Below are 72,089 nucleotides of genomic sequence, written 5' to 3'. Positions count from 1 at the left end.
CAATATTTTGTGCTTTAAAAAATTTTTCTGTTCATGTGTTAAAATTTATTTGATTAAATTGTTGAGTCTTGGAATTGCCTAACATTTCTTCAAGTAGTTGCACCATATTTCACTCCCACCAGCAAAGTATGGATAGCACAATAATTGTGTATTAATATTTTTCTCTTAAGAGTCTTTTTATTTGCACTATATAACCAGAAAAAAAGCCTGTTTTGAATGTTACTAAAAATGTTACCCAACTCAGACAACATTTTATTGGAATGCTATGATATATAATCTTTCTAATGTCAGTGCTATAGAAGATAATTTCTTATTTGATGTGAATTCATGAATCTCTATCTAGTGTTCAAAATTGAAAATTTTCGGCTGGGTACAGTGGCTCATGCCTGTAATCACAGCACTTTGGGAACATGAGGCAGGCAAATCACAAGGTCAGGAGATTGAGACCATCCTGTCCAACATGGTGAAACCCCGTCTCTACTAAAAATACAAAAATTAGCTAGGCCTGGTGGCATGGCTGTAGTCCCAGCTACTCAGTAGGCTGAGAAAGGTGAATCGCTTGAACCAGAGAGGCGGAGGTTGCAGTGAGCCAAGATCATGCCACTGCACTCCAGCCTGGCAATAGAGCAAGACTCTGTCTCAAAGGAAAAAAAAAACATTTTCAATAGATAAAAGTAAGATAATCCATATATTAAACAAATATGTTATTCCTCTACTATATTGTGCTACTACAAGCTGCTATTTTAAAAATACAATAGTGTTACTATTGTTCTCATTGTTATTACTGTTTAATAGGCGCATCTTAAAATGTGAATTCTTGGCAAAAGTAATTTGTTTCTTCAAAAATTAACTATGAATAATATTTGTCAATTTGGTTTATTTTCTCAGCTCCAAGGCCCATATTGAGAGATTGTGCCTGAGGGGAGAAGCAGACCATTAAACAGATAACTTCTAATCTGTTCCCTAAATAACTGATTTCATTTGTGACAGAGTGTGGAAAAGTTCAAACCTAAGGGAGCTTTCACAAGTAGTGGTGGTTGGAGTAAAAGGAAATTTGAAAAAGACTGGTAAATTTAATGAAGATACAGTTTAAACTGTAGTCAGCTAGTTGCTGAAGAGGGTTGGGAAAAGTGATTGCCAGAAGAAGCTGACTTTAGAACTTGAATCATACACTGATCTCAGAAACTAACCTGCAAATTAGCCCTTTATAGTTGGATTAGGCTATTGAGGAATTTATGTCTTAAGAAAATATTTGAATACAATAGAATAATGAGCCAGAAATTAGTGAAACTTATAGGTGTGATTATTGCAAAGAAGGGAGAGCCCTTTCAAAACCACTGTTATATCACTGTTATTTCAGGGCATACTCAAAGTCATGTCTCTCAGGAGCAACAATAGAGGTTTAACACAGGAATGGGGAAAAGACTTCACTAAAATAATCTTGTCATTTATTTTGAAAATAAATGAAGTTAAAATAACAAGCCCTGAAGTAGGGAGACAAGAATTCAGAGTTCCTACAATATTATAAAAAATGTCTATTTTCCAACAAAACATTTACAGACATGCAACAAACAGGAACATATCACTCATCCACTGGGGGGAAAATATGAACTGCCTGTGAGAGTGAACAGATGTCAGATTTAGTGAAAAAAGACTTCAAAGTAGCCACAATATTTATGGTCAAATAATTAAAAGAAGTCATAATTAAATAGGAAAATGAAAGTATGAGAATCACATTGCATCACACAGAGAATATCAACAAAGGGATATAAATTATAAAAAAGAACTGAAGGAAAATCTGGAGTTGAAAAGCATAACTGAAATAAAAAATTTATTAGAGGAATTGAATGGTAAATTAGAACTGACAGAATCAGGGAATACAAAAACAGATCTACAGAGATCATGCAATTCAAAAAACAGAGAAAATAAAGAATAAGGATAAATGAACATAAACAGGGAATCAGAGGAATATGGAACCACATATGCATAATGGGAGTACAAGAGGGAGACAAATGAGAAGATTAAATTTTTCAAGAAATGGTTTAGAGTGAAAACATCTCAAATTTATTGAAAACCACTAGCCCTCACGTTAAGAAGGCTCAATAAATTTTAAATGAAATAAATGCAAAGAGATCCACTAATCAATATTCAATAGCAAAAATGCTAGACACCTAATATGAGAAGAAAATTTTGAAAGTAGCAAGAGAAGAAAATGATTCATCACTTACAAGGAACCCTAAATATGATTAATAGCTGACTTCTTAGCAGAAAAGACGAAGATATGATGACAGTTGGGGAAATATATTTAAAGAGCTCAAAGAAAAAAAAAACTGGCTATCAAAAATGCTGCATCTGACAAAATTGTTAAACTTGAAACCAAAATAGTGGTATCTCAATATAAAAACAAATGAACAAACTAGGAAATTTGTTTCTAGCATATCTTCCTTAAAATAAATACTAATGGAATTTTATCAGACTTAAATCAAGTGACCAATGACCCTAGAGTATAATTTGAATCTATACAAAAAAGCAAATAATCCTAGTTAATTACTTATATAATTACAAAAGGTAGTAGAAATTAATATTTATTTTTCTGTCTTCTCTTTACTGATTTGAAAAGCAAATGTATAAAATAATATGTATACAATGTAATGTTGGGCCTGTAAAATATAGTAATGCAATATTTTTTTTCAATGACAACCTAATAATGGTGGGTAGTAGCTAACCTACATTAGCCAAAGTAAATAATGCCATATTGTAACTCAAATCCATAAAAACAAATGAAGAGAACCAGAAATAATAGAGTTGATAAAAAAATATGAATATGTAACAGTCTTTATTCTCTCAGTATTATGTATGTAATGTGTATCAGACAGAAAATAATATAAAAGACACAAAAATATAAAAAAGAAAAAAAAAACAAATGCAATGAAAAGGACATAGCAGCAACTTGTCAATATTTAGTCTAATCTTTTCAACAATCACTTTACATGGAAGTGATCTAAATAAGCCATTTTTAAAATTATTTTTTTATTATTTTATTTTAAGTTCCAGGATACACATACAGGATGTACAGGTTTGTTACATATGTAAACGTGTGCCATCTTGGTCTGTTGCACCTATCAATCCATCGCCTAGATATTAAGTGCGGCATGCATTAGCTCTTTTTCCTGATGTTCTCCCTCCCACCTCCCTTTCCACTCAAACAGGCCTCCGTGTGTGTTGTCTCCTTCTCTGTGTCCATGTGTTCTCATTGTTCAGCTCCCACTTATAAGGGAGAACATGCAGTGTTTCATTTTCTGTTCCTGCATTAGTTTGCCAAGGATAATGACTTTAAGTTTCAACCATGTCCTTACAAAAGGCATGATCTCTTTCCTTCTTATAATTGCATAGTATTCCACGGTGTGTATGTATCACATTTTCTTTATTCAATCTATCATTCATGGGCATTTCAGTTGATTCCATGTTTTTGCTACTGTAAGTAGTGCTGCAATAAACATACATGTGCATGTATCTTTATAACAGAATGATTTATATTCCTTTGGGTGTATACCCTAAAATGGGATTGCTCATTCAAACAATATTGACTAGGTCTTTGAGGAATCACCACACTGTCTTCCACAATGGTTGAACTACCTTTGATTCCCACCAACAATGTGAAAGTGTTATTTCTCCACAGCCTCACCAGCATCTGTTGTTTCTTCACTTTTCAATAACCTTCCTTCTGACTGAAAAAAGATGGTATCTCATTATGGTTTTGATTTGCATTTCTCTAATGATCAGTAATGTGGAGCTTTTTTTCATATGTTTGTTGGTCACATGAATATTTTTTTTGAGAAGTGTCTGTTCATTTCCTTTGCCCACATTTTAATGTTGTTGTTTCTTATAAATTTATTTAAGTTCCTGGTAAATTTTGGATATTAGACCTTTGTCAGATGATTAGATTGCAAAAATTTGCTCCCATTCTGTAGGTTGTCTGTCACTCTGATAATAGTTTATTTTGCTATGCAGAAGCTCCTTAGTTTAATTAGATCCCATTTGTCAATTTTTGCTATTGTCGCATTCCTTTTGATGTTTTTGTCATAAAATCATTGCCTATGCCTATATCCTGAATGGTATTGGCTAGATTTTCTTCTATGATTTTTATAGTTTAGGGTTTTACATTTAAGTCTTTAGTACACCTTGAGTTAATTTTTGTATAAGGTGTAAGGAAAGGGTCCAGTTTCATTTTTCTGCATATGGCTGGCTAGTTCTCCCAGCACCAATGATTAAATAGAAAATTATTTCCCTACTTAATCTTAAAACCAGATTGCCAGATTTCATTTTTAAAAATTCGAAGAAACAATATGCTGTCTACGAGAAACTTAATTTTGTTTAAAAAAGACACGGAATAAAGTAATAGGATGGAGAAAGATGTAAAATACAAATACTAATCAAACAAATGCTGGACTAGCTATATTTATTTGAGCAAAAGTAGACTTCAAAACAAGAAGGGAATAAAGATTGATATTGAGTAATATATAGGTGTAAATTGTCCCAGATGTAAGAATCTTAATTGTATGTGTCTAACAAGGGGTATTTAGGCAATATTTGAGGCAATAATTGATAGATCTTAAAGAAGAAATAGACAAATCAACAATTACAGTGGGAACACCAACCCGCTTCTCTTGGTAACGAATAGAACAAATAGGCTTAAATTCCATAATGGTGACCGAAATGAAAACCATCAGTCAAAATGACCTAAGTATTTTAGGACAGTCTACTCAACAGGAACAGAATATAGATTGTTCTCAAATGAACATGGAATTGAACCAATATAGATTATATTCTGAGTTATAGCACAAACCTTAACAAATTTATAAGAGCAATTCTAATGACTAGTAATGATGAGTATTTTTTCATGTTTGTTAGCCACATAAATGTTTTCTTTTAAAAAGTGTCTGCTCATAGTCTTTGCCCACTTTTTGATGGAGATGTTTTTTTCTTGCAAATTTGTCTTAGTTCTTTGTAGATTCTGGATATTAGCCCTTTGTCAGATGGGTAGCTTGCAAAAAATTTTTCCCATTCTGTTGGTTGCCAGTTCACTCTAATGATTGGTTCTTTTGCTGTGTGGAAGCTCTTAAGTTCAATTAGATCCCTTCTGTCTATTTTGGCTTTTGTTGCCATTGCTTTTGGTATTTTTGTCATGAAGTACTTGCCTATGCCTATGTCCTGAATGGTATTGGCTAGGTTTTCTTCTAGGGTTTTTATGGTGTTAGGTCTTATGTTTAAATCTTTAATACATCTGGAGTTAATTTTTGTATAAGGTGTAAGGAAGTGGTCCAGTTTCAGCTTTCTTCCCATGGCTAGCCAGTTTTCCCAACATCATTTATTAAACATGGAATCCTTTCCCCATTTCTGGTTTTTGTCAGGTTTGTCAAAGATCAGATGGTTGTACGTGTGTGGCGTTACTTCTGAGGCCTCTGTTCTGTTCCATTGGTCTATATCTCTGTTTTGGTACTAGTACCATAGTGTTTTGATTACTGTATCCTTGTAGTATAGTTTGAAGTCTGGTATCGTGATGCCTCCAGCTTTTTTTTTTTTTAATTGTTGTTGTTGTTGTTTTGAATTGTCTTGGCTATCCATCTCATGCCAATTAGAATGATGAGCATTAAAAAATCTGGAGATGACAGATGCTGGAGAGGATGTGGAGAAACAGGAACTCTTATACTGTTGGTGGGAGTCTAAATTAGTTCAATCATTGTGGAAGACAGTGTGGTGATTCCTCAAGGATCTAGAACTAGAAATACCATTTGAACCAGCAATCCCATTACTGGGTATATACCCAAAGTATTATAAATCATTCTATGATAAAGACACATGCACATATATGTTCATTGCAGCACTGTTTACAACAGCAAAGACTTGGAACCAACCAAAATGCCCATCAATGATAGACTGGAAAAAAAATGTGGCACATATATACCATGAAATACTATGCAGGCATGAAAAAGAATGAGTTAATGTCCTTTGCAGGGACATGGATGAAGCTGGAAACCATCATTCTTAGCAAACTGACACAAGAACAGAAAACCAAACACTCTGTGTTCTCACTCATTAAGTGGATGTTGAACAATGAGAACACATGGACACATGGAGGGGAATATCACACCCCGGGGTCTCTTGGGATGTGAGGAAGCTAAACGAGGGATAGCAGGGACTGGGGAGATTGGGGAGGGATAACATTAGGAGAAGTATCTAACGTAGGTGATAAGGGAATGGATTTAGCAAACCACCATGGCATGTGTATACCTATGTTACAATCCTGCAAAATCTGCACATGTAACCCAGAATTTAAAGCATAATAAAATAAATACTTTTAAAAAAACAAATACAAGTGCAATAAGAATAAAAAGTATGTTTTCAAAATATAAGAGTTTTAAGCTGGAAATCAGTAACAAATTTACCTGGAAAAATTCTGAAATATTTGAGAAGATCATATTAAAATCTGCTTGGGGAAACAAAGCTTAACGTTTTCTGGAAACTGGTAATGAGTTGTCTGACATTTGGAATATGTGAGTCATGACAATGTTAGAAGAGTAATATGAGCATAGCTGAAGAGCATAAGGTAGAAAGGTGGCAGACATAAAGAGCCCAGGATACTGATCATTCTTTAGTAAAGGCAGGCTAGGCTCTAGTATCACCTGTAACCCTAATGTAAGCTGCCTAACATAAGATAAATTTATTTCTTACTTATTTAACAACACTGGACGAGGTTTCTGGCATGTTTTTCTTCATGCAGTTATTGATAAACCTTGGTTTCTTCCACCATTTGATTCTTCTTGTCTTTAGCACACTCAGCTAGGTGGAAGTGAAAGATTATGCAGAAGCACGCATGGGGAATTTTGTAAACCAAGGCTGAATGTGGTACCTCTGCTCACATTCCATTGCCGAAAATATAGATAAGTAGCCAAAATACAATAAAATATGTACAATGTACTTTAGTTGTGTGGGAGGAGAGGAAAAGAGAATAGGAGCTTAAATATAAGTGATATCATCATATACATGGGAAATGGCTCCTATTGAAAAGCCAATTAGAAAGATGGAAAGAAAATTTTGAAGGAAGAACTTTTCCTTTCCATAGAAGCAAAAGAAAGAAAAATGTTAAAAAGATTGACAAACACTCCAATCACAAAATGTTGTATCTGTGCTAAAAAACAATAGAAAGAAAATTAAAGCATTCTCTTAATTTGGAAATTAATAGAAACTTACTGGCCTGAACAAGTCACAGCTGCCAGTTAAAAGATACTTAAGGCAGAGGCTGTACTTAATTCAACTTAGGAGGTGGAGATTTGGAAATACCAAGTGTAGCCTCTTTTGTTTAGAAGGTTGACAGAGAAGCAACAAAACTATTTTCTCATTGAGGGGAGCTTAAATTTGAAGAAAGGTGTGGATGTGTGCATTTGTTAGATTAAAAGAGTTAATGCTAAGAATGGTTGAATATACAACATGACAGTGCTTTCTAGTGTACCAACTTTCATGTGGAAATCTGACAGGAAGAAATAAATAACAAGTACACTGTGGCACTTGTTAATTGCCAAACACTTTGTACTTACTTTAATAGCCTCTAAATAACGAGATAAATATTACTATAATGATATCATTTGGAAGATGGAAATGTTAAGTAATTTCCATAAGTAAATCTTCACTAATTAAGAATCTGGAATTTAATGCCAAGATATTCTCATTCTGGCAACTTAATTCTTATATACTATGCATTTATGTCTTCTAGTATAATATTCACCTTTCAAATGTGTTATGTTGATTAGGAGGAAAATAAAGGACATGGACAAGGGACAGATAAAGATGCAAGTAGCATTCATGTGATAATAGAAGCATGAGAGAATTCTTGCACAGTGGTCTATACTTTATTAGTTCAATTGGAACTAAAGTCTCAGATAAATGAGATAAAGAAGTTGAAATCAGATGCTCTTGTAATGTCACGAATCATTGGAAAAACTACTTATGGTAAGAAGAATAGTAATGTGAAAAGGTTCACTGTGCACTGATTAGCAGCTTGCCTGAGTCTGGTACAAGAGAACACCCCCACACAAGTCACATGACATGGGTTTATTACTTCCAGATAGGCAGCAATGAAAAGCAAAAGCCTAGAATTCATTGTAAAATGGTCCTGCAAAGCTCAAGAATGCTAGGTCAGGGCAGAGAGAGTCTAAACTATGCATGTCCCACTTGTACCACAGCTGAGGGCCCTGAAAAACAGTCTCTCTTCAACTCCTGGGTTTTATACATTTGGACAATGAGTTATGCTGGGCTAAAACTTTCAAGGTCATTCTGTTTTGCAGGAAAAGAGGATGGGAACAGAGCCTGGGCTGCTCTAGCCAGTACCTCCCTATCTCAGATGTTTTTCAACACATTCTACAGTACTTCTTGAGAACTGTAGGCAAAAAGAGGGGGGAAGAATGAAGTCGGTCCAAAGCCATTGGGAGAACTTTCATATAAGTAGTCATTTAGTGATACATTTTAAGATTTAAGGAGGGTCAAAGACCCAAATGAATTTAGGAACCATTCATCAAGCCCTTATAAATTCAAGTTTTATGATAATTACTTAAAATATACTTTCTTTTAAAACATACTATCATAACAAGATTTTCAAAATGATTCTTATCACATAGACTCAGTGAGTAAAATTTCTCCTTCAAGCAAGGTTTGAAATAAAAGTTGACATATGACTTCAACCTTGAATTTTTCAGAAAGAAAGCAGACCACTTAGGTTCTAAGATTGTTGGAGTGCTTCGGTTCACTGATTTATCAGTAACATTACTCTTTTGCATTGCTTGTAAAGATTCTTTTAAACGTTGAATATTTCAATTTGATTTATGTTTATGTGTGAATTTGAATTAAGCTTTATGACATTCAGGAAAAAACTTGCATCCTGCCATTTCATCCAATGACTATAAAATTCTCTTATATTTGCTAGATATTCAATATTTACTTCTTACATTTACAAGTATATTGAAATTTTTTTAAAAGTGTCCAAAGGTAAAAGGTTTGCAATCGTTTTTGATGTGTCAGTAACATAAATATAGTTAATCTCTGTGTACAAGAATTTTCCTATACACATGATTATCAGATGTTTTGTAGTTCTTTAGTTTATAGTAAAGGCATTTACAGGTTAACTAAATAACCAGATCTGTAGATCTACCAGATAATCACTCACTGGGGAATGAGCTGTAACATGAGTGAGCAATTAAAAAATGGTATTGATGAATGCATAATATTCTTATTGCATGACCGTGGAGTAAAATGTATACAAGTTTTATGCAAAAATTAAGAGTTGTCATGATGAGATTGTCATTGTAGAAGAGATGTCAGTTATTTTTACCTACAAATTAAAAAATATTGTATACATATCTACTGTGTTTGAATAGAATACCCTCCCTTAGTAGAGGGATAGTAAATTGCAGAGACACAAGATTTATAGTTTTCAAATTAGTTTATAAAATCACAGGAATTTATACTTATAAACAGAAACTGACGGCTTAATAAGGCCTCGGGTCTCAGTATATATACTGGAGCACCCTGGCTACTTCAGTCACAGGGGCACAGCATGATATACTAAAATGCTCCTGGGGAACCTGAACATGCTCAACATCTGTAGAAAATCTCTTGAAATATTTGCTCAGGGTGGTCCAGATTCCATGTCAGTGATACATTTTTTTCCCAATGGCATTCATATCTTTGTAAAATTGGGTTTTTTAGCAATGTTTGTGATAAAAAGCAAAGACTATGTGAATGCTAATGTGGAAAAATAAATGAGGGTTTAGTGTCCAGTCCAAGTCCTAACAGTGTCCATTTCCAACAATGCAACTAATTACTGAGATTATTTAACAATATTTTTTCTTTAAATTCATGCTTTTTTTTAACAAATAACTACTGAGTTGGTAAAGCACAAATATTAAGTAAACATTAAGTAGTATGAACCCAACTCTTTAATAAACAAGACTTGAGGTATTTATTTTGGCCTAGAGGCATAGTAAAAATTATTAAAATACAAAAAATGTTGAAAATGAGAAAGTTTGAAAAATTCTTCAATAATAAGCTATTATCATTAAAATTAATGAATAACCTGTTGTCATTAATGCTCCTTATCCTAGATATAAAATGAAACTAGTAGCTTTAGGTATCAGAATAAAGATTATTAATACTGGTGAAATATTTTTCATGCTGAAACTAGTATGTAACATTATGCCTCCTTTTAAATTATCAAATAATAGGGCAAATGGATATAAGCATATTTCATACATTACTAAATGCAACAGAAATATGTAGCTTCCAGAATAAATTATTACCTTAGGTGATATAAATTAAAGTTAAAATCAGCACTTTAATGCAACCAGAGTTATTAACGTAATGGTAAGCCACTCTTTGGGTCAAGTGTTTGTACTTGACTTTTCCTTAAGTTTTAGTCACTGGATAGAAAAACTGGATTATTTTCTGTTTATTCTCCGTCATTACTTTGGACACCATGACTTTGTCCATCTCAATCTTATTGAAAATGCCTGTGTAATAGGCTATACATGTTTGTGAGACAATATTTTTCAGTCTTTTGATGCATAGTTTATACCCTCTGATATAAATAAGTTGTTCTAGTCATGTTGTACTGATTTTAGGATGTTTACAATTGACTAAAACAAAAGTTCAGTGGACTTTGCAAGGCAAGCAGACACATAGAGATGGAGTTCCCCTGTGTAAGCAGAATGCCAACAGCAGTGATTTTGATGCTCCTCCAGTAGCTTTGGCTTCTTTGTCTGGCACTGCCATCCCTTGGCGAATGCCTGTCTGAATGAAACAAAGAAGCTTTACTCATCTCTTACGTCAAGACAGATGAGTGATGACAAATCTGGAAGTAAATAAATTTATTTTGCTTCAAATATTGAAAGTTTGATCCCGATTGGAATTGAATTATTTCTTAGTTGCAAAGCAGATGATGTCATAGTTAGAACATTATTTCATCTATTTAGTAAAACAAACTGAAATAATACAAACTGAAATGTGGCGAACTTTTTGTTGTGCCAATTTGGCTCTTTATAGTGTCCTATTACTCAATCAAACACTAATTTTGGTGTTGCTGTGAAGATTTCTTTTTTTGCATATGTTATTAAACTCCATAATTTATTAATTTTTATTAAGGAGACTTTTTACGTCTTGTGTTTTGTTAACTATTGAGCATTTTAGTGAAACCATAAACCATGTTTTCTTCCTGCATTGCCCAAGGAACACGCCATTTAATCTTCTATTCTTCTAACATGAAATACAACATAAATGTTCTTTTTTCCCATGATGTTTGAGGTTCGTTTTTGCAGGAAGAACAGCAGATATTAAGTTTTGTATGTTATCCTCAAGTGGGAAGAGGATAAATTAGAGGACAAACTGAAGTTGTTCAATTTTATCACAAACATAACCTATCTGGGGAGTCAATATTGAGATAATGAAAAAAAGTTGTTCTAAGGTAAGAAGAAAAGAAAAAGAGGTGGAAACAAATGCTGGGGGCTGAGATGAGACTCTGTTTTTCCTTCCATTAATACATGTTCCTTTGTTGAAAAAGTGTAATTGACTTTAGCCACTCTGAATAAGATAACTAAGATCTAGTTAAAATTCATTTTTAGCCAAGACTTCTGAGCGATAGTGCAACCAGTTATGTCAGGCATGTTTCAAGGCCACCACAAAAATTAGAGACTATATTCTGAATTTTACAAGACCTCTCTGTTACGTTGAGTTCAGTAATCTAGTAGCAGAGATTTTTGTTCTTTTTTTGTTTGTTTTTCTTTTAATGTTTTTACAGTTCTTATACACATGAAAGTTGAGTTTTACATTCTAATTTGAACATATTTCAAATAAATTAGTTTCTGAAAATACCTTCAGTATATCAAACTAAATTAAGCAGAAACTCATTAATTTATTATTTGTAAACATATAACATGAATTAAATGATGAGAACATATTCTTATTCTTCCTTTTGTAATAATTTTACCATTTTTTTTTTTTACTATCTTCAACTCCAAAATTTCTAGTGCTAAGTTGGAACAAGAGTATAAAGAGTATACATTATCAAAATGTTAAGATTAAATTATTTCTTATTTTACTGATACTTCAAAGTTTTCTCTTTCCAGTACCCTTTTATACAATATGTAATGCTGCTTGGGTTGCCATAATAAAATTCCATGGATTAGGCAGTTTAAACAAAAGAAATCAATTTTCTTATATTTATGGAGGCTGGGTATATTTTTTTAACAAACATTTATCTCAAATTCAGCATACATGTGCAGGTTTGTTACATAGGTAAACTGGTATTACGGGGCTTTGTTATACAGATTATTTCATCACCCTGGTGTTAAGCCTCATACCCATTACTATTTTTTTCCAATTCTCTGACTTCAACATCCAACCTCCAAAAGTCCCCAGTGTGTGTTGTTCTTCTGTATGTCTATGTGTTCTCATAATTTCGCTCCCCCTTACAAGTAAGAACATGCAGTATTTGGTTTTCTGTTTCTGTGTTAGTTTTCTAAGAATGATGGCCTTCAGCTCTATCTATGTCCCTGCAAAGGATATGATTTCATTCTTTTTTATGCTGCATAGTATTCCATGCTATATATGTACTATATTTTCTTTATCCAGTCTATCATTGATGAGTATTTCAGTTGATTTCATGTCTTTGCTATTATGAATAGTGCTGCAGTGAACATGCATGTGCACAGCCAACAATCACATGAAGAAAAGTTCAACATCACTGATCATTATAGAAATACCATCTCACACCCATCAGAATGGCTATTATGAAAACGTCAAAAAATAACAGATGCTAGTGAGATTGTGGAGAAAAAGGAATGCTTATCCTGTCGGTAGAAATTTAAATTAGTTCAACCATTGTGGAAGATAGTGTAGTGATTCCTCAAAGACCTAAGGACAGAAATACCATTCAACCAAACAATCTCATTATTGGGTATACACCTAAAGAAATATAAATCGTTCTATTATAGAGACTGGATATAGATCAAGGTGCTGGCAGGGTTGGTTTCTAGTGAAACCTCTCTTCCTGCCTTGAACATGGCTGCCTTCTTGTTGTGTTCTAACACAGTATTTTCTTTGTGCTCATGAACTCCTCATGTCTGGTTTTCTTATGAAGACAACATTTCTGTTGGATTAGAGCCCCATTTTTTATGATAGCCTTTAACCTTAATGGCTCTATCTCTGAATACAGTAACATTAGGGTACAGAGCTGCAACATATGACTCTTACAGGGAACAAAATTCAGTTCATATCAGATATATTTCATTATATTGTTTTTTTTTCTCTATGGTATTTTGAATAAAGGTTTAAAGAAAATAAAATTAAATATTCTGAGAGCAAAAGAAGTCCATTAATAATTTTCCAAGAAAAAAATTATTTTCAATATAGAGCTTTGCATTTAAGTTTCATATAATTATTCCTTGACATTAAAATATGCAATAGAATGGGAAAGTTTAAATTCCAGTAAGATTTTATTGACAGTAATCAAGGTGATTTTTACATATATTTTAGAGAAAATGTTTTAATTGTATTCAAAATAACATTTTGTTTTTTACTGGTTTTAGTCCTATTTTCATAGTTAAAATTTAAGAAATATAAAACTTTCTATTCAGAATTAAGCATAAATACATACACACTTACAGCTTAATACTTACTTAATATTTATTAGTGACCTACACTGTTGGAATTGTGCACATGGAATTGGATGAACCAGAAGTAGAATGTATTTCTTTAAAGTCAGATAATCATTAAAGAGTGCAATACTGAAGAAGTATAATATATGTTATATTGATTTAGCTGAATATTTAATCCATAGGCAAAAGAAGATTTGAAAATCTCAGACAGTGAATGTATATTCAGCCTTAGATTTTAAGTTACACATCCACATGTTAATACTTTATATTTACTCAAGAGAGATAAGTATAAACTTAATTACCCAGCTGAAAATACCCAGTCTCTGAGTATTAAATAAAAATGTCAAAGGCAGTTTGCTTTAACTGACATTAGAACTTTAAGGTACACATTAAGAAAACACAAAGAAGCCGAGGTCTATTGGTAGAAACATAATTAGAATTTATAGAGTAATGGATGTTTGAGAGAAAGCCCTTGTATCTGTCCCCTTCTGTTGTCTCCAAACCTAGCTATCTGTGTGTGTTGGCAGGGCATGGGGTGGTGTGTGCACATATATGCAGGTGGGCATGCATGGTACAATAGTAAAGAAATGCCAGATGCATTTGGAAATCTTTGAGCAAAAAAAAAATGCTGTTTGGCTATTAAGGTTCAGAGAAAGTAGTAGCATATTACTTAACTTACAACTCATATCAGAAAGGGAACATTAAAAATACTGAGATAATTGGTGGAGAACGCAGTAACACAGGGAGCAAGAAAGATGAACAACAGCACTTGACCATTATGATCAGTGATTTTAGGTGGACCAATAACCTCACCTTTGTTTCTGGGAAATAATAAATGCTTAAATGCCCAAGGTGAGCTAGGAACTGCTATATAATTATGATCAGTGTACCCTATATAAATACCAGGATGCTGTATAATTTGTTTCTTCTTCCCTCTCCCCATCCAAAAACTTATAACATCTACAGAGAAAAAGGAAGAAGAGAAGAAAGGGAAATAATAATTTTGAAATTAATTAATTGAAAACTCAAATTGACTTCAGGTGATGACTTCAAATGACTAATTATAAAAGTAGAAAATTACTACAAATGGGACGATTGTTTTCTGTTACTTAGCAGAAATGATGACTTGTGGCCTAAGTAAAATGAGTTAAAGACAAATACATTTACACATTTATATGTCTGCTTAATAAATGGAATTTGCCACCAGCTACAGAAATGTATTTTTCACTGAAAAAGAAAGAAAAGGGGGGTGCAGTGGCTCACGCCTGTAATACCAACGTTTTGGGAGGCCAAGGAGGGCAGATCATGAAGTCAGGAGATCGAGACCATTCTGGCTAACATGGTAAAACCCTGTCTCTACTAAAAATACAAACAATTAGCTGGTCATGGTGGCACCATGCCTGTAGTCCCAGCTAGTTGGGAGACTGAGGCAGGAGAATCACGTGAACCCAGGAGGCGGAGGTTGCAGTGAGTCGAGATGGTGCCACTGCACTACAGCCTGGGCGACCAAGTGAGAGACGGTCTCAAAAATAAAAGAAAGAGAAAAAAGAAAAAGAAAACATGTGATTGGCAGAATTATTTAAAAATCTCTAAGATATATTTTATGATGAGTAGGAAAGAACTAGTTGGAAAAGTGGCAGGAGGCAGACCAATTTCTAGGCAGATAGGGACAGGTCCCCAGAGGAACCCACTTCAGGCCAGAGGCAGCCTCAAACCTGAAAACCAGGCTGCCAGTTCCAAGTGGAATCACTATCAGGAGTGATAACTTCATTTATCTTTCAGCCAATCAAATGGTGCTTTTTCCAGGCCGGCCCATGGATCAATCAGCATGTATGTCTTCCTGCGCATCGAGCAATCAGCACACACTTCTTCCATTCTGAGCCCATAAAAATCCTGGATTCAGTCACATGTTGGGGTTGCCTGCCTACGGATAGGAGCTACTCACTACTGCCGAGAGTTGTTCTGCCACTCCATAAAACTCCTCCACCTTGTTGACTCTTTGTCTGGGTAACCTCATTCTTCCTGGATGAGGGACTAGAACTCAGGACCTGCTGAATGGCAGGGGCAAAAAGGAATGTAATGTGTTCTTGGCTGGGTTGTGCCAAGCTGCGGGTGATGACATGCTCCCGTTTGCTGGACTGCAGGAATGAAGAGTGGTGACTCTTCTGGGGACCCAGACCTGAAACACTATGGCCCTCCCGCCCTCTGCCAGGGTCAGGGAGCCACCCCATGTGATGGAAAGGGCTGGGCCTCCCTGGGAGCCAGGGTCTGGTGCGAGGTAACAGGACTATATGAGCTGAAACAGTCCCCCTGCCATTTACTGAGCTGTGGATGGCGGGAAGCTCTCTCTTCCAAGAGGGCTTTAAAACACCCCTGACCTTGGGGCTTCAGTGTTGCTAGTGTCTCTTTTTTGCGAGCCACTAAATTCTCCTCATCCAGATGCTGTCACCAACAGTGAAGGCTGCTTGTGGTATGCTTGGTCCAGCTGCAGCCTCACATGGAGCCAGTGCCTGTGCCAACACTGGGAGCTGCCCACTCCAACACAGCAGCCAGCACACCTGTGTGCAATGGCTGGACCCTGCACTCACTTGCTCACACACCCCTCATTGCTCTGTGCCTGGTATGCCCTCAGCAGGCATGGGATCTAAGTCAGTAGCAGGAGTCAAGTGCCACCTGCTGGGCTGAGTAGGTGAAATGCATCAGCAAAAACTCAAGCAGAGGTGCCACCAGCCACAGAAGTTTCCGTTGGTCAAGTGACACCCAAAAGATCCTGTGACAGAAGGCTTCTAAGATAAACTCATTCCCAGCAGTAGAAATCACATTCTGCAAAGATCTGGCACTAAGAAGGTGTATGACAAATTCAAACTAAAATAAGATAAATGTAAAAATGTGTGAGGCATGGTGAGAGATGAAATCTTAGAGACAGGTGGAATGGAGAACATGTCAAACTTTCAATATTTTGGTTTTCTCTTTAAAAAAGATTTTGAACTGTTAACATGCAGGTGTACAATTGATATTAATGGATTTTAAAATGATTTTTCTGTATACAGTATGTCATTCAGAAGAGAGAAGAAATAGATGTGGGATATCTGTTGCAATAGTCCCTGAGAGAGATTATGATAATTTTGACTAAGATGTCAATAATGGGGAGTTGATTGCACTAAAATATATTAAATAAGTGAAAACAGGATTTGTTTAGAATTGGCCGTGTAGGTGAGGAATAATGTGTCAATGCGTGTTTTTTATTTCTATTTTACATAATCAAATAATTGTTAATTTTATTAAGAATAATATTTGAAAGATATAATCATGATTTTCAAGCAAATTTTAAAGAAACACATTTTAAAACTTTTAATATTACAAGCTGGTTTGTTTTATTTTACTGATTGGAGACTTTTTAAGAAGTTACAACTACCTGTAGTTTAAAAGTGCATAACAAATATATAGGCAATCAGGAATGGAATGCTGAAATGAGTTTGTTCAATAGTAAAAGTGGTTTATTTCATTGTAAGAAATGGAAATCAACTGAGTTTCTTCCAGACAAAATTTATTTATAACTACGGATAAAAATAATGTTAACTGCTGTCAGTCATCTGTTGTCAACAGCTCAAAGACAAGGAAATGCAATATAATGCCATAACATTCACAGAATACACAGATAGATAAGCCAGACAGTATCCAATTTTTCATTAAAGGCATCCGGCAATCTTTTGGTCTATTTCAATATCTTTCTTATATTGGAGAATAACTGTGAGGAGTAGACATTGATCAATATTTCAATGTCTGAATGATGATTTGAAGCTGAGGTGACCATGAGAAATTTCAATAAAGATATGATGTAATGAGTTGGATATGTGAGTCTGGAAATCACATCAAACTAATTTCATGTAGAGGTGGTAAGTGGATGAGGTCATCAAGGGACAAAAAATAGATTAAGAAGAGAGAAGTTATTTACCTGAGACTTGAAAAAAAAAACAATATTTAATAATATTGTAAAAGAGCCTGCACAAAAAGGAGCAGAAAGAGCTGGTGTTTTATACTGAAAGGCAACAGCAATGAAGTCAGTCTAATCTTTATTAATCAGCATGCTAATATTAAGTACAATAAGGACAAAATATTATTGTATTTATTAGGTAAGTTAAAGTTTAGAATGTTTGTCACAAAAACGTACACTTCAAACATAATAATGAACCAAATCTCTCTTCACATAAAATTGTGAGAAAAAAATCAAAATGCTCTTTCTCGCAACCTACTGGAAGAGTGTTCTTAGAATGGGACCAGATTTTATTCCAGTAAGTAGAGATGTGTGAAAATATTGAGATTACACCGATTTTGCTAAGTTTGGAATAACAATTACAGAAGGCACACTAGGAGAGTTTGAGCGGTGGGTAATTTTCTTATTGTTACATACTTACACCTTGGTAAGTTCCTATTACCTATTCCCAACAAGGGAATTACACTGGAATGCAATTTTGTGTCTGATTACTCATAAATATATAAAAATGATGACTTCTTTGGGATATGTATTTTATACCAAGAAGTCAGAGAACAAAACATATGTTTCTTTTAAAATATTTATTCTCATAAACTCAGCTTCATTATAGTACTAAATTAATAATGGGAGTTTTAATTGAATGTTCTGATCCACAAAAGAGTATAAGTCGAGAAATATATGAATTACCAATGTTTAAGGAATTCGAGCAGGGTATTAGTGTACTGTATAAAAACCAAGTTGAACAAAATTTTATCTCTGTTGATTCAAAAGAATTATGAAACTTCTTAGGGTCAAAATCTTTACCATTTCTCAGCACTGAATTGATGAAGCATAAAGGTACCATCTATCACTATTTGTCATTGATATTTTGTTGAATATTTAGTATAATAAAAGAAACCACAAATTGATTCCACTACCCTGAGCAATGAAATATCTGCTTATAAAACATAGATGGTTAGAAATATTGCCTGGAGAAAAGAATCTGCATTACATTTTCACAATAATTTATGAAAACATAACAGGATAATCATCCTAACACTAATTCATATTCTTGTGGATGATTATCTGAGTCTATTTTAAATAAAAAGTAAGACACATTACTGAATATTTGATTTAGTAAAATGGATTTATAATGCTTTGCCAGAAATCATCTTCTAATTTTATTTAAATTTTCTAGATATGGAAACACTGATGGTTCTTTGGTTGATGAGGCCTTATTTGTTTATAAATGAGCAATGGCACCCCCACAGGGTCACAGAGAAGCTTTTATCAGGAGCAGCCTTTAGGCCACAGTTTGCAATCAGTGAATATTTATATTAGTAGCAATTGCACTAGACAGTAATTATCTTATCACAGAGGAAAAGGTTAAAAAGAAGCTTCTCCATTGGACACCCACTGTGTGGATAATTAAGTATCTCCATGGCTTCTTTCATTACTGCATTCAATAATACTTAAATACTAGGGAATCTAGCTATAATCAGACATGATTTGATGAGACATAGAGATAGACAGAAGCCAACAGTTTTGTCTCTAGTTTTACTTGCTAAATTCCTTAATTTGATAGACAATGGTAAACATTTTTGTAATATACTCTAGGTACCCACTGTTGTCCAATGAACAAAGTTATTAAGTGGAAGCATTTAATTGCATCTTGTGGCATTCTAGAAAATACATTAAGATACCTAAAGCAATTCTTTAAAAGTGTGTTGAAAATTATTTGTGAGTATAATTTTAAAGGCAATTTATTTCTGACACACAGTTAATACAGAAGAGTCTGTTCCCCCAATCTGACACAACAATATTATTCATCCCTTGAAGCCAATGAAGGTCTTTCAAAATGGTTACACACATTCTCTCCTTGAGGTTATTAAAATAAAATTTATTTAACAAAATATTAATACAGTTTATTAAATGTCACCTGAGAAGAACTAACACATAATGCATTTAATTAGACTAAAATTAATTTAGTAAAATTTTTTTAAATGCCATTAGCGCTTTTAAATTATGTAGACAAATAATGGGGTTGGTGATTCAATGGGGCAAAAAGTACTGCCTTAGAACATAGATCATATCAGTCCCTGCCTTCTCCCTTCCTTAAACTCTCTCACTTCAGATCTCATGATTCTATAATCTGAAGACATGAAGTAGGGATAGATAGTGCCTGGTCATGCATTAATGTATTACTTCAACAAAACATTAAGCAGCTGCTATACTCCAGGCCCTCTAATATGCATAAAGTAGGTATTGGAAGATTTAAAAAATAATAATATAATTGTTTTACTGTGAGAAATTAGCGTACTGCATATCAGTGGTTAGAAAAAGACAAATATTCATTACAATTCCTTATGTCAGCATACTCGATCCTAGCAGTAGAAAGTATATAATTTTTCAAGCAGCAACATTGCATTTTACAGAGCAAAAGTTTCACAGATGAACAGATTAGGCTTGTATCCATATTAATGAGATGCCATTTTATATAATAAATATTTATCAATCTCCAGAATTTTGCTGCTCATGTTACAGTGAAAAATACAGATATAAATTGTTTACATGCTTGTGGTCTCCAGTTGTATAAGATAGGAGACAAGAAACCCAACAAACTGAGAAGCAGCAAGATAATTTGGGGGTGAGCCATCAGTGTGGTAAGAGTAGAGCTAGGAAAGTGGGGTGTCAGGGAAGCCTTAATAGTATAAACGATTTGGAAGGCAGAATGGAAAATTAGGTAAAACGCTGGGGATAATTTGAATTAGATGAGGATAAAGAAATCACAAGTTAGTTAGGCACATAAAGTTTGTTACTAACCTTGACAAGAATAATTTCAGATAAAAATCAGTTTGAATTCTTAACTGTACCTGAGATGCAGAACCAGAGTAAATCATTTCTTTTAAGACATGTTGATAAAATAAGAAACTGAGAAATAAGGCATACCAGGAAATAGAGATGATGCTTTGTAGCCTTATTTTTATAGTTGAAAAATGATTGAGAGAAATTCTTAAGATAAGGTTTGTGAATAGAATTTACAAGGTTTATGGAATTGAATAAGGGAAAATTTTAATGCTAATTTTCACTAATTTCTAGTTAAATTTAACATTTATTTCAAGTATTAATGTAGAGAAAAAAATTAAGGAATTTAGCCATATCGGTCATTGCATCAGCAGTAGAAGTCATAGTCATTTTTTCATTATACTTTAGTCATTTTCAAATAATGTCATAGTTACCCCAGATATTACCTATACTCGATCTTACTCAGAAATTGTCAAATCATACTGCTAATTATTACTTTATAAAGTGCATGCATTACTTTATCTAAACTTTGTCATTAATAATGTTTTAAATAATATTTTCATTTTGAAATACATTTGACTTTTGAATGATGCAGGAGTTAGGGGAACATACCCCTGCACAGTTGAAAATTCAGCTGTAACTTCTGACTCCACAAAAAGCTAAGTACGAGTAGCTTACTGTTCACCAGAAGCCTAACAACAACCTAAACAGTCAACACATATTTTGTTTAGTATATGTATTACATACCACATCCTTGTGACAAAATAAGCTAGAGAAAATGAAATATTAAGAAAATCGTGAGGAGAAAATACATCTAGAGTATTCTACTGTATTTGTTAATACTGTAAGTCTATATCATCTGTTAACAAGATGAATCCTCTGTAATCATAGCTGCAGACCTCAATCTATGGAACATACCCAGCAATTCAACTTTTTCTTATGTCAGAGCTTTTCTATGCATCTTGGGAGCACTTCTGGCATCATTAGTGGCACTTTGTATGGGTCCCATGCTGTTATTCAAGGTTTACGGTATTGTGCCAAACGTGATGAAAAACACAAAAACAACAAGAGATCATTTTTCACTGTGATATGCAATTTACTGGAGAGATGAACTGCTCACATGGAGATGATTAGTGTCACATGGCGTTTTAAGCAGATACTTGCAACACTTGAGCTCACCTCAATAGCAATGAGAGGTAGCTGGAAAATTATTACAGTAGTACAGAACGCAATTCAGGAAATTTTATGTAGTTATAATTTAATACAGTATCTTAGCATTTGTTTACATTTATCTCTAGTGCAAATGAAGCTATGTATGATCTGTGATTGTGTGCATCAGTTTTGGTATATTTTTAACTTTTAATACTAGATTTTTGTATATTTATAGTAGTAAAAGATAAAATAGACTAGCAGCTGTATAATTTTTGCATTCATAACATATCTAACTTTTTCTTATTTTAAAAAATATATCGATTCCATGAAGTTCATCGAGTTTTTTCAAATTGTCAAAAATCTTCAATAAGTGGTTCCCATATATTTATAGAAATCATCTGCATACAAGTGGACCCACACATTTCAAACTTACGTTGTTCAAAGGTCAACTGTAATTTATTTTTATACAAATTTGCACAAATAATTTCATAGTTCCTTCAACCACTTTTTACTAATGCAATATTTTACATTACCATTGTAACCTTGTCAAAATCAAACAAAAACAAAACATTAGTACATTACTATTAAGTAAATACTTAATCTTAACACTGATTTCAAGTTTTTATACTGACATTCTTTTTCTGTTCCATGATCTAAGTAAGTCAACCCACATTAGTCATCATATTTCCTTAACTACCTGTGGTCTGCGACGGTTTTCAGTCTTTCATGGATTTTTATTATTTAGGATTGGAGGAATACTTCTGATCAGATATTTTGTACAATATTTCTCTCCATTTGGGTTGTTCTGATGTATTTCTGACATGAGGCTATGCTTTATATGCTGTGCTCATAATTTTTGGCTGCAGCCCATTGTCAGCTATCTCTTTAAGAAGTCCTGATTCCTTTTATTGGAGAATGGTACTTAGAAACGAAGTCCGAGCTTGGGGTGTGTTAATTTTTATTAGGAAATCACTGTTTCTGTACTGTCTCAGTGGACAGGGCTAAGGAATATTTATGTATATACTAATCCATGTCTATACATATAGCTACCATTATTTCTGTACCCTTCCCTTTGTACATATATTAAGCCACTTTCATCCTTTCCCACTAACGCATGTGGTAACTTTATGTCAGTATAATTAACTTCCCCTGTAATTCCATGGTTTTATTTTATGCAATTAACTTTTTTTCAGAAGATATTCAATGGCTTCAATGGACTATCAAAAACACAATCATATAAAAGATTAATAAGTTGTGGCATTAGAACATGTTTTTACGCTGACGTAAAACATCTAATTAAAAAGGCAAATTCTTTTTTAAATATGATGAAGAGATCTATGCAAAGGCAAAATTTGGAAAAACCAATACATAATGTAATCTAGAGCATTAAGTGGATGAGTTAAAGCAAAGCAAAGTCTTTTTTACATTATAGAAAATATAAAGGCAAAGGACTTGGATAAAGTTGCAAATATTTTTATTAAGAAAAATATAATGTGAAGTTAAACACTGGGAGTAGAATTGGGTAGCTACACTGGAAATTTTATGAGTAGATAATTTGAAATTATGTTTTGGGGAAAGTAATCTTAAAATAAAAATATATATTTGAATTATCATATAATGTTGAGAGCCCATTAATTTAAAGAGAAATAAGTCATTATTTGTATTTTTTTGTCTCTTTGCTTTACAAAATAAAAGTGTTTATATTAAAGATAGATTAAAACAGATTAGGGATTTTTCAGTAAGTATACTGGAAAGAAGGCCAAGGCAGTTGAGTCCATTTAAAAGAATGGCTATAAATATATTCCAATGGAAAAAGTTAGTAAAAAGAAAGAAAGTGAGATCATCAATGTGTTGGCAAAAAGTGAAGAATTGATGAGCATGTTGGATTTGGGAATGTCAATGAAGATAAAAAATTGAATTGAAGTATTAGAATAATGGAATATTGGACTATGATGTAATTAGAATAACGGAATATGATAGAATATGAAAGATAAAGACTAGAAAAGCTGAAATCAAGAATTTGCAGTGGAGCAGTTTCTGATTAGATGTGAAGAATTAACACAACTAAGTTAAAGTCCTGACTATCTTTGAACACTTTTTACTTCTTGAAAATAATAAATAGGATCGGGATAAAGTTCTGATGTTCCATTATTAGAGACGATCAGAATGATGACAAATGTCAAGAAGAAAAAATTAGTTTCCAATGTAATAGCCTTGGCCTTTTAATATTGGTTTTACAACAGAAATGTAAGGATTTAATTTTCCAAGTAGTAATAGACAACTAGAGAATAACTTTCCCCTCTGAAAACATTAGTACAAAGAGTAAGCAATAGATTGGAAGAATCAATATTGTTAAAATTCCCATAATACCAGAGCAATCTAGGAAATCATTGCAAACCCAATAAAAATTTTAATGATTTTTTTCCACATAAATAGATAAAACAATCCTAATATTTGTATGGAACAACTAAAGATGTTAAATAATCAAAGTAATATCGAGCAAGTAAAACAAAGCTGCAGATATCATACTATTTGATATTAAAATAAACTACAAAAATATAGTAATCAAAAGAGCATTGTACTGGCATTAAAAGGACAAATAGACCAATGGAAGAGAATAGAGAGTCCAGAAATAAATCCATACATTTCAGACCAATTGATTTTTGAGAAAAATCTCAAGAATATAAAATGGGTAAATGACAGTATTCTCAATAAATGATATTGGAAAAACTGGATATCCACATGCAGAATAATGAACTTAGACCTCATGTCACCCTGCATACAAAATCTAAGTCAAAATGGATTAAAAAAACATAAGACTTAAAACTATAAAACCTATTAGAAGAAAATATAAAGGAAAATCTCTGACATTGGTCAAGGTAATGATGTTTTGAATACGTACCCACAAGCAAAGACAGCAAAGGCAAAAATAGACAAATGGGATTATATTAATCTCATTGGCAAATGACAAGAAAAATAAACTGTAAGTATTTCCAATGTAATGAAATTGTCCTGCTAATATTTGTTTTATGACAAAGATGTAAGAAGACATTTTTTTCCAATTAGTAAGAAATGGATGAACTTAGAGGACATTATGTTCAGTGAAATAAGGCAGGTACAGAAATATAAATGAGATCTCATTTATTTTTGAAATCTTAAAAAATTGAACTCATAGAAACAGAAAGTCGAGTGGTATTTATCATATGCTGAGGATTTTGGGCCCTGGGGTGAGAGGATTTTGGTGAAGGGATATGAAATTTTAGATAGAAAAAAACTTCAAGAGATCTATTATAGATTACTATGTTAATAAAAATGTATAAAAATATATTGGCTATAGTTAATAATGATGACTGTAGTTTTTAATATATTACATACTTGAAAATGATAAGAAGGTAAATTTTATGTTTTCACCACAAAAAATATGTGAAGTAATGTATATATTAATTAGCATGATTTAGCCATTTCATAATGCATGCATAGTAAATACCACCTTGTACACCATAAATATATACAATATTTATTAGTTTAAATACATAAATACACAAATAAATGAAATAATGTATTTTTTTAAGAATATGACTCAATATATTCATAAACAATTGATTTCTCAGAATATTAGAAACATTTGATATAAATAGCACTTAATAGAAAATGATTCGCTCTACTTAACCAACATACTGATGCAAATTTAAAAAGTGTTTGGGTTAATTCAATTATTCTTTGAAAAACTTGAATATATGTAAATTTTATAGCATTATAGATGTCATGAAGATTACAAATCAAGCTTGTGATGTAGAAACTAGTGCAGTATAAGAAGTAATTGAAGTTTCCCAGTTTTACCAAATGATGTTTCAATAATTAATGACCTTTACTGAAGAAAATGTATATTTTAATATATTAATTATACTAAATATATAGCATTTTAGTAAATAATAGGCTCACATTTTATTTAAAAGTCTTCTTTGGAAGGTGAACTGAAATTTAAAGTGCCAGCTAAAGAAAGTATAAAAGACTACATGTTTCCTTTAAAAATGTAGAATTTTAATTCTGAAGTTTTAATATATTTTTTGTAAATCCATTTAATATTTCCTTTGCATGTTCCTTAATTAACAACAAACAACAAAAAGAACCTTATCTTTCTTTTATGTTTCTTTTCTTCACATTTGCTTTATCCAACAACTTTTCCCCTTTATTGTTTCTTCTTTACTTTCTGTATCTATGTTTCTTTGTTCTTCATTATCTTTTTTTTTAATCTCTTACCTCTCTAGTTTTTTTTAAACTAATAGTTTTTGCAACATCAAATACCATACTTTGGCTAATGATTCTCAAGTAGGTATTTCAAATTTGGAATTTCACCTGATATCCTTTGACACCTACTTGTAACTACAGCAATCCATATTGTACCTATATAGAGAGAATAAATGTTTTTTAAGTTTAATTTTTTTCTTGAACTAATAACCTCTAAGTGTTTATTATAATTAAGAATGGCAGTAAATGCACCCAAATGAGTTAATTTTTAACATACACAAAAGATACAATATTACAAATAAACACTCTCTAAGAAGAGTTAACTGATATAAAATATTGTACATTTACATATATGTTTTCTTTAGGATGTTTAAAGGCACTTAAAGGCTAACATTAAGGTTACTATTAGTTTAAAACTAACATTGTCATCATTTGGAAAACCTATATGTCACAATCTGTATTTGTTGTGAATTAAATCGTGTTTTTATTTGGTTATGATTTATAAACACTTTCTTTAAAATATAGCTTTGTATGTTTTTCTAACATTCAGAACTTATCCTTAGGGTTGTTTTTTGTTTATCTCCATTAAAGTAACATTATTATTTAGATAATATAATTCAATAAGGCTTGTTAATGTAAATGTTATTAATGTATAAAATATGTTGTTATAATTCTATATTTTAAATTAGAATTCTGATTAAGACAATTTAGGGAAACACTGATGTAACAGTCTATATGGTTCAGGAAAGCTGAACCAAAAGGATTGTGTGTGTGTGTGTGTGTGTGTGTGTGTGTGCGCGCGCGCGCGCGTAGAGAAGGATTTAAGGCATTGGCTCACAGATTTGTACAGGCTGGTAAGTCTAAAATATGTAGGTTCACAGGGCATGCCAACAGGATAGACAGATTCATGGGATTTCAACAGTACAATATTGAACCAGACTACCTTTTTTTCTGGGAAAACTGTCTTTGCTCTTAAGGCCTTCAACTGATTGAATGAGTCCTGTCCATATTATCCAGAATGATCTCCTTTATATAAGGACCACTGATGAGAAATTTAAATCACATCTCTATAATCTCTTTTTTTGTGACTTTTCATTACCACTGTGATAATCACTGATTTTCAAATGTAAGTTTCAGACAGAGTAGTGCTTGACAAACAACTGAGTACCATAGGTTAGCTAAGTTGACACAAAAAAATGTCACTATCACAACTGGGAACAATGAATTTCTTTAAAATTTACAAGTGGCCCTTAAAGTTTTAAGCACATTACATTATGCTTAATTTTATACCACTTTCACAACACTTTGAAGTTCTGTAATTTATTTATCTCTTTGTACCCAACTGAGATCACTCAGCTGTGAAGAGTAAAATCATTCATGTATTGAAGAGCTTACCCATATTTCTGGGCAGGGAATTTAATTGGCATAATTCACAAGTTTTAATGAAAGTTCAAAACATCCATAGTTAGCAAGCAAAATTCCTAGAATTCATATTTGCTCATTTTTTTGCCCTTTAGCAGAGGCCGCAATTACACAGGTGAAGGTCACAAACGTTTTTGTTACTATACTGACAACTGGTAATAAAAGTCATCTCTCAAAATAGCCAAATACATTTTCTTAAAATATACCTTTGATTCCTTTTTAATATTTTAACTCAATAAGTTGAACATGTAAATAACTGATCACAGAATAAAATCAAAACTCTGTGATTAGCACATATTACATCCATTCTTACATTATAGATTAAACATTATCTTCTCTCACTTCACAGTACAAGTATCCACTAAAGTTAGTTTTATAGATCTCAGCAATAACCCACTTAAAATTTCAACCTCAAGAGTTCCCATTTTCTATCCACTTTCTGGAATATACCTGTTCTACTTTGAATATTCAAGGTCTACTCATGTTTCAGCACCGTTTAAAATGCCTACTCCATCCACAATTTGTGGCATTGGTATGAAAGCATACCTTCAATAATGTCTTTTGTGACTTTTCATTACCACTGTGATAATCATTGATTTTCAAATGTAATTGCATTCGTCATAATAGTAGATACATAAAAATGAATGAGAAATGGGTTTTTTTTTTACATGACAAATGATTTTTTTAACCTGAGCAGCAGGGCTACTGAGGGGAAATCAGTAAGCAAAACAGATAGATAGATAGATAGATAGATAGATAGATAGATAGATAGATAGATAGATAGATAGAAAGAGATTAATTAATAGAACCAGGTGGTTGAAAAGGTAGAAAGTAATGAAACAATTATCAGATATTTTTTTTGGCTAATTTTATGGAAAAATAGCATATCCACAATATTTCCAAACAAAAAATAGCCATTTATATTTACTGTTTGCAAATTGTTATATTGTGATATTTTTCAATATTATACACCATTTATATTCTGTTCTTATAACTTTTTAAAAACTATACGTAGTTTTTATTGCATTTTCATAACTGAGAAAAATGTTTTTGTAAAACACAAATAAATATAACAAGTTAACATTAAGAGGTAATCTGACTACCAAGTTACACTGATTTACTTGACCATATATAATTGAAACTTACCTTTTAATAGCATTAATGAGAGTTTTCACGATTTATAAGCTTCAGCCATTCAGTGGGAATTAGCATGGAGGTGTTTTTCACTCTTGTCCTAATACAGGTTTCTTTTAACCTCTCTAAAAGGTCTTGCTATTTTTTGCTTCATTGGTTTGCTTTATTGAACATTATATGACATGGCAAGCAATTAAGTATGATTGTGTCGGAAATTAAATCAGCAAAAGTACATTAATGGTCAAGTTTAAATACATAAAAGCAACAAAATTGAAGTAAAGGTTACACTTCTATATTTAACTTATCTTATTTTGTCCAGGTATTGTAAAATATAAAATGAAAATTATTTATGCTTTGAAGAGCATAAATACACTTCTTCACAGTGAGTTTCATTGATGGCAAGATTTAAAGTCCTGTCATGAAAGGGTCATAATATCATTTTTTAGTAATATGACCAGAGTTAGTTTTTATTTGTTTTCTTATTCCTGGGAGAATGGGGATAAACTGTAAATGGACAAAATACCTGAGTGTATATGCAGTGTTATGAATTATCTGTTTTCAACATATAAAATTGAATATTTGAATGTAATATCACTGTTCATCACATTTTGTTTTTTTGCTTTTCATTTTACAGAAAGTTTGGTTTAGTGAAAATAATACTGGAAAATAAATCAGGACTAGAGATAAAATACTTTTATTGCTTATTTAAATTATGTTCTATAATAAAATGAATGGATAATTTTCTAAAATACAAGTTATGAGTATTTATTCATTAAGAAAATAAATCTAAAGAGACTATATTTTTTAAGTTTGTAAAATATATTTACATAAATGCCCCAGCCCAGAATGGGTACAGTGGCTCAGGCCTGTAATCCCAACATTTTGAAAGGCCAAAGTAGGAGGATCACTTGAGCCCAGGAGTTTGAGACTAGCTCAGGTAACATGACGACACCCTGTTTCCACAGAAAAATAAAAAATTAGTCTGGCATCTGGCATGCACCTGTGGTTCCCCCTATTTAGGAGGTTGAGGTGGGAGGATAGCTTGAGCCCAGGATGTCGAGAGTACAATGAACTCTGTTTGCACCACTGTCCTCCACCCTGGATATAAGAGTAAGATTTTGTCTGAAAACAAAACAAAACAAAAAAAGTCCCAACCTAGATGGCTCTTTCAATATTTATTCAAAGATTCTAATGTAATAAAATTATCTGCCTAAAAATGGGTGTACAATATATATCATATGGAAAGTACTAAATACATTTTTGATTCTGGGATATAAAATCTATTATCAAAATCAGGTCAAACAGAAAAACAAACAATAATACAAAAAGTATAGAATAGTTACAATTGATAGGTAAAATTCTTATCTGGTAGATAAAGTTTTGGGTAAACACTCATAAGGCATGAAAATGAACCACTTTATTACTAACCTATAAGTATTAGTTCAATCTCTTTTCCACTTCTTTAAGTAATAATTTTACATTTTCTCTTTTCTTCTCAAACTTTCAACATGTTCTCACACTTTCTTAGATAATGACAATTATACTTTACTGAGAAAACTGAAAAAAATGAATTTTTAGAAACATTCACCACTCTTTTGCCACCTCAATCTGTTCGCATATCCTCTATATTTGTGATATCATAGATGAACTAGCTTTGTTCCTTGCTAGGTTAAAATATCTATTTTGCAGACAATTTGAATAAAGGACATTGCTTTATTAATTCTTTCTTTTATTTATTATTATTTTGTTTTACTCTCTTCTAATTAAAACCCATCTTTGGCATGCTACTTCACTCAGCAAATAATGTCTACCCTGTGTGATGTGGCTCCCTTGCCACTGTTACTTCTATGATATTCTATGACATCATCTCCCACTACTCCCTGCTCCCATTCACCTTATTCCAGCCATTCTGGCTTTTGTGCTTTCTTCTTGGAACATTCTAGGCATCCTCATTCCTTAATACCACTTGGCGTTTCTTCTGCCTGAAATGCTTTGCTCTATACAAGCTGTATGTCTGAATAGTTCCCTTCTGAATTTTGTGTGACAGTAAATTCTTTACAAATTAATGTATTTCAATTTTGTAGCATAATTCTAATGTCATCTGGAAAAAAATACACTAGAATAGATAAGAAATTAAAAATATGAGAAATTTTGCCTCATGAATGTTGAGATCTATTATACATTATCAATGATTAAACTAATGCAACCTAAACAGACCACTGTATACAATGTATGATACCTTAATGTAGAAAAAAGATATCATCTCAAATCAGTAGGAAATAATGTTCAAAGTAGCTACATTAATGCCTTATTTTCTGAAAAATACAATTTTGCTTAGACCTTGGCTTCAGCATGCCCATGAAGATATTCATTAAATGGGTAAAAAAACGTTAAATTAAAAAAATCGATTAAACACAAAGTGACATAAAATAAAATCATCATTGATGATGCTTCCAAGGTTTCAAAGGAGGTGACCTCTTCAAGCTTAAACAAAACTCAAAATATGTGACTACATACATTCCAGTTATACAAACTTTCCAGAAGTTTGTAGTGTTCTCTATGTCAAAAAAAGTAGAACACAAACAAACTTCTGGAAATAAATTGTATAGATAATAATGTATACTTAGAGCTAAGGAAAACGTAACTTACACCAATAATAATTTATTTAAAAACCTTAAAATAGTATTTCACATAAATTGGGTATTATATCATGGCAAATGTATATGAAGAAATAACCCTCAAAATGAAAAAAAATACAGAGTACACAAATTAGATAATGTTTTAATTAAAAAGTGATGCTTTCATTAATAATACATGACATTTTATAGGTGGGATATGTTAACTATGTTACATTTAAGGTGGGGTTGTGTTTTGCTATATTTTAGCATTTTTCGTCAACAGTTCACTATCTGAAGAGATGCACTTCCCGAATGGTGGCATATAGAGCTTTTCAGACTTTCTTTCTATTGAGTCAATCATAATTGTTGAAAATCTGGTATAAACACACACACACACACACACACACACACACACCAATTTAATATCTCTAGAAATTGTCCTAACGATGTAGGGTATGACAAAACATTTGTTAAGACTATATAAAGATACATAGGATATGAGGAAACAACAATTTAATATCTCTGGAAATTGTTGATACATAGGATATAAAAAAACATTCATTAGGGAAAACGTGCTCATTAGTTTAGAAACAGTGACAGCCTGTGGCTGTCAGATGAGCCATGAGCTGCCCCTCACTCTTCCTTAGCTCAGCATGATGAAAGCCCTATTTCAAGTGGGTACAATCATGAACACAGGATTGCCCTTTGCCTCTACCTCCCAGTCTAAGGCAATGGTTTCTATTCAGGAGTGGCAGGCTTCCCTGGGTTAGACCTGAAGTCAGCACAGCATTTAGTCTCACGCAAGGCCTAGGCTGTAATACCTTCATAGCTACTGCTTAAGTTTGTTCTAGGACCCTGGGCTCTGTAACAAGTCAATGGCAAGGTCAGATAGGCCTGTGTATCTTTCTTTAGGGCAGCGAGTTCTCCCAGGCCCTGAAATGGTCCAGAAGTGCCTCACAGGAGTCAGAGGCTAGAGTAAAAAAACTTAGAAGCCTACCTGATAATAGACTGTATTGTGGCTGAGTTGGCACTCAAACCACAAGATGCAATTCTTCCCACTCTTCCCTTTCCTTTCCAAAGACAGAGTAGTTTCACCTCGTAGCCACCATGAGTACTGTGAGGCTACTGCAGATGTTCTCTTAAGGTCCCAGGTCTCTTAAGTCAGCTTTGTCATGAATGCTGCAATGGACTTTCCTCTGGCCCAGGGCAGGTCCAAAAATGCCATCCAGGAGTCAAGTCCTGGAATTAGGGACCCCAAGAGCCTGTTTGGTGCTCTAACCCCTGTGGCTGTGCTGGTAGCTAAGGTGCAAGAGAAAATCTCCTTACATTTTCCTCTGCTTTTCTCAAGGAGTTTTGCCTTATAGCCATGACAGCTTGTAACATGACGAGTCTCACTTTAAGCTAGCAAGTCTGAAAGCCTCACCTAAGGCCCTTGACATAGTACCTGGGAATTACTGCTGGTTATTCAGGTCCCACTGGCTCTTCAGTTAGCAGGTGATAAATGCTGCCAGAACTGGGTCTTTTCCTTCAAGGTAGTGGCTTCCCTCCTGGCCAAGGGTATGTCTAGAAATGTCATTTGGGAATTAGGATCTGAAACAGGAACTTCATGACTCTGACCATTGCCCTCTTCTGCTGTGGCTGAGCTGGTATCCAATATGCCAAAGTCCTTCCCACTCTTCCCTCTCCTCTCCTCAAGTGAAAGGAAGGCATCTCTTTTGGAGCTGTGCAACCTGGGATTAGGGGAGGGATGATACCATCACTCCCTTGGCTGCCCCAGTAGGTGTCTCTGTATGCTGTGTGCCCCCCTCAGCCCACTGTTTCTGGGCCTAATTCTTCCCTAAGACTTGCCTAATATTTGCAGCCCTTATGACCTAGACTGCCTTTTAGTTTACTTGGAGACACAGAGTGCTGTATCCCTTGGTGGCAAGGTTTGCAGGCACTCAAGTTTAGACCACTGGGATCAGTAATTCCCCTTTTTTAGGTCCGGTGTTAATGCTCCCTCCATAGGCAGGCATTAGCTAGGTTTGGTCTTAAGTTTCCTCTCTGCTCTAACAGGACAGCACAAAGTTCAAAGCCTCAGAATTGCTGTGTTCTCCCTTGTGCAGCACTCAGAGGCTCTCTCCACAACCATACCACTACTGCAGAGGGTGGGGGAGAGGTGGCATCAGTGATTTAAGATGTTTTTTCTATATCTTCAGTGCCTATTTCAGTGACATGAAGTTCAAACCAGGCACTATAAATGCTCACCTACTTTTTGGTTCTTGTGAAGGTAATTTGTTCTGTGTAGATAGTTGTTAGCTAGGTGTCCTTGCAGTGGGAGACAATTGGTGGAGCTTTCTATTCTGTCATCTTGATCTGCCTCCTCTCCCTATAACTTCTTTAATAGGAAAATATTGTTTTTAACACTATATTGTGGTTTATAAAACATTGTGGTCATATCAACAACAATAAAATAAATTTATTTTATCTTGTTATCTTTTTACCTGAACTTACAGTAGATGCCACAAGAATGTCAGTTACTTCATTTTTGGAAAAATGTACACTCAAAAGTCTTACTTTGATTATTTGAACTGGATTTTTAAAATATAATTTTATTATTGCGATTAATTTATTCTCTATTTAAAGAATCAAGCAACAATGATATGGGTGTAGGAGTGGTGAGGCACAACATCAGAGAAAAATTCAAGGCCTATAACCAATTCTTAGAAGGCTGATGATGAGAGATTACACTTCTGTGAGTCATTTCACAGCATGTCTGTAAGGCACACAGACACAAAACCAGTCGTTACAATAAAAGCGATTCAACCATGGATTTACATGACCTGTAATCCAAGACACTCTATTCCACCTGGTGTCATACCCGGAAAGCAGCTTTAAAATATGCAGTGATTTCAGCAATATTAAAGAGACAAGTAGTTATAAATAAACTACATTTAACAAGTAAAATATCTGATTGTTTTATATAGCCATTAGACTCTCAAATGAAACAGAAAAATACCTTTTTAAAAAAAGATATCTAGTGAAAAGCCTCAAAAAGCAAAATTTGTAGATACAGAACTAAATGACTAGAAAAGGAAATACCATTTGGCTCCTGAGAATTTAATGATTCCAGCATGTAAATTATATGGAGTAAATGCTGACACAAAATGTAAAATGAGAAATTGAAAAGACTCCACTCACAAAAGTAATATACATAAATGTATTGATGATATGTCACTTGAGGCTGAAGGAGTTTCATGTAATAAACAACATCTTCTCAATCTAGGTTGATGATTCAACAGATTTCACCCATAAATGCCATGCTGAAGTGTTTATCTGATTTGTATATGGTGGTGAAATTAAATACCACTTACTCTGCAACTAATAACTGCCTGAAACAAGCAAATGCTAAGATATATTTAATGGTTTGTCTTCCTATGTAAAAACAAAATGTCTGCTTTGGAATTACTGTGTTTGCATCTATAATGATGTTTACCTTGATAAGTGGTTTTGCTTCCCTTATAAGAAACAAAACAAAACAAAATCTGATTTAATAAACTGCAACTTTCACAACGAGATGTTCCTGTGAAAAAATTCTTGTAGTTGAGAGAGGAGGGGCAGAGCAAGGTGGTGAAATAGGTCTCTCTAGCAATTGTCCCCCAGAAGAAACATCAATTTGAACAGCTATATATATAGAAAATGCCTTCACAAGAGCTAAGAAAGCCAAGTGAGAGATCACAGTACCTGGCTGTAGCACAATAATAAGAAAGGATGCCTTGAAGAGCCAGGAAGGAAAATTTTACATTACCTGCATCACCCCTTCCCTAATCTCAGGCAGCAAGTCACAGAGAAGAATAACAGATGCTTACGGAAAAGAAAAAAAGTGAGCATAGGACTCTAGCTTGAACCCCAACACTGAGCCTGCCACGCACACAAAAACAATTCAGCACCTGGTAGACCCCCACTGCCCCAGACTCCAAGCCACACCAGTAGTAAACTATGTGAAAAATAAATCTAGAAAAGAATCCCATTTATAATAGTTACAAAAAAAAAATGATACCTAGGAATAAACATAATCAAGGACATGGAAAACTTCAACACTGAAAACTTTAAAGCACTGATGAAAGAACATCAATGGAAGGATATCACATGTGTATGAATTAAAAGAAAAAAATATTATTAAAATGCCCATACTCTAAATCCTAAAATAAACTATGGACTTTGAGCAATAATAAGTATCGATGTAGGTTCATCAATTACAGTAAATAAACTGGTGGAGGAAATTGAGAGTAGGGGTCAGACTAGGTGGGACTATGTGTGTGTGGAAGCAGGTAGCTCCATATATGGTATAACTCTCTTTGGTTTCTGCTCACTTTTATGAACCTAAAACTGCTCTAAAAATAACATTTATTACCATTATGATTTTTAAATAAAAAAGAGTAAGACTGTAACAGCCATGAAGTGCGTAAGGAGTCATGGCAACTAAATTTCATATGGTATCCTGGACAAGATTCTAGAACAGAAAATGTCATTGAGCAAAAACTAAAGAAATATATATTAAATAAAGTAAAGATTTTAGCGACTAACAGTGTATCCATATTGCTTCATTAATTGTGGTAATATACTCCAAAAATATAACCTATTAATATCAGGAGAAATTAAATTATTTAATCATCATAACAATTTTGGCAGGTAGATATTGTTGTTTATCTCAGTCCAACAGAAGCAAAAGTTGGAGGCGGGGGGTTAACGACTAAGGTATTTGCCCAAGCACACAGCTAATTTGACAGGAAAAGCGAGATTTATATTCAAGCACCTGGGTTAAAAACAAAAATAGAATACACTAAAATAAAATTTAAAAACAAAAATTGTAAAGGCAATAGAAAAATAAGTAATGAATTAGCAGGAAGTATTTCAACATATAAACCCAGAAAGTGTAGAGAAAGAAAAACTAACAACCCCAATAAAAAGAAAATTTGAAAAAACTAAATGAAGACTGTCTTGCAGAAAACATGAATAATCGTTAAGTATATGAAAATACTTTAAAAATTATAATGTCTTGTATCAAACTTTAAGTGTTCAACATAAGCAGTGTAATATAAATATATGGCAGGGAAAGTTATGTATTATATAATTAATACATGTTCATAATATATTGCATTTGTTTCTTAGCATCTTCCTTTTGATTCCACCATTACATTTAGGAATAATAATGATCATTATTGCTCTATTTTCTCTTCTTCTATCTTGTCTATAAGCTTTTTAGGGGGCAGATTTTCTGTTTTTACCTTAAATACCAGCATCTATCATAATAATCGGTTTTCAACAATATAAGTGTCTGTTAAGTGGACAAATAAATACTTATTTTCTTCCTTTCATTGGACGTTCATATTTATAGTGTAATCAGCACAGTAGGCACTCATCATACATTATTTTGGTTTATTCATCTAGCATTTAAAAATCTGATTTCCTATTGTCATTCCAATCTCATCTAAGAGTTTATTTCTTCATTTCACCAAAACTTATATGAGTTCAGTAGTATCTCAATTTTAAATTAATTCAAAGAATCTGATGCACTTTCTCATTTAATTCACACTAAAAATGTAATTGTTATCCCAGTTTAATTGAAAAGACCAAGAGATGGAGAGAGACAAAGTGGTTATCCAAGCTTATATCAATTATAAATAGCAAAGTCATAATCCCAATCCAAAACTTCAAATTATTTTTGCAATACAGCTGCCTGCTTATGTTGTAACATTTAATTCTGAAGTTCTATGACATCGATTAGTGGAATGTTCTCTAATAAATGGTGAAACAGAATTATCATCTAACATAATACTATTTTCTATTAATTTACAAACAAAAGAAGTAGAAAAATAATTGAAGATTTTACACCAACCTTACAGGCAGGAAGGTGCTTCAGAAACATTTCTAAGATTTGTAATTACAAAATAAAAAGACTATCGGCTTATTCTGGAAGTGTTAAATCCATCAGACATCTAAAGAAATTCTGGGCTGGCTGAGGTGGTTCATGCCTATAATCCCAGCTGAGGGGGGCAGATCACCTGAGGTTGGGATTTCAAGACCAGTCTGACTAAAATGGAGAAACCCCGTCTCTGCTAAAAAATACAAAATTAGCCAGGCATGGTGGCACATGCTTATTATCCCAGCTACTCAGGAGACTGAGGCAGGAGAATTGCTTGAACCTGGGAGATGGAGGTTGCAGTGAGCCAAGATTGCACCACTACACTCTAGCCTGGACAACAAGAGTGAGACTCCATCTCAAAAAAAAAAAAAAATCTATGTACATAGCAAATTTGATATTTAGCAGTGTATAAGATGGGACAATAAATAATTTTGTCAAATATAAAATAAGCAAAAAAATGCAATAAAGGACATATATACACAAACTTAAAACAGAGCTGCTACATAGAGACAGGTGCCATTATAGCAGATTAATAGTGTCCCAAGTAATTGCATTCTTTTCTATTTTTTACAATTTTATACATACATGTACAAAACAGCAAATATTAGAATATTTATATTGTTTCAAATAAATAATTTCAATGTGTATTATCACATGATTTAAAGTATTGAGTTGTTTTATGTAATTGATGTCTTCCAAGTCTTTGCACATACAGGAGGAAAAACAGCACCTACTTGCTGTGAGTGTGTCATTTCCCTCAATACCTATGGTTCTATGAACACTAAAATACTGCCTCCCAGCTTTCCCAGATTCAAATTAGTATCTCTATGTAAGTAAATATTTATTTACACAAAAAAACAACTAAAATAGAAACTATACAATTTTCTGAACTCATAAGGTTTGTAATCTCATGTGTCTCTGAAGTTCAAGAATCATTCTTAGTCCAGAAAAGAAAAATGGATTGCCTATGGGTAAAAGTTTTTAAAAAATAATTAAGTGCATCATTCTCATTCTGTGCACCAAAAAGCCATTTTTAATAAGATAATTTGAGTTTATTGTCTTCTTTTTTTCAGGTTTCCTTCTATCTTCTGCTCTAACAGTGTAATGTCTAAAAAACGCTCAAAGTGAGGTTTTAATTTACGTTTAAGAAATAATTTAATATCAATGTATTTTTTTTGCTATAATGTATATAAGGGAAAAAAGCCTTTAATATAATTTTTTTCCTGCAAGTCTTCGTAGAAAAAAAATAACTCATTTTAGTGGTATTATAATGTTTTTCTCAACTTGGTTACACTTTATGCTTAAAATGTAGCAATGCAGCAGTGGAAGAAGTTTTGTTTGACTTTATTATTTTTGGAAACCATATTTCATTTATATATGTGTTTGATTTTTTAATGTACAGAGTGAGTGACAAGGAGGAAATAATCCCCAAACCCATTAACACTCTGATCTCTAACACCATATGTTTCACAGTAATTTTGTGCCCATTCTTCAGGGTATTTGTTGTGATATAATTAAATGGATTTGGGAAAATAAGGACACTCACTTCTGATGGGTGAACAGATTGAAAAGGCAAAAATTGAGAGCATGGGTCAAGTTTGTTTCTATATTTATGTGATTCTTTTATCATATGAAAATTTACTCTATCAAAAATGAATAAAATATTTGCTCATGTATCAAAACTAGAAAATACAGTTACTTAGGTGACCAAGGTAGCCTTAGGTTTTTGGACTTTGTAGAAACCCTTTATATTAATATTACTTGTATGTATTTCAAATTCGACTTCAACAACCAAACTAAAAAGAGTATAAAAAATTGTAAAGTATTTTATTTATCAGACAAGACCTTATTACATTGAAATATAGAAGGTAGAATTAAGGATTTAAATACTTGAGATTATTTTATAAATTTACTAAAATCTATTCAAATCTGAGATAAAAACAAGTTCAACATCAAGATTTGGGAATTTATAATATATAAATCATAACAGATATTTTTAGAATATTCTTTTAGTTATAAATTAACATTTATTTTTAAACCATATATATGCATATATGTACATATGTGTATGTGTGTGTGTGTGTGTGTGTGTGTGTTTAAAAAGTTGTTTTCATAGGGGTTTTATTCTCTTTGTTAAGAAAATGCAAATTTCTTTTCTGAGAACTATGTAATTAATCCAGAACCACAACATACTTATCTATTATTTTTTTAGTAGTGGTGAGCCATAAATTCCCCTGGCTCTACAGCTTAATGTGGAAATCGGACCTGCCTCTTCATAGCAAGTGCCTGTCGAGAATGAATATCTAAAATGAGCTGTCACAGACAAACTGCATTAATGCAGTTAAAAAGGCAAAGAAGATTTTATTCAAAACTATGATAAAGGTCAAGACTATCTCAATAAAGGAGAAAAACTGAACTTAACTCCACTGAAACAAAAGATGGGAAGATTTTTAAACTCTGAGATGAACTAATGAAAAAATACAGAAGGACAGAACATTAAAGGGAGAAGTGGATCAGTGTGAGTAGGTGATCTGTGTTTGTAACTGTCAGTTATTGCTCTTAGGATCTCACCCTCCCATAGATACTGGGAGAGAGGGGTTCTAGCTATTTCAATGATTACATTTCAAATGAATACTTTCGGGGTCCTTGAGAAAAAAGTTGTTCTTGGTTTGCAATGGCAAGGAAGGAAGGAAGAGAAGATTTACATTTGAAAGGGGCAGAGAAATATCTGCAATTATAAGTTTTTTAAAGAGAATATTCCAGCAAATGCTGATCAGGGGCATAAGGTCAGGAAGAAACCTTCTAAAGGTTAATCAAGATGAAGGGAATGTTAAAGTCATCTTAGTCAGTACTCAAAGAAGAAAAGTATGCCCAAATACTTCCAATAACTTATGGTAAATTAATGATCAAGAATAAAAGGACAAACAATAGATATATGAGTGTAAAAATGAAAGGAAAACAGAGCAGATTCTCAAATAGTACAGCAGTATTGAAAGGATAAGACTGTGTAGAGGCTCTAAATGTAATATGCAAATATACAAATAATAAATTCTTAAAAGTCAGCTTTAACTTTTGACTTATAATAGAAAAGTAATTAATACCCTGGACTTTTTTCTTTTTTATTTCCACTTCCAGAATTTTGGCTTCATATGCAAAAGTTGAATTCTGAACTTCATACCAAAATAGGATAGGGGAAAAAAAGCAGTACTCTTGAGTCAACTAAGAGTATAAATATATAAATTGCCATGTAGAAATTGGGATTTATTCACATATTTTAAGTATATAATTATGAAACACCAAACTACTTACAATATTGAATTTTGAATAGGGATTTCTGGGCACAAAATGCATTATCCAGTTAATTGAGCAATGAACTAACAGGACTGCCAAGTTATATTAGGCAATTTCATAGTACTCAAAGGGCAATTTAAAATTTCACTGCTTAAACTGATTTATAAATTATAACAAAAAAGTGTTAGCCTATCCATTTCAAGGTCTTTTTCCTATCAAATCACTGTTTTTCACAAATTAAAGTAACTGTGAATAAAACTGACATATTCAAGAAACTAATTTGTAAAATAAGATCATGTTTCTATCTACAAGTCTCTGTAAAAGAGATATAAAAAGGCATGGTTATTACATATTTACACAAAATAAATAATAAGGTTAAAAAAGATTTAGGGGCCGTATGTGTTAAGTACTCAACAATAATTGTTTAATCTTACTGATGTAAATGTTTGCAGTGAAATCCTACACTTTCCAGAATCGCCTTAGCCAAGCTTTCATACAAGAGAGGCTAAGAGAATACTTACTTAACAACACTCAGGTTGTATTGTGGTCGTGGGGAGGGCATCTCAGAAAAGTAAAAGTTAGGGAAAAAAAGAGAAGCAAGGCAGCCAAAAAGGAGCACTTGTCACAGCACCACAATGTCACAGATGATTGCTTAGTCATACAAAATGTCACCAGAGACTATTGAAATCACTGAGTCTCAGTCCATTATGGATGGGTGAGCAGGGTGGGGGTGTGGCAAGATGGCAATCAATTTGCCTGCTGGCTTCTTTCTACTTCCTGCCTTTCACTGAGAAAAGAAAATTCACCCTTAGGGCACTGACTCCCTGTACTGTGACTTGGAGACAGAATGAAGAATCAATGCCAATCTTGTCTAGTCAGTGCTAAGGCATAGTAAGTGGGTTTTCTTCTCATTTGGTATTGATAGTGGAACTGCTTGGTCTGTGGGTCCTTGTAGTCCAGTGGCCTATGAATTAATGAGACAAATTCTGTCTCCCACTATACTATATTCCATATATAAGGATTTAAAAAGGAAAGGATAATGGCAATAAACATTGATGTTTGGAAGGATATATTGACGGACTCACAGCAGTTACTGGTGTGGAATAATAATTAAATCCCTCTGAATATACATGGTCTGCTCACTTTGCTCCGGCAATGAGAAAAGTTCATTCAAATACTCACATTTTGCTTTCTGGTGGAAAGGAGTGACCTTGTTTATTACTCTCTAGTCTGTGATCTGGTTTTTGCCTTGTCTAAAAATATATGCATGAATGAGGGAAAACAGGAAGACATTGTTGAGACTAGGAAGGTCTGTCAGAATAATCTCTGCCTCTACTTTTGCAAACTTCAAGTCTTTTCTCCCAATAGAAGCCACAGTAATCTACTTAATACATATTGTATCTCATCATTCATTTAAATAAATTAGCATTTTTCAACGGTTTCCCATTGGTTACTAAATAACATTATGGGAAATAGTGAGCACACTATACAAAGCACATTATAATCTGATATTGACTGTGGGTCATTTTCTAAACCTCTTCTCAATTCACTCTTTCTGACATTCACCACCCTCTGTTAGCTCATATTCCTTTAGTGCCTTTAATGTTGGGGGCTATTTCATGGTTTTGGGGGTTTGTTCTGTCTCAAAGCTTATTGTCTCTACTTGGTGTTTCTGTGTAACTGATTGCTTCTCACATTTCAAGTCTCAACTTACATTCTTTTCCCAGAGATATTTTTTTCTGGCCATGTTAGCTAGTAGAAACTCCAGTCATAATATCATAATTATCAATTACTGAATTGCGTTAGTTTCTTCTAGAGCACTTACTGTGATTTTTTTAAATTAAACTTAAAACGTGTTTCTAATCTCTCACCTTCTATTTATAATTATTACTTTCAGAATATTTCATTAAAAATGAGAAAATTTACATATACCTTACATGTTTGTCAGTATGAAATATTGAAGAATAAATATATCCTTTTTGATGAGATTTGATTCATGGGGTATTATGTTTTTCTATCTATGTGACTAGCAATATTTGGAACTGTGGGAAAAAATTCTAAATACAAATCATTTTTAAAATTTATTTTGTTTGTTTTTTTACATTTTGCTGTTACATAATAGACAGAACTTTGAGTATTCTCCTTTTTTTTTTTTTTTTTTTTTGAGATGAAGTTTCGCCAGGCTGGAGTGCAATGGCGCGATCTCGGCTCACCGCAACCTCCGCCTCCTGAGTTCAAGCAATTCTCCTACCTCAGCCTCACGAGTAGCTGGGACTACAGGTGTGCACCACCATGCCCAGCTAATTTTTGTATTTTTAGTAGAGACGGGGTTTCATTTTGTTGATCAGGATGGTCTCGATCTCTTGACCTCGTGATCCACCCACCTCGGCCTCCAAATGTGCTGGGATTATAGGCGTGAGCCACCATGCCTGGCCGAGTATTCTACTTTTTAATAAACAGAAAAAGTATACTACATGCACAGTGTTTGCAAATTAAATTATAATGTCAATAAAAGATTTTACACTTGATAATATTTAAAATTTTCTGGGCACCTATTTGAAGCACCAATAATCAAGAAATAAGAAAGAAATGACTCTTGCTATTGGAACTAAAATAAAACGTGAAAATTAATCTATTTATGGAAGGGAGTAGAATATAAGTTTGCTAAAAATCTTCCCTTGGAAAATAGAGCCAAACTCAGTATTTTTGAAAGGCAAGGTCTTTTTCGGTGGTCATTTGCACTTCTATGTCAGCACTGATTTATTCTCATGAATTCAATCATGAATAATTACCATGTCACTTTTAAATCACTTCGTTTATAGTCTTAAAATATTGTTATCAATGTTTCCTATTGTCATTAAGCCTCTGGACATAGATCCTCAAACACTATTTATGTACAGTTATACGCCACTCAACAATGGTGGCACATCATGATAAATTTGTCATTACACAATTTTGCCACCTTGTAAACATCACAGAGATGGTAGAGCCTAGGTTATTACCCCTAGTCTACAAACCTCGACAGAATGTTACTGTATTCAATACTGTAAGCAATTGTAACACAATGGAACTTCTTTGGTATCTAAACATACATGCACTTAGAAAAGGTCCAATTAAAAATATGATATAATAATCTTTTAGGACCACTGTTGTATAGTCTGTCATTCACCAAAATGTGACTCTGTGGGCTTATGACTACACAACCGTATGGATTTATTTTGATGATGCCATAGTAGTGCAGTGTTAGTCTGCCACTTGTGTATGGAATTGAAAATAATTTTCCTCCTACTGAGCCTTTTGCAGTGCAAATCCCTGTGCTGTAAATAGTTTCATAAAATATAAAATTCTGAACATTTTTGTCAACATATTAAAATCCACCCTATAATGAATCACTATGATATGGCCATAATATACTCCAACATATGTATAAAAGATTCTCTATGCCTACTGGTTAAGGCTCGAGGGTGACTTTGAATTAAATCCACTGCTCATTTGTATATTATGTTGGTGTTTACTATTTATTATGGAGATTGCCATTTAAAAGTGAATTGCATTCAGCCCAGAGATTTGGGCTAATAATTATTATATACATCTGTGTCAATCTGTTCTCTTCAGAGAGAAGTTAGTAAATTATATCTAATCTAGCTTCTTGGTATTAACTGTGTAAAGAAATACTTAAGGCTTGATTTCCTGAGGCATTTTATACCCTAAGATAAGTTAGTTTTAGAATTTATATTATTTAAATAATTGTTTTTTACAAAATTATATGCTTTACAGATACTTTCTATGAAAAAGACTTCAAAAATGATTTATTATTTCCAAATATTATATTTTAACAGTTTTTTAAACAAAGTAACCCTATATTGGCTAAAGAATCCTTGTCATATTCTTCCTAAACTGTGAAAATCTTTGTAAAGTTGGCAAACAATTAGTATAAGTATCATTTATTTATATGTGTATGTATTTATTAATAACTGAATACTTTCATGCTACACTTACTTTTATAAACTCTTATACAAATGTCTCAGGATTTGTAGAAATAAATGAGTACAGACAACTCATAGGCTATCTACAGTCAGTAAAATCATCAACATTTCTTTTTAAGTTCATTTTATTTAATCACTTAGTTTAGCAACTAAAATGTCCATATCTTCAAAATTATAGATCCAGTAATTTTAATATGAGGCTTAGGCCAAAGCTTAGTCAAATTATATTAACCCAGATCTTTAATTTGAAAACATTTCAGTATTTAGGGCATGCCATGATCTGAATTTCCCCCTCTACGCTAATTCACATGTTGGGTACTAAATCACCAGTGCAACGGTGTTGGGAAGTGAGGCCTAATCGGTGGGTGTTTAGGTCACAAGCACTCTAGTTGCATGAATGGATTAGTGTCATTATTAAAACACCTTGTGGAAATGGGTTTGCTTTCTTCTCTTCTTCTGTTATGTGAAGACACATTAGTCTACTATTTACTCTTCCACCTTACACCTTATGAGGATGCAGTAAAAAGGCCTTCATAGGCAATTTGTTCTTGGATTTCCCAGGTTCCAAAACTATGAGATATCATTATCTGTTTTTTTTTGTAAATTACCCAGTCTCAAGTATTTTGTTATGGCAGCACAAAACAGACTAAGACAGTGCATATGCTAGCCAACAGGTGATAAATGAATTTTCTGTAATGCACTTATGACAAAACAGACTTCTTAGTAAATAAAAAATAGGTAAAGAAACAATAATTATTTCTGCATTGTGTCTTTTTCTATGAGTGTGGTTATTTGTGGAGTTCTATTAGAAGCAATTATTATATTTCAAGTATGTGAGCCATATAGCAGAAATAATATTAGTTATTTATCATTTTGGTTATTCCTATTGTTAATATTATTATGTTCATAAATTCAGACATTCATTTAATTGACTTGAATGAAACAAAAGATAAATTCATTTCTCCTGAGTTTGCTTATAAGCCCAAGGTATTTCCATCTGGAATATGCTTAAGATATCTTTCTGGCCGGGCGCGGTGGCTCAAGCCTGTAATCCCAGCATTTTGGGAGGCTGAGGCGGGTGGATCACGAGGTCAACAGATCGAGATCATCCTGGTCAACATGGTGAAACCCCGTCTCTACTAAAAATGCAAAAAAATTAGCTGGGCACGGTGGCACGTGCCTGTAATCCCAGCTACTCAGGAGGCTGAGGCAGGAGAACTGCCTGAACCCAGGAGGCGAAGGTTGCGATGAGCCGAGATGGCGCTATTGCACTCCAGCCTGGGTAACAAGAGCGAAACTCCATCTCAAATAATAAAAAATAAAAATAAAAATAAAATAAATAAAATATATCTTTCCATGGTCTTTTGGAAATATAAATGTTACTATTTTCCTAAAGATATTACAATATGTTACTTTTACCTCAATATCTTTAAACGTGTTAAACAGCTGGAAATAAAATCTGGGTGGACATTCATTTTTCTTCAGCATGATAATGTTCTTAGATACTTGTAGGCTGTAGATATTGATGATGATGGACATTTACTATATTTTTAGATTCTGTAAATTGTAAATTGAATTAGTCCATTCTCCTAATTGCATTATTTTCCAATTTCTGTTAGATACATGCTGCAGTATCAGAATCTATCCTACATGCCTTACACAAAATTTATGAATTTAATATAAATTCTTGTTTTGTTTTATGGTTTTTGTGAATAATTAGGTATTATGTTCTATCTCATGGATTATCTTTCCAACTGTAGTCAGGAAAGAGTTTATATTATTTATTAATCTCCATGACTCTTTTTTATTCTAAGCTTGCTATTTTTTACTTAAAAAAATTTTTTTCCTATATTTTCCTCTATTTTATACTATTTTCCTAATTGTAAAGGAAGATATTCTTTCGTTGTATTCATTGAGATAAGTGTCTGATTATAAAACCAAAGTCATAAAAATCAGAAATCCTAAGTAGGATTCAAATTTGTTAATAATTTAAAAGACACAAGTAATTGTCAGACAACTCACCAGGTTTTTCATGTTGTGTTAAAATGAATCCGGTTGATATTTAATAAATGAAATTCTAAATGATGCATGTGGTGCATCCTTTATACAGAAGGAACATTTTCAGTTACAAAATATGTTCGATTTGTATTCTGATAATTACATAGGTGGTACTAATATTTTTATTTGCCTCATGAAGTCATAAATTTGAGCTTTTTAGACTATAAATAACCTAGAAAGAACAGGTATATCCTGTTGAAAATATTTAGTAAAAATTTATTCTTCATTATTTAATGAGATTTGGCCAGATAATTAATTTTTTGTTTTTCTTCTCCCCAGGAAAACCTATTGAAAGGAAAATGGAAGCCAACCTTTCATTCCCAATTAGATTTAGCATCCTAAACATGTAGTTGCAAAGTTTTTGTCAGACATTCTGATTAAATTAGTTTCAATAGGACTTTATTTATATTTGTTTGTGTGGGGGGGGGGGCTGTGTTTAGAATTTTTTTTTTTTTTTTTTTTTTTTTTTTTTTTGAGACGGAGTTTTGCTCTTGTTACCCAGGCTGGAGTGCAATGGCGCGATCTCGGCTCACCGCAACCTCCGCCTCCTGAGTTCAGGATATTCTTCTGCCTCAGCCTCCTGAGTAGCTGGGATTACAGGCACGTGCCACCATGCCCAGCTAATTTTTTTTTTTTTTTGTATCTTTAGTAGAGACCGGGTTTCACCATGTTGACCAGGATGGTCTCGATATCTTGACCTCCTGATCCACCCGCCTCGGCCTCCCAAAGTGCTGGGATTACAGGCTTGAGCCACCGTGCCCGGCCCGTGTGTTTAGAATTTATTTATGTGCTTTGAAAGTCTGATTATTGCCTCAGTTTGACTGAGAGAATATTGTTTTTTTCCTTTATATCTTTTTGCCATGTCTCTGTGCCATTTTCTTGTCTTTCTATTGTATGTGTCTATAGCCATAACTCATTAGTTTTCAGCTTGATAAAGATAATTTGTAGGCTGTTTTTAAAAACCAGAAATGTGAGTCTCAATTTCTATTATTTTATCTCATTTATTATCTATTATTCTATTATTATACCTCATTCACTGTTTTTGTCTGTGGCTTGGTGTCTAATCAATGTGTGTGTGTGTGTGTGTGTGTGTGTGTGTGTGTGTGATCTAGCTTTGTAATTTTTAAAGGTTTTGTTTGTAAATTTTATGCATTTATAATGTATATTTTTAGTAAAAGCAGCAAATCAAAGCAAGAAATTAAGGAGCTAACTAGTCTTGAATATAATTTTTACTTAAATTTGGTTAATTAAACAAACTCACTTAAAATTTATACCTGGCTTATCATAGTAGAAAGTGATATTAATACAACTATTTGGAACACGTAGCTGAATTATTACTCAATGACACAAAGAATATTGAATATATTTATTTACATAAAAGAAAAATACTTTTGAAAAGAAAAGCAGTCTAATTTTTAATTTATATTCTAATTTTAGCATTTTGCCTGTAACATTATATTTTATTTTAAGCCTAGATCACCAAAATCAATTTATTATATAAGTGAAATGAGACTAGCTCAAATTTATTGATATATATATTCATGGTAAAGAAATAATATGTTTTGAGTAAATATATGATGTCTTAGAATTATGATAAAAGTTTACAAATCAAAGTTCCTAAGAAACTGACATCTGTCTTTCAAAACACCAACTTTTACAACTGTATTCAAATGAATCTTAATTATTTTGATAGGAAGCATTATATACACATAATTATCATCACAATATATCTATCGTTAGGATTTGGTATTAATTGTCATTTATTGAGTGTTTACTATGTGCCAAGTACTAAGTTAAATGTTTTCACATTACTTACTTTCACTTTTTACAACATTCAATTAAATTAGGATTTATTTGTGATTCATTTTTCAAAACAGAAAATTCAGGATTCTAGTAGAATCACATAAATCACATGTAGAAGACTGAATCAAATTAAACCCCAAGCTACTGGAAATATCATGTAAATAATATTTAGTGATACCATTCTATGTTTTAAAAAATGTTTCAGCAACTATAGAATAATTCCTAAATTTAAGAGAAATAAAGTAATTATATGAATATAAAGTTCTTTTTTCAAGGGCTTAATTTACTATTATAAACAATATAAAATTAAGTCAATGAGACAGATCTGTGTTTAGAAGAACTCCTTTTCGCTTAAGTGAGCAAAGTATCAATTATACGTTATTGCATCAATTTTAATTATTTCTCAGTATATAAATAGAAAGTGAATGTAGAAAATTCAAGCCCATTTTATTTCTTAAGGCTAAAAAAGAATAACTTACAACAATACATTTGTTTCTGAAGTGTTGAGCTTAGATACAATACTTCAAAATTAAGGCTTCAACAGCAGCCTCAGAAACAAAAGTTTTTCTCTGACTTCTTTCTTCCCTCCTGTCCTCAGTCCCGTTTTCCACCGAAGGCTAGCCTTAGAAACAAGAATTGCTTTTCTTCAAGGAAGCTAATGGAAACCAGAATCCCTTTTCTCAAAGTCAGCCATAAAACCTAAAATTAGTACTCTGTTTCTTCAACCTTATCTGTATAAGAACTGGCAACAAAAAAAATTAACTAACCTGCCTTGTTTGTAGGTCATAAGAACACCATTCCAGAGAGGATCCTGCCACATGCCCAGAAGGAAGGAATGCATGCTCAGAGAGGCCAAGAGGAAGCTAGAGAGACAAGCCTTCTTGGGTCTACACTCAATCTACTAATATAAGATTATACTCTATTTTTCCAATTATATTGCTACATGTCTGTCCATACTTTGTTGAATTTAAGCTTAAAAATGAACACATTTCCCTGTATCTTTGGGTCTTCTGAAGGCTCCCATGTATACATGTTAAATACATTTGTATGCCTTTTCTCCTATAATCAATATTCCTCATGTCAGTGATTCTTCAGTGAACCTCTCGGAGACCAAGGGCCTCGCCCCCCACAGAAGTTTCGAATTTTATATTTCAGATGCACTTTTGATAACATAGCAAGGTGTAACTCTTAAAATACACTTTCATCCATGAGTTGAATAAAATCAGCAAAAAATGCTTTTAAAACCTGGAAAATATTAAAATCAACTTAAATTAGCATGTTTACCTTTCACAAGGCAGGCGTTTTTATTTTCTTGCACTGTATGTCTCTCTTCCAACCTTATTTACAGCTTCAGTAAGGTAATGAAAAAACAAATTAATTAATTATATAAATTTGTAGTTAATTCATAAAAATTAAACTCTTTTGTGCTACATGTATTCTATCACGTTATATTAAGACTACAATCTTGTCAAAGAGTTAATAGTCAATTATTTTCTGTATGTGACCTATAGGTTATAATGCAGTATTGCACACTAAAAAGTTTATATGCAATGTGCATGGTGTTATTGTGAATACAAAAATCTCATCTATCTTATTCTCACTGTATGCTCAGAATCTACTAAGAAAGCTATCATACAAAATGTCCACAATAAATATGCATCGTGTTAACAAAACTTATATTCAAAAGTAAATTTTTAACTGCAAGCATCGATGTATGCCACCTTTGAAAATAATGATGGTAAAATAAGATGAGTAAAAATTTTGTGAAAAACAGTCATATTTCAGCAAGGAGATTTTAATAGTAGCTGGATAATAATTATATATATATCAAATTAAAGGTAGAATGTAACTATTTGTCATTAGTTAAATGTTATACATTAATTAATGTGCCTTTTGGTGATGGTGTAAAATGTGAGGTTAATAAAAGCTTACTCTGCTATTTACAATGTTATTAAAACAGACTATTTATAAACTTGTATTTACAGAGACTATAAGTCAGTTAAGTAACTTTCACTAGCTTACGTCACTATTATGTGATGAAGTAGCGTTTTAATGTGGGTCATCTGCCCTCCAAAACCCACCATGGATAAACAGGTCCTGACTCTGTCACCCAGGTTTAAGTACAGTGGCACTATCATGGTTCACTGCAGTCTTGACTTTCTCGTCATAACTCATTAGTTTTCAGCTTGATAAAAGAGAATTTGTAGGCCCTTTTTTAAAACCAAGAATGTGGGTCTCAATTTCTATTATTATACCTCATCTATTATCTATTATTCTCTTATTATACTTCGTTCGCTGTTTTTGTTTGTTCATCTGCTTTGGCTTGGTTTCTGATCTATTGGTGTGTGCATGCATATGTGTGTGTGTGTGTGTGTGTGTGTGTGTATGTTTGTGTGTGTGTGTGTGTAATCTAGTTTTGTAATTTTTAAATTTTATCTATGTATAATGTATATTTTTAGTAAAAGAAGCAAATCTAAGCAAGAAAGCAAGAAGTTATGAAGCTAACTAGTCTGGAATATAATTTTTACTTAAATTTATATAATTAAACAAACTCACTTAAAATTTAGCTTGAAAAGAGAATTTCCAGCGATCTTCCTACTTAAGCCTCCCAAAGTTGTGGGATTACAGGCATCTGTTACCCACCTGGCCAAACACTAGTTCTTACTACTTACCGTATTATTTGTTGGTGTCTCTGACATTATTGACTGATAGAGGTATATAAAGATAACTTTATGAAAGAAATGGTTCTGGCAGACTCAAAGTTGCTAAATTTCTTAGTGACTTGACTAACAAAAAATACTTCTATGTATCAGTCACTGTATTCAGGCAGTTAAAATTGTTTCAGCAGTAATAAAAATTGTGTTGTGTCACTCATACAGGACACTTGGTTTCATCATCAAATATAATACATAAGATTTAGTGGGATTGTGAATCTTTGTCTAATACTATTCAGAATTTTCTAAATTATAATCATTGGGATACTTGACAAATACTATTTCAGAGGTCAGAGTAGTCCATACTTACTGGTCAAATTGTGTGTGTGTATGTGTTTAATTAAATAACATTAAACCTTAAGGGAAAAGAAGAATACCTTACAGTATATATTTATCAGATATTTATAAAATGAATAATACAAGCTATAGTTATGTGTTACATGAGAACTGGAAAGAGTTTAAGACTCACTTGGCCTAATTATCTTGACATTAAATTGAATAAATTAAGCGGTAAAGGTTTTGCATAAAAATGATTAGTAATTGCTGTAGACAGACTTCCCCATGAGAGGCCTGTTAGGGTGATTCATTATTTATATACTTAAAAAGTAGGACAATGGAGTCTGATTTCTGTCCTTAGTTGCTCACTTTCTACCAAATAAACAACAAACAGGGAGCAATTGGTTTATAACAAAATCCCGGTATAAATTTAGTATTTCCTGAGAATATGCTAAGAGCTTCATGTAGGCCAAAAATTACTTATTTTGTAAGGTAAAATTAAAATGTTATCTTTATTCAATTTTCAACATGTTATTAGAGAAACAATTTAAGAATGTAAGGTCAAGGAATATTCTTGTGAAATAAAAAAAAGAGCTAGAGAATGAGGAAACATGGGAATTCATAATTAGGTGTCTAAGCAAAACACCCTGTCTTTTTTGCAGCAACTGTATTATTGTTTCAACGATTAAGATATGCAGTATTATGATTTTTTAAAAAGCTATTTAAGATAAAAACAGCATGGAATATTTATGCAAACAAATTGATTTTACTCTTTCAAGTATTTTCACTAGAAAGGAAATGGGTGTTTGAGAGTTGGATAGGATATAATATTTAAAATAAGCATGTATGACAGGCAAAACTGATGAATCCTAAGAGCTGGAAGAAATGACATTAAATTCAACAATTAGATCTAATAACATTATGTTTGAGGTGATTAAATTTTTAATTTATTATACTTTTTGCTACGTTTCTCCCAATACGTGATACTGTATTTATCAGGGCAAAAGCATTCTAGGAAATTTTAAAATGTATATATGCATAAGTCAAAAGTAGGATAGAAAGGAGAGTATGCAGGGCAATATTTAGTACACAAAATGGGAGAAAAGCTCCTATGAAGAAACCAATGGAAACCATTATGAAGGGGCTTTCAGTACTTCACTGAGATTTAGCAAGGAAAATATGAGGTAATAATTTACTTTCTCTCAGGCCCTGGATCTATCCATAGACAATACGTGCTCCAAGGAGGTTTGTGAATAGACCCTCTTCATTTCCATATGCATTACAGTCACAAAAGAAAGAGTACTTAACCAAATTATATGATGTTATTATAAATCTATGATAAGAGAGATTTGAAAATATTGCATAATTTACTGAATGATGACAAAGATATGGCTCTGTCTGAAATGTCTTAAATTTTTAAATGTCATATTATGAAATTATAAATTGATAAAGGAGGAAATAATAAGGATGTCATCTATCACAATTTGCTACAAAATGCTTCTTTAAAATATTAGTTCTATCATTTTCTATTTCTAACAGTGGTTAAAGACTTAAAACTATCACGTAATTCTTCCCTTTTACTTTCCTATGTTTTTATTCCAATGAAATTAATTTAAATTAATTATTATCCAGATCAGATTAGAAAAAACCTAGTGAGATACAACATAAAATGTGGGTATGTTTGCATGTGTTGCTGCTGGTATTTCTTGCATTATAGTGAGACATATGAAATGCATACAAATTGTATCCTAGTATATTAAATGGATCTCTTTATTTTCTTCTATTTTGCTCTTCCAACACCTTTTTCTTTCTTTTTCCCTAGTCAGGAAGAATTTATTCCAGTTTCTAATAACTGAGAAATTGATTCATAATTTTTTTGTTAAAATTAAAATGTAGTTAATATAGTCTGGCTCCATGTCCCTGCCCAAATTTCATCATAAATTGTAATGTCCATAAACCCCTCATGTCAACAGAGGGACAAGGCAGAAGGTGACTGGACAATGAGGCAGTTTTCTTCATGGTTTTCTTGTGACAGTAAATGAGTTCTCATGAGATATGATGGTTTTATAAGTGTTAGACAGTTCCTCTTACAAACGATCTCTTTCCTGCCACCTTGGGAAGAAGGCATTTGCTTTTCCTTGGACTTTCTCCGTGAGGGTAAGTTTCTAGAGACCTCCACAGCCATGTGAAGATGTGAATCAATTAAACCTATTTCCTTTATGAATTACCCATTCTCAGATAATATCTTTATAACAGTGAGAAAATGGATGAATACAGTAAATTGGTACTGCAGAAAGTGAGGCACTGCTATAAAGATAACCTGAAAATGTGAAAGTAACCTCGGAACTGGGTAACAGGCAGAGGTTGGAATAGTTTGGAGAACTCAGAAGAAGACAGGAAGATGTGTAAATGTTTGGAGCTTTCTAGAGACTTGTTGAATTGTTTTAACCAAAATACTGATAGTAATATGGATAAGGAAGTCCAGGCAGAGGTGGTCTTAGATGGAGACGAGAAACTAGAGCAAAGATCACTTTTGCTATGCTTTAGTAAAGAGACTGGTGGCATTCTGCCCCTGCCCTAGAGATCTGTGGAACTTGAAACTAGAGAGAGATGATCTGAAATTGAAACTTATGTTAAAAAATAAAGCGGAGCATAAAAGCTTCAAAATTTTGCAGCCTGACAATGTGGTAGAAAAGAAAAACATATTTTCTAGGGAGAAATTCAAGCTTTCTGCAGAAATTTGCATAAGTAACAAGGTGATAAATGTTAGTAGCCAAGAAAATGGGAAAAATGTCTCCAGGGCATGTCACAGACATTCACAACAGCCCCTCCCATCACAGGCCCAGAGCCTAGAAAGAAAAAATTTTTTCCTGGGCCTAGCTCAGGGCCCAGGTTCTTTATTCAGGACTTGGTTCCCTGTGTTCCAGCCAATGAAGCTCCAGCCATGGCTACAAGGGGCCCAGGTACAGCTCAGATCATTGTTTGAGAAAGTGCAATCCCCAAGCCTTGGCAGCTTCCATGTGATGTTGGGCCAGTTGGTGCACAGAAGTCAAGAACTGAGGCTTGGGAACCTCTGCCTAGATTTCAGAGAACATATCAAAATGCCTGGGTGTCCAGGAAGAGGTCTGCTGCAGGGGAGGAGTCCTCATGGAGAAACTCTGCTAGGGCAGTGTGGAAAGGAAATGTGTGGTTGGAGCCCTTACACAGAATCACCATCCCCACTAGGGCACTGCCTAGTGGGGATGTGAGACTGTCCTTCAGACTCCAGAATGGTAGATCCACTGACAGCTTGAACCATGTACCTAGAAAAGTCACAGGCACTCAATGCCAGCCTGTGAAGGGGTCTGCCCGAGGCTGTGGGAGCCCACCCCTTGCATCAACATGCCCGGGATGTGAGATAATGAGTCAAACAAGATTATTTCAGAGTCTTAAGATTTAATCACTGGATTTCAGAATTGCATGAGGTCTATAGCCCCTTTGTTTTGACCAATTTCTCCCATTTGGAATGGGAGCATTTATCTAATGCCTATATGCCTATATTATCCAATGCCATTATATTTTGGAAGTAACTAACTTACTTTTGATTTTACAGGCTCCTAGGCAGGAGACACTTGCCTTGTGTCTGATGAGATGTTAGACTTGGACTTTTGGGTTAATGCTAGAATGAGTTAGGACTTTTGGGGACTATCGGGAAGTCATGACTGGTTTTGAAGTGTAAAAAGGATATGAGATACTGGAGAGTCCAGGGTCGGAATGATACGGTCTGGCTCTGGGTCCCCACTCAAATTTCATCTTGAACTGTAATCTCATCATCCCCATGTGTTAAGAGAGGGACCTGGTGGCAGATGATTGGATCATGGGGGTGGTTCCACCATGCTGTTATCATGACAGTGAGTGAATTATCACAGAATATAATGGTTTTGTAAGTATTTCACAATTTCTTATTTACACATTCTCTTTCCTGTTGCTTTGTATAGAAGGTACTTCCTTCTCCTTGCCTCTCCACAATGATTTTAAGTTTCCTGAGGCCTCCACAGTCATGTGGAACTGTAAGTCAATTAAACCCCTTTCCTGGCCAGGCATGGTGGCTCACACCTGTAATCTCAGCACTCTGGGAGTCCAAGGCAGGCAGATCACTTGAGATTGAGAGTTCAAGACCAGCCTGGCCAGCATGGCAAAACCTTGTAGTCCCAGCTATTCAAAGGCTGAGGCAGGAGAATCATTTGAACCTGGGAGGTGGAGGTTGCAGTTAGCCAAGATCATACCACTGCACTCCAGCCTAAGTGACAGCGAGACTCCATCCTGCATTGTGAAAACTAATAAAGTAATTCTTCGGAAGCGTAGTTTCTGATTAGCATGAGCCTCCAAAGAATTTTCTAAGAAAATAAATGAAAGAAACAAACATTTACCTATCACTTACTAAGTGTGACTAACACTATGCTAGACAAAAGACCTTGAACTTAAGAAACACAATTTCTAGATAAAGATTTGAAAATTAATAAAGCAGTACAATATGATGAATATTATTATCTGTTACTGGTTAATAAAATAGTTATTGTAATCATTATTATAGTCCTGAAACATTCCATATGCCACACAATCCCTAACAATATTGCAAACATAATTTCAGACTTTATTATTTTAATTTAATATATAAGGAGGGAAAATTTTACTTTTAAAAAATTATTCAGGGGACTTAATGAAATATGAACATTTGGGTACAGAATTTACTTCCTTCTGATTTCCTTACTAGCATTCATCTGGTCTTCCTAATCAAACTGAAAAATATCCTAAGTGATTTCTCATCTTGATCATGTCCTCTTTATAATCCCAATCTCTGATGAAACAATTGCTAGGTCAGAATGGATTCTCCATACATGATAAAGGTTATGAAGATAATGTTATAAAATTACCATATGTTTGTGTTGTCACAAATTAATTAATGCTAAATCCACTGACTTTCTTCTAAACATTTCCCTGAAGACCACAACATTAAAATGAGCTAGATCTATGGCACATAAAGATGAAGAGAGCTTCTATGAAAATATATTTTTGTTTTAATATGGGAAACTGATACAACATATGCATAAAACATGTTATTATTTGATTTTATTCAAAATTATTGACTGCAAAATGTGTTTAATAATATAGTATTACCATTGCCACAAAATAGTATAATTTAAAAACTCCATTTTAACTTGTTCTTTTGAATTAAGTTTTCAAAACAGTGTTCCTAGTGTCATCCTTTCTCTAAAATAGCATCACATATTATAATAGTACACATAAGGAAGTTATAATTCAGCCAAAACTATCATTTGAAGTCATCTTAAAATTCAGTCCAATGTAAAAAATGCCTATTCAAATAAGAATAGGTATTAACTAAACATTCAACATATACTATTCTTTAAAAAAGTCATCTTTTGGCAAAATTGACATATTTGTAGTTAATATTGTATGCTGAAAAGCAGTTTATACATTCATACATAGAATTTGTTGCTTAGCTTAAAAGTCCCTTCATTAGGAGAGATTCTCAATCAAAGTAAGATTTTTCTGTAATATATTCTCTTAGCACTTTATTTTTTCTTTATCAGCATTTGTCACAAATATTAATTACAGCATAATTAACTTACTATACTTCCCCCTTAGAGTGTCTGCTTGGTAAGTACAGGTACCACAGTTGTTAATTTTTTTGTGTCAATTTGACTGAGCTAAGGGATGCTCAGATAGCTGATAAGACATCCTTTCTGCATCTATCTATAAGGGTGTTTCAGAGGACATTAGCCTTTGAATTAGTGAACTGAGTAAAAAACTACGACCTCACCAAGGTGACTGGGCTTCATCCAATTCCTTCAGGGTCTGAATAAAGCATAAAGGTAGAAAAAGGGTGAATTCTGAGCTTGGACATTGATCTTCAACTGAGACATTTCTCTTGTCCTGCTTTGGACATCAGAGCTGGTTCTCTGCCTCATTCTCCCCAGCCTTACTGTTCTCAAGCCTGTAGCTTCAGACTGAGGGTTACACCATTGACTTCCCAAGTTCTCATACCTTTGGACTCACTGAATTACATCACCTGCTTTCCTAATTATCTGGCTTGCAATAGGTAGAATTTCTAGGCCTCCATAATCACATGAGGTATTTTTAATAATAAATATCTCTATAGATAGACTATAGATAGGCATATAGATAGATGGATATAGATACTATTGTTTCTGTTTTTCTAGAGAACTCTAATACAGAACCTATGTCTGCCTAAAGACATAAAAGTTATTTGCTGATCTATAAACGAAATAATTAATAGAAGCAATTTAATGTAATCAAAATGTTTCTACAACTTCAATAATATTACTCTCTAAAAGTTGAATAATTTATTTTGAATTACTTCCTTGCAATTTTCTTACTAACATGCATATATTCTTCTAAGTCAAACTAAAAGATATAAGAGATTCTTCACCTTGATTATGTTTTCATCATATTCCCAGTCTCTGCTGAAATGACCATTAGCCCGGACTACATTCTCCACACATGATGTGAGTTATGAAGCTGTTATAATAAAATGTCTAACAATTTATAAATCCCATATTAAAATTATCTCTCTGCCAATATTTTTTGACAACACTTACCATTCTATAGTGTAAGCCACTTTATAATAACCAAGAGTTAGCCTAGCAAAAATGGCACTAATTTTTCTTTCTTCTAATGTTTTATATGCAGTTCCAAGGTGAAAGATTCTAAACATCAAATAGGATTCCGTAAACAATGTAGCTTAGACCAAACATGCCTCCTTCTGAGGTATTAATTCCAGTCTTTTATTGTTCCTTAAAAAACATTAAAAACACTCAAAGCATCATTTAATATAATAAACTGTATTGATGTATAATTTATTTACAATAAAATGCACCTTTTTTTTTTTTTTTTTTTTGAGACGGAGTTTCGCTGTTGTTATCCAGGCTGGAGTGCAATGGCCCGATCTCGGCTCACTGCAACCTCCACCTCCTGGTTTCAGGCAATTCTCCTGCCTCAGCCTCCTGAGTAGCTGGGATTACAGGCACGCGCCACCATGCCCAGCTAATTTTTGTATTTTTAGTAGAGATGGGGTTTCACCATGTTGACCAGGATGGTCTCGATCTCTTGACCTCATGATCCACCTGCCTCGGCCTCCAAAGTGGTGGGATTACAGGCCAAAATGCACCTATTTTAAGTATACGGTCTGTTTTCTTTTTTTTTTTTTTTTTTTTTTACAAAGTCATACATCCTTGTGCATACTCATTATCAAAATCAAGATATAAAAACCATCACTCTAAAATCTTCCATTGTGTCCCAGTCCACTACTCATGGTGCTGAGCAGTGTACTGAGAACATGGTACATTTCATAAGAACCTGCCAAAATATGAAAAGGGTGAACAGAAAGAAGAAGAAAAATGTCAATGGAGTTTGTAAGTCTAAAATCACATTGAAATCAATAAAAGACTGCCTTATCCTCTACAATCTTTGGAAAGTTTCAACAAATAAGAAGAAAATTTCAAATTATATTTAATTAAACTAACAACAGTCTTCTTTCATCTCTTATGGCCTATGATTCTTCCCTCAGCTCTACCAAACCTATAGTTTTTCTCCTTAGAAAGTCAGACTGTACGTGATTGACAACTGTCACATTACATGAAATATCTTCACCTATAATAACGCTCAGCACTTTTCATTTTGCCATCAAGAACTACAGACTGCCTAGCCTCACCAACCATCCGATGCACCCCTAAATACATTAAAATTGGGTAAGTTTGTATTATAGCAAAGATAACAGGAGAGTTCTGAGCCTTTCAGTATCATGGCCTTTGTCTGTCCAGGCTGCTGTTACAAAATACTATACACTAGGTAATTTATAAACAATAGCATACATTGCTTACGGTCCTGGAGGCAGGGAAGTTGAAAGTCAACGTACCAGGAGATTAAGTATCTAGTGAAGTCCTTTTCCTCATGCCATGTGTGCTTTGACTGCATTCTCACATGGCAGAAGGGTCAAACAAAGTCCCTCGGTTCTCCTTTATGAAGGCAGTAATCCCATTCCCAAGGGCTCTACCTTCATGACCCAATAACCTCCTAAAGGCCTACACCTGTTAATATTATTGCGATGAGGATTAGGTTTCAACATACAGCAGTCCCCAAAAAAGAAATTATCAAATATTATGTATTCTTTTTATCAGAGTAAAATAAAAATAATATTTGGATATGTCTAATTCAACAAAAAAAAGCCATATTCAAATAATAAGACTGAAAAGTTAAACCTACTAAATATATTAAACCAAGGTTTTTCCGAAAATCTCCATAAGTAGATTCTCAGAAGCAGGTTTACTGATGCAAGGATAATAAAAGAAACAAGATTCTTCTAGATGTCTAAAAACTGTTATATTCTTACTTGCATATTTTTCTTTGTTTTATTTTTCATCTTTATGGCTCGTATACACTTTTTCAATGCTTCTTGTTTCTCACATGTTATGTTTATATACTTTGGATATTATCTATCATATTCCGTTTATTGGTAATGACATTCTTAACTTTGTGGGGTTTTTTGAAATGTTAATCATTCAATATTTATAATTTTGCTTTTAAAGTTATCTGAACCTTAAAATTGTTTTATTCCATTGCTAATAAGAGCGTCAATGGCATTTAATAGAAATTATATTAATTCTGTAGATTACTTCAGAGAGTATGGGCATTTTAATAATTTATGGCTTTTAAAGTTAGTATATTCTATGGGTTTAGACAAATGTATAAAAATTTGGACTACAATGTATCCATTACTATAGTAACTTGCAAAATAGTTTTCCTGCCCTGAATACCTTTGTGCTTTTTCTATTCATCTCTCTCTGAGAAGTCCCACAAATTACTGATCTTTTCACTGTATCTATAGTTTTGCCTTTCCAGAGACAAAGAATGTCATATAGCTGGAAGTGTACAGTATAGAGTCTTTTGAGAGCGAGTTCTTAAACTAATATGCATTTAAGTTTCCTATGTGTCATTTCACAGCTTGATTGCTTACCTCTTTTTATCACTGAATACTATTTCATTATCTGGATGGACCATATTTATTCATCTATTCAAGTTTTGGCAATTACGAATAAGCCTTCTGTAAACATCTAAATGCAGGTTTTTGTGTGGGCCTAAGTTTTAAACTCCTTTCAGTAAATACCAAGGAGTGTGGTTGCTGGATCATATGGAAAGAGTACATTTAGCTTTTTAAGAAACCACCAGGCCGGGCGCGGTGGCTCACGCCTGTAATCCCAGCACTTTGGGAGGCCGAGGCGGGTAGATCACGAGGTCAAGAGATTGAGATCATCCTGGTCAACATGGCGAAACCCCATCTCTACTAAAAAAATACAAAAAATTAGCTGGGCATGGTGGCGCGTGCCTGTAATCCCAGCTACTCAGGAGGCTGAGGCAGGAGAATTGCCTGAACCCAGGAGGCGGAGGTTGCGGTGAGCCGAAATCGTGCCATTGCACTCCAGCCTGGGTAACGAGAGCGAAACTCCATCAAAAAAAAAAAAAAAAAAGAAAAGAAAAGAAATCACCAAACTATTTGTCAAAGCCACTGTCCCATTTTGGATTCTCACCAGCAAGGAATGGGAGTTCTGTTGCTCCACATCCTCACCAGCATTTGCTATCAGTGTTGTGGCCATTCTAATAGGTGTGTAGTCATATGTCATTGTTGCTTTAATTAATTTTAAGTTCCGTCATAACATGATATTAAGCTTCTTTTCATATGCTTATTTGGCATTACTTGTATATCTTCTTTGCTGAAACATCTGTTCAGTTATTTTTCTCTATTTTAAAATTATTGTTCATTTTCCCGATGTAAAGTTTTAAGTGTTTTGGGGATATTTTGAATAACAGTTTATTATTAGATATGCCTTTAGCAAATTTTATTTTCCACTCTGGTTTGTCTTCTAATTTCTCTTGACTGTTTTCTTTTAATATATTGCTTTATTCTCTGTCCTAATCATTTCATTAGAATTTTTGCATACATATTCATAAATGGCATTGGCATGTAATATATTTTCTGTGTTATTGTCTAATTTTGTTATTTAAGTTTGATTTTTCTGTCTTTTTCTGTTATTTTAGAAAGTTATCTATTATTGAGCTTAAAGTCATATGAATGTGTATATGAACGTGTTTATCTATACATCAGCTTCTCTCCCAGCAGCAACTGTTTCTTACTCATATTGTTTCTTCTGTATCTTTTTAGAGACATTCTCAGCACAGACATGGAGATAACATTAACAAGGCAGGTGGATCACCTGAGGTCAGGATTTCAAGGCCAGTCTGGGTAACGTGGTGAAACCCCATCTCTACTAAAAATGCAAAATTAGCTGGTTGTGGTGGTGCATGCCTGTAATTCCAGCTACTTGGGAGGCTGAGGCAGGAGAATTGCTTGAACCTGGGAGGCAGAGGTTTCAGTGAACCAAGACTGTGCCATTGTACTCCAGCTTGGGTAGCAGTGTGAGACTCCATCTCAAAAAAAAAAAAAAGTAAAAATACGAAAAAAAAAAATAGGTAAGAAAAACCAAAATGAGTCCTTATTTGCATTGTGTGTCTATCATGACTTTCATCTAAGTGTTTTTTAAAGTAGAAAGTTTAGATTAGGTGGTCCCTAAAAATTTATGCCATAAAATTCTCTTTTCCCTAAACCTGCAATATTGTAACTGCAACCTCAGAAGTGGGGCCAGAACATTTATGACTTGAATGGCAGCTAAAATACTTAAAGAAGAAATAATTATAGATCACCTCTGTTCATGTCACAGTGTAATATTAATGGGCAAGAATTAAAACACCCGAATCATACTACATTATAAGCCATTATATGCATTTATTCAAAAACATTTATCAGCATTTACTTTAACTAGAAGCATTCTGATGTTTTCTGGGATAAAGAAATAAACAAGACAATATGTGACTTGATATGTCACCAACAACAAATAATTTGATAAAGTCTCCATGTCAGAACAGCAAGGAACATCTGAGAATTCAAGGTTAAATTAAAGCAGATTATATGATTGAGTGTCATTGTCATCTTCCTCATGCCCTTTCTGCAAGCAGTTCTTTAGATCATTTAAAAGAATACAAAATTTTATGAAGAATTTCAAGGAGTGATTCTACAACCATCTGGGTTTCACAGCTTTGACTCAAATTACTCCTAATTACTGCTAACATATATTTATAAATTCTGATACTCTTGGATCCTTTTTTGTTCCTTCTACATGGAAGCTCATTAATCATCTCTATAAAAATTACTCATCCATATGTGATATTATTTCTTTTTAAAATACACTCACTTGGTTTTGCCAAGACCCTGAAAAATTACCCATGGCAATCACTTTCCACTCTTGCAACTAAATGTTTCTTAGGCTGACTTTCTTTAGTCCCAGGCTCCACATTTTGTGGAATCTTCTCACATGCCATAAAGTAGAGAACAAATTCCTATATCAGTCCCTCAGTCCCAGCAGGAAGTGAGGCATGTTCTTCCCAGAGCCATTTCCCATGTCAAAGCACCTTCCCAATAAGGACTGAACTAGTGTTGTAGTTTTAGAATAAACATTTCTTTTACAATTCTCAGTACTCCAGTCCCTCTTTTAACCAATGGAGGAGACAGAATATATCTGTACGATATGAGCATCTACATAATCTGCTGTTCTGGTAATAAATCTCAACATGGATTTAAATGACATTCCATTAAAAAATGTCAATAATGAAGTTTAAAGTTTGTTATATTTTTCTAATTTGTTTTTATTGTTGTAAAGTTAAAATAGTTAAAATATATTGAGTTCACATTCCTTATTGTTATACATTTATGAAACCTTCATATAAAAATAAATTCTTGGGCCGGGCGCGATGGCTCAAGCCTGTAATCCCAGCACTTTGGGAGGCCGAGGAGAGTGGATCATGAGGTCAAGAGATCGAGACCATCCTGGTCAACATGGTGAAACCCCGTCTCTACTAAAAATACAAAAAATTAGCTGGGCACAGTGGCGCGTGCCTGTAATCCCAGCTACTCAGGAGGCTGAGGCAGGAGAATTGCCTGAACCCAGGAGGCGGAGGTTGTGGTGAGCCGAGATCGCGCCATTTGCACTCCAGCCTGGAGTAACAAGAGCAAAACTCCGTCTCAAAAAATAAATAAATAAATAAATAAATTCTTTTGGACTGAATCAAATATTTTAGCACCTTTGTAGAACCCTTAGATGTAGGGTTCATTAACCCTAAACCTAGTTAATGAGACTTAAGGTCAGGCTCATTCATGTGCATAGAGCCAAACTTTCAATCAAGCAGTGTGAGTTTTGTCAGTGATCTTTGAAACACAATCTAAAAATCCTGACTATCATAAAATTACACTCTGACAAAAAGCTAATTAACAAGTAACATATGTATAATTGACTATAAAGAGCATATTTTAGTAGTCTAACTCGTGGTTTTAATTCTCTTCTTCCTATTTCTTAATAAATTATTATGAAATTATTAAATTTGGATGCCTTTAAACTAAATTCTTTATGTGATAGCTATAGTATATTATATTACATATAGTAGAGTCTTCCCCAAACATTTACTAATGTAATACTTTCTATGATATATCAATAGATCTTTTTAGGCTAATGTACCTTTTTGTATTACATATTAAGGCAACGATTTAAAGCAATATATCACATTAGACAGTAAAACCTCATGGTATATACACTGATGATAATAAGCACAGTAAATAATCCTGACCACTTTCCTTAGTTCTACAGGTTCTTCTCCTGAATAAAAGACTGCTGGCATTTATATAGATCAGCCAAATGTCAATTAAGATAATATTTACCAGTCAAATTCATTTTAAAAAATCATGCAAAAATTAAAGAAACAGAGTTCAAGGGTGATAGATATACATGGGTATACATAGTTCAGCATATTATGTTTCTATATCAGATGTAAGACAAAGTAGATATTACAACCCTCTGGCTTAAATATATTAACTGAATAGTTTGTATTCTATTTGATTAATTTTTCATATAAAATGATAATAAAATTTTGTTAATATAAACAATTTACATTTGTGTTTGTGTGTGTGTACACAGAAACTTCCTTTAACCTTGTTACTTCCATAATAAAAAGCATAGTAAATTTTAAACAAAACATTCATAGCGACTTTGAATTTGTTATCTTTATTCAAGTTACAGAGTGCTAGAAATATATTATATTATGGCTTCTCATATTTCTATATAGTAGAAATACTAGAACACAAAAGATGTTATTGTGGGCTTTTCCAGTGTAAAGAAGTACTTGTAAATTAGGTAATTTCTAACACATAATTTTCAACTACCATTTAACATTTAAAACTAAACGAATAAAGGTACAGAAAAATAATTGTATAGTTTCCTTGGTAAAACCTGATGTTTGATGTGAATACATGCAAACATCCGAACTATAAATATCAATAATAATTTTTATTTTATTCAAAAACCAGCCAAAAAGGAAGCACATATTATCCCTCTGAATAATTAAATATTTACATATATGTATAAGAAATAATATCTATGTAAGAATTAGGATCTGACCAATTAGGTGTATTTATTTATTATTTTTGAGACAGTCTCTCTCTGTTGCCCAAGCTGGAGTGCAACGAAATGATCTTGCTCACTGCAACCTCTGCCTCCTGGGTTCAAGTGCTTCTCATGCCTCAGCCTCCCGAGTAGCTGAGATTACAAACATGCATCATCACACTCAGCTAATTCGTGTATTTTTAGTAGAGATGGGGTTTCACCATTGTGGTCAGGCTGGCCTTGAACTCCTGGCCTCACATGATCCACCAGTCTTGGCTTCCTAGAGGATTGGGATTGCAGGCATGATCCAGTATGTCCATCCAAACTAGGTGTATTTAAATGGCAGAAGAGCTTATTGAAAGGTTACTAAATTCCAATTTATTATTTGTATTTCTTGTTTTTCATAACATTCATTAACTAGGTATAGTACATTAATTTCCTGAAGTTAACTTAATAGAATTTTATAAATCATAAGCTGCATTAAGGTAACTTGAAAATTTGATCATTATAATTTTATAATAATAAACTATATTCTAATTAAAATTGCTCCTGTGTAGTAGGACTAGCGAAATTCAAATTCTCTTCTTACTTGTGCATCTCATAACAGATTGGCATGATCAATGTTGCAAGCAGTAGAGCACCCCAGTGAATGTAGTCCGATCAAAATGACTCTATGTATTTGAAATTACTAGAACCAGCAGCTACTCTCCAGAAGAAATAAATAGAAACCACAAAGAACTCAACACACTGCTATTATTTGTACATCCTAAAATCAAATAGGTAATATAATCCCTTATTTTATGTAACTATGGGGGATTGATTATATGTTATGATCTTTGAAAAGATTCTATTTTATTAGAAATCTAAATAAAAGATCTCTATGCTTCTGCCAAAAATTTTGGTTTAGCATCTCCCAAAGTAATTTCCAAATTTGGAACAGGTAGTGTAACCTTGAAATTGTTGAAGCCACTTTACTTTTAGTCATTTAGTTAGGAGATATGAGAGGCAAGCACAGTGTGCTACCTTCGCCATCATTTAATGAACCATTGCATATTTTGACTACTCTCCCAATTGATATAGATAACTATTTACATACTGTATTGTGTACAATTGATAAAACCTAATCTTAATTCACGCTACATTTACGTTTTTGATAGGATGTGACTTTATATTGTATAAAGACATTTTAGTGGAAGACAAATTATTTGGTGATGTGTAGATAAAAGCAATGTGTACATAAATGTTTTAATTTTTAATCACTTATTTTTGTATATGCAGCTATAATATATTCTTAAAGCAAATAATTGAGTCTTTTCTTCGTGGTATACACATATGTATTTTTATGTTGTAATGAATACATATATTATAAAATTTACTATCGTGGGCCATTTTTAAATAAACAGTTCAGAGATATTAAATACATGAGGGCTGTCTAAAATCACAATAATTTGAAGAATTTATATTAGAATAGAGCAACTGCTTTGAGCTTATGTGCCTGCATTTATATGGAATAAAATCTACATATCTATATTACAAAACAGCATTTAGTTGTGGAAAAGATCTCACTATAACTTTGCTATATATTACAAAATAGGTAGAATATATTAAATAATTAACATTAAAATTTTATAATATTTGGAAATTTAAATCAATTTGAGCATGAAGTGTTTTAACTTCTTTCTGTAACAATATATTCAAAAGTGTTGTGATGGTTCACCAAGTTTACTAAAATCATAGATAGCAAATTGTCCTTCAAACTTCAACCTTCAAAAAATAATGTGGAAGATATTCACAAGATAAGGGGAGTAAATGAAGGTAGGATAAAACAATCTGGGGACATTTTTCCAATCCAGTCTATTATCAATGGGCATTTGGGTTGTATTTGGCAGAAAGCCATAAATAAATCATTATTCATTCCTTTGTCATTCTGGGGAAGACTTTAAAATCTAAATATCTGTTTTACCTTTAAAGTATTTAAGCATCTATTTTAGATATTTTAAATGTCTATTTTTATCTATTCAACAGGAATTCCTCAGGATTATCCAGTAGGAATTCTACCATATTATCCAGTAGAAATCCAGTAGGTTTGCCTCAAAGTTTAAATTCTTTCTTTGGGGACAGAGTCAGCTATAATATTTCTAGCAATTAGGACAGTCTTATATATAAAACTGAAATGCTTTCTACCGAGTTTTGATCCCAACTACATTCTATCAATCTGAAGATTTCAAGACCATAACTATTACAGTCAATATTCAAATCTCAATACCAATAAATGTGAAAAATATTTTATTCACAGTATCGCTAAATAGTATTTCTAAATATCTCTTGAACTATAAAATTAGTCAATACAAATTGGTCAATGCAAATGTTTTATTTTATTTTACCTTATTTATTTATTTATTTATTTATTTATTTTGAGATGGAATTTTGCTCTTGTTGCCCAGGCTAGAGTGTAGTGACATGATCTCGGCTCACTGCAACCTCCATCTCCTGGGTTCAAGCGATTCTCTTGCCTCAGCCTCCCAAGTCTCTGGAATTAGAGGCATGTGCCACCACATCTGGCTAATTTTATATTTTTAGTAGAGACAAGGTTTCACCATGTTGGTCAGGCTGATCTCCAACTCCCGACCTCAGGTGATCTGCCAGCCTCGGCCTCCCAAAGTGCTGGGATTACAGGCGTGAGCCACTGCGCCCAGCCAATGTTTCATTTTAAAGAAAAATCTGATTATATCTTTTTCTCCTTAAAATTCTCCCACCTTGAGAAAATGTTCATGCACTCATAAACCTCACTAAGACCTTTATGCTTTTACCCCTTCCAGGGTTGAATTACCGTTTTCAAGAAGTTTTATGATTTTGCTTGTTTCTGGTTTATAAACAACCTCTACCTGGTGCTTTCACTTGTAATATTTCTCCAGATAGACAACAGATGCTGGAGAGGATGTGGAGAAATAGGAACACTTTTACACTGTTGGTGGGAGTGTAAACTAGTTCAACCATTGTGGAAGACAGTATGGCGATTCCTCAAGGCCTTAGAAATAGAAATTCCAATTGACCCAGCAATCCCGTTACTGGGTATATATATATCCAAAGGACTATAAATCATTCTACTATAAGGACACATGCACACGAATGTTCATTGCAGCACTGTTTACAATAGCAAAGACCTGGAACCAACCCAAATGCCCATCGATGATAGACTGGATTGGGAAAATGTGGCACATATACACCATGGAATATTATGCAGCAATCAAAAATGATGAGTTCATGTCATTTGTAGGGACATGGATGAATCTGGAGAACATCATTCTCCGCAAACTGACACAAGAACAGAAAATGAATACCACATATTCTCACTCATAGGTGGGTGATAAAAAATGAGAACACATGAACACAGGGAAGGGAGTACCAAACACTGGGGTCTATTGGGGGGAAGAGGGGAGGGACAGTGGGTGGGGGTAGCTGAGGAGGGATAGCCTGGGGAGAAATGCCAAATTTTGGTGAAGGGGAGGAAGGCAGCAAAACACACTGCCATGTGTGTACCTATGCAAATGTCTTGCATGTTCTGCACATGTACCCCAAAACCTAAAATGCAATAAAAAAAAGAAATACATGCTTAGAACTTCAAAAAAATATATATTTCTCCAGATAACGCCTATTTGTCTTTAGGTCATAGATTATCCTCTATATCATTCTTAAAACTTTATTTTGCCCTTTAAGTTAGGGTGAAGTGCCACTTTAAATTGTTCCCATGACAACCTACATAAATGTCCATGGTAACATCATGATTTTCCAAATCATACTAGCTCTGTTAAACTAGAACAACTTCAAATTAATGAGAGAGCCCTAATGTATAACACAGAGAATCATTTTCAATTACATATTTATTTATTAGATTTTCAGAAGGTCATAAGTTGGCATAGCTCTTCGAGTAATATCACAGCCAATATTCTAATTCTTAGATTGTGCTTATGTAGATAAATAAGATAAATAATGTACTTATGAATTCTTTCACTTTCTGTTGATATATATATATATATATATATATATATATATCAACAGAAATGACATCTCTTTATTTATCATTGCACACCTTATTGATCAGAGTGCTTCCGAAAATGACTGGTCCAATGCCTTGCACTTGGCGCTCAGTGAATATTTGTTGAACTGAATGAAACTGAATTGAATATGGATCAGTCGTCAGGTTTCACAGTATCACTCTTCCATGCAGTGAAAGTTTAGTTACAGAGTCATAGATTCTTCAAGCTTGTCTTCAAAATAGTATGATGACAAGGAAGATGATATGTTTCTCATAATGATATTTTTATGGAAATGCATACTTTTATCTTAGTGTAGTTGCTTTATTATACAGCAGTTTTCTACCAAGAGAATATATAGAGCGTCTCATCCCAGTGTATTTTTCATAGCCTCCACCTTCTGCAGCTTGACAACTTTCAAATTATGTAGTCCTTTGTCATAAAACCAAATCTCTAGATGCCATTACTATTATTACACAGCTCATAGAAGTATAGGGATAGATCTTCAGAAGGGTCAACTACATAGCAAGGAGTTCATCAAGAAGCTCTGAAACCAAGTTATCTATCTAAAAGAATGTGCTTCCAAGAAAGAAATGGTCTATCACAATTTGTAAACCTTATTCTACATATAGAGTTTATACTTTATAAATGCTACTCCCAAGGGAAAATCTTTATTTTCCATAATTTGATATTGCATCTTTAAATCTGCCAATGCTATAACAATTTAGTATTTTGTACTTACTTGCTGTACAAAAAAAGTTTCCTTCCATTTCAGTTTCAGTAAATGTGTAAAGGGGTATAATAAAAGGCTTTTGCTTTGTTGGAAAAACTCCTGGTAGCCCACCTAATGATAAATCCAGTTCTGTCAAGAGTTTTCTTCAATACTTGTTAGTGAATGAATTTTATTATTTTTTTAATCCTGCTTTGTAGACAAAAATAAGAAAATATTATTTTGAATTAAACATAGTCCTGCTTTTGAAAACAAGTGTTTCTTATTGAGTTCCATTTGGTAGTTTAATGCTTTATTTTTTTCTTTGTGATGTAATTGAATTACAATAATATTCTTTATATGTTATTTGCTTCAGTAGCAAACACGTCAGTTACTATCCTCTATGTATATAACCCATTAGAATAATTCCATTATTGCTATTAAAAAAAAACGCCTGGACAACATGGTAAAACCTCATCTGTATCAAAAATACAAAAATTATCTGGGCATAGGGAATGTGCTTTTATAGGTCCAGCTAATTGGGAAGCTTTAGTGAGAGGTTTACTTGAGCCCAGGAGGTTGAGGTTGAGGTTGATTACAGCTCACTAGCTGTAATTGCACTACTGCACTCCAGCCTGGGTGATGGAGTGAGACCCTTTCTCCAGAAAACAATAAAAACGACAACCCCGCCCCCCCAAAAAAAAACCTAAAACACAATTTAACTTTGACATGGATTTGTTAATTTTCTTTTATCTGCTTTATCAAATGCTCATTAAATTTTTTTAAAGGTTTATTTTTGATTATGGATTCTGATTACTAACTGGTTGTGTACAAGTGAGCACGTCACATAGCTAGAGTGACAAGTAGAGTGTATAAGATTAATAAACACTAAAGTATACTAAAATAATTTAGGACACCTTTTTTTAAATTTCATTGTTTCTTTAAATTAATTTCAAAGCTTGTGAATAATATATAAATTATAAATAAACTGAAAAGTGGGCCCAAACTAGTAAACTATAGAATTCAAAACCAGAAATGATTATAGAATGGAATTACTGATGTTTAATATTTGTCTCCCTAAAAGAGCTCAGAGATGTACAAGGTATAGAAATTGAAAAGGTAGTAATGATGTAATAAATGGAATGGCAGATCTGATCCCACATTTTAAGAACTTTTTCTGAAAAATAGTATTTGCTGGTAGAGCTTTGTAGCAATATTTGAATGACCAGAAGAAACCTATCAGATTCACTTGGGTGACTTGGGTTGATTCTTTCAGCAGTTGCCAATAGTATGATAATGTCTAAAATTGTGGGTACTTAAAGATAGTGAATATACTTTCACTGTAGGGAAGAGTCTCTGTGAAAGTCTGTATTGGCTTCTGGGAATTAAGTGGTTCTATCATAAGGTTTATAGTAGATATTAGATAGGCATTAATTAGACATTTATCTTCAAAAGTTTGATTTCTTCTTTAAATGGTAGTCTAGCAGTGATGGGAGATAAAAAGATAAATGATTTCCAAAGTGATACTGACCTTCAAAAATGGGTGATATCCTATATGATGTGGCTTTACGTCATGACAGAAATGTTTTTTAAGTAACTCAATCATAGTACCTAAATTTACCTGACATAAGTCAGGGGGTAAAAGAGGAACATATAAATATGAAAAGAAAAGAATAAATATTTTTGGATTAAAGACATAATATCTGTTTCAGCACAGCTTCCTTTGAATAGAGAATATCCATGATTAATTCCACAGCTGTGGTAATTTATAGCCATCTATGCAGTAAGTTGTCCCTTAGCTCTTCCTAGTTTTGGCTTGTGTCCTAGTGCAAAGATTGAGAAGGAATATAATTTCTAATTATGTCTAAATATGACTTTTAATTAATGATGGTAATTTGGCCATATGTGTTTAATTTTTTTCCCCTTCTGAAGCACCATTAAGATAAAAATAAAGTTTAAAGCATCATTATGTATGGAAAAATGGGACTATAAAACACAATTTGCCACAAAAAGGCTGGATATTTTAATGCAGAAGTCTTATTTGTGGCTAAGAAAACTTTCTGATAACAAGCAAAATTCTACATGATGAACAGTGAACCTAATCACTCACTATATTTTATTTTTATACTAAGAATGGCAGCAGCCAAGAGATTTGCCTCCAGACAAAGATAGCTGGAATCACAGGGGGAAAAAGACATTAAGTGTATCTGGTGGGCACTCTGATCACCTACTAAAAGCTGATAGGTGTTTCCTCTGAAAGCAAACTTTCAATCAAAGATTTTATGCCTTGATTTTCAATATAAAGTGAATTAAGCAAGAGCTAAATATCATAGTATTTTAGGGAATTATCTAACAAGAAAGAGCCAAAAAACCCAAAACCATTCCATTACAAAATGAACTTGAAGAAAACAGAGCCATTCTTGCATGCAGAAAGTAACTGAAAACAAACAAATGAACAAATGTCCTAAGAAATAAAGAAGAACAAAAACAATATAAAATGTAAAAAAAATATATTAGTTAGAGAATGGAAAAACTCTCCTAAGAAATTAAGTACATATGATTGGCAAATAAACTGCTATAACACTTAAAGGATAATTTCAAGGAATTTTCCCTGAGCTGGTGATAAGTTTACTGGCTCTGGCAGAAGAAAATAGTAAAACTACTCTTAAGGGACAGTGTCATGTATAATTACAATGTGT

Source organism: Callithrix jacchus, chromosome 1, assembly GCF_049354715.1.
Source record: "Callithrix jacchus isolate 240 chromosome 1, calJac240_pri, whole genome shotgun sequence".
Classification (NCBI taxonomy): Eukaryota; Metazoa; Chordata; class Mammalia; order Primates; family Cebidae; genus Callithrix; species Callithrix jacchus.
Note: the sequence above shows the minus strand (reverse complement) of the source record.